The sequence below is a fragment of the Nelumbo lutea genome, chromosome 4 (genome assembly GCF_056320005.1).
Source record: "Nelumbo lutea isolate HS-2025 chromosome 4, American lotus-T2T, whole genome shotgun sequence".
Classification (NCBI taxonomy): Eukaryota; Viridiplantae; Streptophyta; class Magnoliopsida; order Proteales; family Nelumbonaceae; genus Nelumbo; species Nelumbo lutea.
This window is the reverse complement of record NC_142687.1, coordinates 30,993,853-31,062,510: the sequence shown is the minus strand read 5'-3', so window position 1 is coordinate 31,062,510 and position 68,658 is coordinate 30,993,853. Positions and strand designations below refer to the sequence as shown.

Genomic DNA, 68,658 nt, shown 5'->3' with positions numbered 1-68,658 from the left:
TGATGCTGCAAATCCAACTTCAAAGTCCGCCATATGCTTGACAACTACCCCCATGGCCTCGGCATCACGCTGAGACCCTGCCTGCCTGGCCATCGCGACACGAGCAGCATAAGCGGCCGCCTCAGCAGCCCGGGCATTTGCCTCTGCAGCATGGAAAGCTTCTTCAGCAGCATGAGCGGCAGCCTCAACAGCCTGTCGCGAGCTCCTCTCCACTTGGGCCGCCAAGGCATGAATTGAAGAATTCACCTACCAAAAGAAACAAGTGAGCAATAACAGCAAAAGCGACAGAAAATGAAAAAGGCCGACGGAATCTAACTTACCACCATAGCATGTGTTACGGCGCGGCAGGCGACCTGATTCAAGGGAAGATCAGTCCACGCTGCGATCTCCTCAGGGAAAGTAGCCTCCCTACTATTCTGTAGAGCGTAGTTCGGCGTCAACACGCTCCTGAACTCCCCTTGAACTCCCGAACCCGAGGGCCCAGCCCGCGTATGAGCGGACCCAGAGTGAGCAAGAGCACTTGAGTATGCAGGAGCGCCCGTATGAATGGTCTCAGCGTAAGGCACCCCGGTAGTTTCGTGCATCGGTGGAGTCACTTCGGGCTCCCTGGGCAGATCCTCCGGCGTATGGTCTGGAACTTGGGGCTCCTCATTCAGGGGCAGCTCGGTACGAGTTCGCTTGGCGACCCGCTTCCTCCTCTTCATACCTTGGAACAAACGCCCCCCACGAGTTCTCTTCGCATCCATCACACCTGCAGAAACAAGTTTGACATCAGAAAAAACGAAAAGAACAGAGCAAGCAAGAAACCGCATAGCTAGAAACCTACCCGAACTCAGGCCGACCGCAATAAGCTTGGCCTCCATTAAGTAGTGATGGCACTTTAAACCTTGTCGTGCCCATTGCTGGAGTCCCTTCATCGTCTCTTTATCAAAAGTAACGCCTAAATCAGGAGCGGCCTCACCCCACCCGGTCTGAAAGGGCCATCCTTGTGCATTTCGCACGCCGAAGTAGTCCCGCTTCCACGCCGGGACCTTATTAGGAAGATTGTGCAGAAGCTTAAAACCCTGGCGAGGAGAAAGGTAATATGCCTGTCTTCCCCCAGGAAGAGAACCCGCCTGTCTCTTGAGCATCAAGATAGAGGAGAATATCTCTAAGTCCAAGGGGAAGTTCTGCTCGCAAAAAAGGGAAACTGTCCCCACCAGGTTCCGAATAGAGTTCGGATGAAGTTGGCCAATGGTGACACCGAAGTGGTTTATGATTTCGACGAGAATGGGGTGGAAAGGAAGTCGCAACCCCGCAGCGAGCTGCTCTTGAAAAATCATGATCTCATCAGGACCGTGTTCCCATGGAAAGCTACTCGAAGGAATAAAATATGTATACCCCCCAGGAAGGTTGTAAGACATAAGTATGGATTGAAGCCCCTCAGGCGTCATGGTCGAGGGACCAAACCTGTCTAGCATCCGACCTCGGCGGGAGGTAGACGCCAAACTGCCCGAAGCGGCTCGGCCTACTGGTTCATAGTCATCGAGTTCCACCTCAGGATCACTGAGGCAGTCGGGGGACATGGCTCGATTGGTAGAACCTACGTCGGCCCTACTTGAAGAATTGCCTGAGCTATCAAAGCTAGACATTGGGGAAAAGGAGGATTTAGGAAAGTACTCACCGGGAGAAAGTTTGAAGGCTCCGGAGACTGGAACAAGCCAAAGAACCTTGAAGGCTATATAACCAGCCTTGACGCAAGCTGGAAAAAACTTGGACACGAGCTGAAAAGTTGGACACGAGCTTAGTAGACAAACCGCAGAAGTGACAAATCGACTGGGGTCCCCCACTATTTATAGCTACAGTAACCAAGAATCGACCGTGCAGATCAAAGACGATCCGACGGCCCATGTTTTCGCTGACCGCACGTCCCATAAGGTCGAGACGTGATTGGCGCACGTCTTTTCGAAAAAAGCAAAACATCAGCGCACATCTTTTTGAAACCGATGTCGCTTCGACACGCGTCTTTCCGAAACTGATGCGCCGCACGTCTCCCTGATAGCCGCCCGCGCACGTACAGCAGTGGCACGCCTTTTTTGAATGACCCGCTGTCACGTCCCAGTGGCGTGAATTTTTGAAATTTAAAATGCGCGCTGTCACAACCATCAACATTCATGATTAGGCACGTTTCCAGTTTTTTCGGAAACCGAAGAACCCTGGCAAAAGCAACTCACGCAGTCAAGATTCGAAGGATGGGACAAATCCACCTACTACCTCGCGAAACTCCCCGCACCAGGGCAAGACCCTTGGCGCGAGGAGTGGGGGGCAATTGATGAAGGAAGATTTGGCCCGACCTCACTGTTACGCGACATGTGGCAGAAACAACAGCTCGGCAAAAGGCGCCAAGCCTAAGGTGTGAACAAGGGGACACCAGCGGACCGAACTCCCTACGCGGGGCCCGAACTCACCCTTGGCCCAAAACTAGAGTAATCCGAACTGGCCAACTTTGTAACAACTCGGGATACACTTCGCCGAACTGACCAACCTTGTAACAGCTCGGGATATACCTCGCCGAACTAGCCACCTTGTAACAGTTCGGGATACACCTCGCCGAACTGGCCAACTTTGTAACAACTCGGGATACACTTCCCTGAACTGACCAACCTTGTAACAGCTCGGGATATACCTCGCCGAACTGGCCACCTTGTAATAGTTCGGGAAACACCTCACTGAACTGGCCAACCTTGTAACAGTTCGGGATACACCTCGCCGAACTGACCTGCCCTATAGATACCTCCGAGCTCAAGACTTTGCCTCGTTCAACACTCCACATCACCTTCTGGGCACCAAAACCAAGCAAGTCGTACCATGCCTGACACTGAGGAAGTCCGTGCTCGAGGGCGCCGCTCCTGACTAACTTGGGATCTGACGTTTGGCGGCCGCACTCTGAACGGCCACCTACCACCGCCACTGACACCGCCATCTCCAGTTAGAGAGACGGTTAGGCAGTGACGGTTCTGTCCCAGCAGAAAGGATGACGGCTGAATTGACAAGCACAAGGGTAATCATACCCGACCTGACAATGGCCTCGGAGCGAGTGCATGAAGTGATTATAAGAGCCCCCTACCCCCAACAAACGAGGTATGCAAACTTTGCGCTATCTGGTATTATGTTGCTTTTGAAGGATTCTAACTTGAGCTTCGGAGCCGCTACACCAGATTCCCCCCCGGAGCTTCCTTATCTCCTTCGTTTCAGGTTCCCTACTTCCCCGTTCAGAAGCAAGGTCGTGGACAGCTAAGACCGGCCGGATCGCGCTCCATCAACATTTTTACTCATAAAAAAATATTATTGGAATTAGAGTTACTTTTGTCAACTTCACACCCCCACCCCAACATGGGCAAATTACATATCCACTTAAGGCCCCGTTCGTTTTTCGGTAAGTTACTTACCTAGGTAAGTTTTTCCTAGGAAACACTTATCCAGGTAAGTGCATTTACCCATGTTCTTTTATTTCTCAGGTAAATAAGGCAATGGCCATTTTAGACATAGAAATTCATTATTAAAAGGGGCATTTTTGTCCCATTCAAGTGTTGGCAACTTCCCCCTATAGGAACCAAAATCCCGTTGACCAACTTTCCCCCCTCTCCAATCCGAAAAAAACATGCCCCCTAAGAGTAAGTGATACCCATGAAAAAGAACTTTATCATACTACAACTTATTCAAAAGTGAATAGTCCCAAACATTTGGTGATTTGAGAACATCTTTTTTGTAGGAAAGAAAATGGAAACTTGGTTGCATTGGGATAATTTCCATGCAACCATAGAAAAAAAACTTAATGCAAATTATATGGATTATTTTTGTTTTATTGTTTACCTTGTTTTGTTCATTTACAATACAAATGAAGATGTTATTCGGTTCCATAATTATCCCATGGGTGGCATGTGTTCGGTTTGGTGTGGACCATTCTTGTCCGCCGGGAGGGATGATTCACATAGCAAAATATCATGGTTGGGATCGGTCTATGGTATGGGTAACCCATGAATACAATTTGGTGCAATGCACTAAAATTACATTGTCTCAGCCACATTCATTTATTTTCACTTTTTGAATAATTTATCATTTTTTTATTAATCAAAATTATTTTGTATTATTACATAAATTTATATTCTATACATTTTATCCTCTAATATTTGATACATATGATAAATGGCTTTTTTATATTTGTTGGTAATTATGTATTGATGTTTTATTTTTATTTATGATTAATTTATATTATAATTTTAAATTATTTTGAATTTAAAATATAAGAAATTTTCATTCATGATTGACTGTGTATAGATTATCTCACAAGTTATATATGAGATATATGAAATCAATAAATGTGATGTACAATCAGTAGATTATCTCACACCAAACCTACAAAATGCCCTTATTGATATGTACAATTTCAATCAACACATTTTTATCCATTGTTCAAAACAATATAAACAATGATTTGGTATAGATTTATCCCTACTAGATATCTTATAAATCAATCCACACCTACCAATTTTCATTCATATTATATAAAAAGCCCAAAATAAAATAAAATCTTAAACAAATAAAATTCAAATCCAAAATAAAATTAAAATCTAATACACCACCAATACATGTATACTAGTTATAATGAAACTGTATTAAAATTGAAATCTAATACACCGCCAAGGCGCCAATACATTTATACTAGTTCAAATGAAATTGTATTACAAGTTACAATCCATTGGACCCCAAAGATCTAAATCTAGATGAATGACAAGCAAAAACCCAATATTCATGGTGGGATCCATTGAGTGGTTGTCCAAACAATTCCACTTTATGACACGTGGCAAATATGAACTGCTCATTGTACTCAGATTCAATATATCACCTTCCAGGAACCACACTTAACGCAGACCATCAATGTATGTGTATTGCCCGTGCCCGAGGCCCAAGATAACGCGTCTGCTCTGCGAGTGCACAACCACCCACGTGTATTGCCCAAAGCAAAGTGCTTAACCCCAAGCAGGTCGAATCAAAATCCAACCCATGTAGTCAGTGCTGAGCCTGGGGGCGCCCCACAACGTCCCACAGCATATCTTCGCCGTCTATTGAGAACATTTCTCAATAATATTATCATTTTTAATACTATAATCGAAAGATGTTCCGAATTCACGGCAAAAATCTGCTGTGGGACGTTGTAGGGCGCTAGGGCGCAGATCTGAACTCGTGACTCTCTATTGCAAAACATAACACTCTGCCCACATTGCATCAAGCCGTTGGGAATATCTGTTCATTGGGAGATGTTCTCGATGTGCGGCTGATAGATTATGCTCTGAGAATGTGTACAGAGTTTTGCTTTGAGGGAATTGCAGGAATCCCGTCACCCCTTATCTTTTCCTTTTTTTGTTATAACTATTTTATCGGTAGGTGGGTCCCTTGTTCTTACGATTTCTGGTAAAAAATTATGGTTGTTTAATAATAAGAAAACAAAAGTAATTTAAAGAATGAAAATCCCGGTTGGACTGTTCCTCTGCCGCTTCCATGTATATAAATCCTATATAACAAAGACTAGCATTGCACGACCAAAACCCAGAGGCCAGAGCCGCTCTTTTCACTCTCATTTTTTTCTCTCTTACCTGTAGATCATCTAGAGGCGGTGCAACCTCATAGACTCTGATTCGAGTGGGGGGGGGGTGGGGGGGGGGAGAGAGAGAGAGAGAGAGAGCATGGAAGAGGGTTTGTTGGCGAAAGAGAGAGGAGACAGAAGAGAGGTATTGAGATGGGGTGTTTTTGTGGAAGAAGTGAAGCGGGTAGGCTTCATAGCAGGGCCGATGGTGGCGGTGACCGTGTCTCAGTACTTGCTGCAAGTCATATCGGTGATGATGGTTGGTCATCTCGGTGAACTCGCGCTCTCTAGCGCCGCCATCGCCAGCTCCCTCACTGGCGTCACCGGCTTCAGTCTTCTGGTAAGTAGTCTCCTTTTTATCTTATCATAAAGTGTTGGTAGCTTTTCCAATCGCACCAACTCACTCTCGATGTTCCCAGTTTCCACAGAGGGTTTTGGGTTGGTATCGTGGTGGGACCACGGGATCTCAATGGCCAATAGGTCCCCATCATCGACCAGTAGTGGAAATAGGGTAGCGCGAGTACTTTGACGACTGCAAAAGCAAAAGCAAAAGCAACTTGTCGCTAGTCTCTGCTTTATTCTTACTTCTGGTCACTGGTTTGATACTTTTGGGAAGCATTTTCCCAATCCGGGCCCGTTGGATTCAGCTCAATCGATCGGAACCATCGAACCAATGACGCCAAACACTGTAAAGTGTAAACTTTAGTGTAGGTTAAAGTCAAGTTTGTGGAAACGTGGAAAGCTTGTTTGCTTTCGATTTGTGTGAGAACAGTGGAAAAGGCTAAAAGCTTTAGGAGGAGAACAGGGAATGCTGGTCGCAGGTAGCTGTATTTAGTTATCATGGTAATGGATCCCTCACACAAGGGAACTTTTCTGATGTTTGATTGGAATCTACAACACACATTATCCCACTAGCTTGTATTGTCATATAACGACCCTTTCTATTGCAATTAAGCCGAATTTGAGGTTGTGGAAAGTCCACTCAATTGATCTGGGCATGGCCGCCCGGGTGCAGGCTGGTCCAGTTTGACTGTTTGAGCACCCAGTGAGGCCTGAACTTGCTGGGTTACTCATGGCTCTCGTCCAACGCTCTGACTGTCTAGTACTAGAGTTTCACCAAACTGGTTCTGAGTCAATAATCTACAACAATGGCGAGTCTGGGCTGAACTTCTTTTGAAGTTTGAGTACTTGGAAAATGGCAACTAACAGAGTGTTGTACTTGATGTGCAGCTTGGAATGGCAAGTGCATTGGAGACTCTATGTGGACAAGCCTATGGTGCACAGCAATATAGAAAGCTCGGAAGTCATACTTATGGAGCCATTCTGTCTCTCAACTTGGTTTGTGTCCCCCTCTCTCTCATATGGGTCTCAATGGGAAAATTACTATCTCTCATCGGTCAAGACCCTGCAATCTCAAGGGAAGCTGGTAAATATACAATCTGGCTCATCCCTGCACTATTCGCTTATGCCACTCTCCAACCTTTGATCAGATATTTTCAGGCTCAGAGTATGCTTCTTCCCATGCTCTTGAGTTCTTTTGTAACTCTACTTCTCCACATTCCTCTCTGTTGGACTTTAGTATTTAGGTCGGGGTTAGGCAACGTTGGGGCTGCATTGGCAATCAGTATATCATATTGGTTGAATGTGATCTTCCTTGTGTTGTACATGAAGTTCTCTTCTTCATGTGGGAAAACCCGGGTGCCACTATCCATGGAAGCATTCCGAGGCATAGGAGAGTTCGTCCGCCTTGCTGTCCCTTCAGCTGTGATGATTTGGTACATTTACTTACTCTCTTTGGGATATTGATTTTCTTTGATTCTTAGTTTCTTCTCTTTTCTAATGGGCCGGCCCCTTTCTTTTGATGATTATAGTCTGGAATGGTGGTCATTTGAGCTGCTTGTCTTGCTGTCTGGGCTGTTGCCAAATCCAGAACTTGAAACTTCAGTGCTCTCTGTATGGTATGGTTTTGAAAGAAAGATTGGGATTTGGGTCTTGAGATTTGATTCTAAAGAGCACTTGCTTTATTAATATTTATTGTATAAGACATTTAATTTTTCATTGTCTTTGTGAACAGCCTCACCACCATTTCCTTGCTCTACACCATTCCCTATGGACTTGGTGCTGCTGCCAGGTTTGTTCTGCAACTTCCCTTCTTATATGCATTATACTTGGTTAATAATCAGATACCCATGGCTGCATATGTATGATTCATGGGTATTCTTGATCTGAATCTACATGTGCATATGTAAGTTTGATACTTGTATTCTGATATTGATAAAAGACCACATCTTCTATTCTGTAGCACTCGAGTTTCAAACGAATTAGGAGCTGGGAACCCACAAGCAGCTCGTACCGCTGTTTGTGCTGTGATGTTTCTCTCACTAACAGAGACAACCATCTTAAGCACATCCCTCTATGCCGGGCGGTACATTTGGAGTTATGCTTACAGCAATGAGAAGGAAGTAGTAAATTATGTAAAAGGAATGGCCCCTCTGATCTCAATGTCAGTTGTCATGGATAGCCTACAGGGGGTTCTTTCAGGTAAGTTTTTTCAGCTCTGGAATAATATTCAATCAGCACTTGGACAAAGATTTTGGGACTCCCCTCGTGTGTTATCTCAGTGCCCCCTTTACATGTTCTCAGGTGTTGCTAGAGGATGTGGGTGGCAGCATATTGGAGCCTATGTCAACCTTGGAGCTTTCTATCTTGCTGGGGTTCCAATAGCAGCTTTCTTGGGTTTCCGCACACCTTTAAGAGGAAAGGGCCTCTGGATTGGAATACTGGCTGGGTCTACTTTACAATCAGCTATGCTATCCCTCATTACAATTTTCACAAATTGGGAAAAGCAGGTCTGTAGTTTATTTTACCTGCAGAGCTTATGTTCATGGCTTAAGCTAAGTTCCCTCTACATAAAACCTCTTTCAGATAATTCAGCTAAAATCTATATTCACTCATTGTGCAAATGAATAATTGTACAATGATACAATGGTTAAAGTAAGTCATAGATATCAATTGATAATGTCCTGCCTATAAGATCAAATGTAAGCTATGAGTGTTTTTTGTTCATGCAATGTTTAATGGAGTAATTGATCTTCTGCATTGACCTTTGCAGGCAATCAAGGCAAAGGAGAGGATATTTGAAGGGAGATTTTCGATAGAGAATGGATTGAATTGAATGAAAACGATGACTGGTCAACCATTTTCCAACTTTTGAAATTCTATCTTTCAACACAATTTTGAATGAATAGTAGTACTCTCTCAGCCGTGAACCATTAAGATTCTGATTAGTGGTTGTGACATGGTGTGTAACGTAATGCAAGGATTAATTTTTAATACAATGTTAATATTTTTCACTGGTAATCTGTTTTGGTCACACTACATTGAATGACTTGATACAAGTCAAAACATTCTCAGATTTGAATTTGAATCCGATCTGATCAAGGATGAACCATTTCAGTCCACTTACAAATTGAATGAGTGTACACCTAACATTGCATTATAGGGGTGTCAATTGGACTGGATTTGGTCCAATCCAATCCAGTCCGATGTGAGTCCATTATAAATGGACCAGGTCCAATCCAATCCATTGAATGTTTTGGGCCAATTTGGACCGGTCCAATTCAATGTCAGGACCGTCCAATCTGTTCAAATTCATTTTGATTTAGATTGGTTTCAATCCAAATCTGGTCCATTGACACATATTCTTATCTTATATCAATGGACCAGATATTGCCTTAATCCGAGTTCAAATCAGGCCCCATATAAGACTGTCCCCCACAACGTTCCACAGCACATCCCGGCCATGTATTGGGAACATCTCCCAAAGATAATACCAGGAATGATGATGTTATCATCGAGAGATGTTCCCAATAAACGGCGGGGATGTGCTGTAGGAATTTGTGGGGGGCTGATTTGATCCCCCTTAATCCAACCTAATCCAATATAAACTTGTTACAGACGAATCAGATCTAATCCAATCTAATAAATATTTTGGATCAGATTGGTCCAATCCAATATGTTTTGTTGCATCATCCAATCTATCCAAATTAATTTTGGACTATTTGTAGCCTATTTACACCCTCACAGTTAACGGTTATTTGATACCAAAATTAATATGCAAAACAGCAAAAGGCAAACCGATAATTTTCTCTGGGACTTAAAACCACGAAAACTGTGAACAGGTCGGCAGGAACCTCCGAAATTACAGGCGAGTTGGGTCTTGGTTTCAATTCTTTTGGATATGGTTCTATGGTCTTTACTCTCTTTAAGGAATCTATATATTATACTAGTAAAACTGCATGTACATCGCACGTGGCAGACTGGGTATATATTGTATTCAATTCAAAGACCTAACTTCAAATTTTCTTATAATTTCTATTAAAGTTTTCAACATGTGGTTGAACCACAGAATTGGATTTATTGGTTTGTTAATTGGGCGCAATTTTTTAGTATGTTTTAACTTAAATCAATTTATTGTAAAAGAACCATTGACTTGGTCAAGAACCAAATGAGGTCTTTACCAGTAGAATCACTAACCTATTTAACCAGGAAGATGGGCTATGGTCAATACATTAATTTGTTTGTTTTTCTTTTTATTTTAGCTATTTCTATTTTTATTAACAACAATTCTCATTTTTTTCAAATGCATTTTTGTTTATATGAAGAATATATAATATTAATACATGTTCAAAAATTTCCATAAAATTTATAAAAAATTCTATATTTTTGTTTTTTATTATTTAATTTATGACATAATAAAAAATACTTATTTAACAAGAGGAAATGCAATTCCAATATATTGTTTGATATTGGTTTTTAATATTGGGGTCAAAACAATTTATTAGATTGATGAGCTGACCACCCAATTCAAGATCGGGGTCATATCATGGAATCTTTTGACATGGTTAGTGGAGTTGTATGTTAGACATTAATGTTTTATTTTTTTTTCCTAATTTTTATCCCATTTTCATCATTAATGAAAATAATTCTCATTTGTCACACTTTTTTTTTTGTATGATGAATATATAATTCTCATTTTGTGTATTTTATTATTTAATTATAACATCATGTGTTGATCCATTTGATATGGACAATTGAACCACTAATCCACTACTTGGATGAAAAAAAAACCATTTTTCTTTTTTGGTTGATTTTAAATCTTGTATTCCATTTTCATCATTAATAAAAGAAATTCTTATTTTCACACTTATTTTTGTTTAATATTAAGAATATATAATATTAGAATTGTATCAAAGTGCTTTATACAAAGCTTATATTTTCTTTGAATTTTTATATATTTTTTAATATTTATTTCTTAGTTATGACATCATAGATTGACCCATTTGACCTAGAAGATTAGATCGTTAGCCTACCATCTAGATATGAAATTGGTTTCATTTTCAAACTGGTTTTAAAATTTTCATTTAATTTATATCACTAATAAAATAATTATTATTCATCATACTTAATTTTTTATTTATATGATTAATATATAATATTATAGATGTGCCCAAAATTGTTTCATATTTTTTGTATTATTCTATTTTAAAAATTTATTTCTAATTATACATCATGAGTTAACCCATTTGATCTGAAAGGTTGAACTACTAATTCGCCTCCTAAATAGGAAAATTGTTTCATTTCCCATAAATTTTAAGTTCTTTGTTCCGTGTTCATCATTAATAAAATTATGTCTATTTTATCATACTTATTTTTTAATATGAAAAATATATAATAATAGAAATGTGTCCAAACTTTCTTTATTTTCCATAATTTTATATTTTATATTTCTAAATTTTTATTATTTATTTATGACATCATGGAATTATCCATTTGACCTAAATGGTTGAACTATTTACTCACCACCTAGATGGAAAAATATGATTTCATTTCTAGGTTTATTTTAAAAATATAAAATCTCATTATATTAATTAATAACTATTGTGTATTGATTTATTAGTGGAATTTAATGATGAGAAACAAAAGTATAAATGATGGATTGAATGAGAGAGAATGAGAATGTGATTTATTTAATGACTTAAATGTGAAACTTGATGAGAGGTAATAATTGGATGCGCTTAATAGTATTATTTGAGTTGCATTTTCTACTTAATCTTGTATTCCATTTTCACCATTAATAAAAGTAATTCATAATTTCATATTTAATATTATGAATATATAACATTAGAACTGTATAAAAAATGCTTTATACAAAGCTTATAATTTTCTTTGAGATTCTATATATTTTTTAATATTTATTACTTAGTTATAAGATCATAGATTGACCCATTTTACTTGGAAGATTAGATCGTTGACCTACCATCTAGATATGAAAATGGTTTCATTTTCAAGCTGGTTTTAAAATTTTCATTTAATTTATATCATTAATAAAATAATTATTATTCATCATATTTATTTTTTGTTTATATGATTAAGATATAATATTATAGATGTAGGGGTGAGCATTCAGTTTATTCAGTTAAAAAATGAACCGAATAAATTGAAAATTTTTAAAACCAAATCAAAACCAAAAAATAGAAAAACCAAAATTTTCAATTTGCTTTTACTTATTTCGATTAAAACCAAATTTTAATAATGTATATACTATATTATATACATTATAACATATAATGTATATAATATTATGAAAGCACATTTCATTATATTATATATTAATATATAAATAATATTATATACTATATATTATATATTGCATACGATATACAAAAGTTTAGTATATTCGGTCAATCGAATTTTTAATTCTAAAAACCGAATTAACCAAAACCCTAAAAAATAAACCAAAATTTGCAATTCGGTTTTAATCGAATTATGCTCACCCCTATAATAGATGTGCCCAAAATTGTTTTGTATTTTTTTGTATTATTCTATTTTAAGAATTTTATTTTTAATTATACATCATGAATTAGCCCATTTGACTTGAAAGGTTGAACTACTAATCCACCCTCTAGATAGGAAAATTGTTTCATTTCCCATCGGTTTTAAGTTGTATATTCAGTGTCAATCATTAATAAAATTATGCCTATCCTATCATACTTAATTTTTTTAATATGACAAATATATAATAATGTAATTGTGTCCAATTTTTTCATAATTTTCTTATTTTCTATATTTTTGTATTTTGTGTATTTCTAAATTTTTATTATTTATTTATGACATCATGGAATTATCCATTTGATACAAATGGTTGAACTACCTACCCACCACTTAGATGGAAAAATATGATTTCATTTATAGGTTTATTTTAAAATATCAAATTTCATGCATTAATAATTATTGTGTATTTGTGTATAGATTTATTAGTAGAATTTAATAATGAGAAACACAAGTATTAATGTTGGATTCAATGAGAGAGGATGTGATTTATTTAATGACTTAAATGTGAGACTTAACGAGAGGTAATTGAATATATTTAATAGTATTATTTTAATTACATTTTCTGCCTTTACAATGAAGGTGAGCCAAATTCAAGAAAAGTGGTATTTTAGTAAAGAAAAATTGTAAAAGCCAATATCTTATTCACACTTTTATAAGTAATATAGATATAGCCAAGGATCGTATTAAAGCGAATGGGCTAGGTGGTGATGTTGGACCCTCACTGAATAATTTTTGCAGCCCTAGTGGGCCAACTATACCTAATTATGGGTCTTTGTGCATTGGCAGTCGCTCCAATGAAAAAAAAATGGTCCAGAATAAGTTAGGGGGTGTTTGGTACGGTGGCATTGTAATGCCGTTGGGTCTTGCTTGGGTTGATCAAAAATATAAATTTGTGAGAAATATTATTGCCACATCTTACATGATTGTCATTAGAAAAATGCATTTGTAATTTGATATTTTAGATAGAAATAGCAATTTATATTGATCACTTCAAAATGTTTTAAGGTAGAAAAATCTTTCATACAAATTTGTATTGATCAACCCAAAACATTATAGCTCTGCAACACCGCTGTACCAAACACCCCTTTAGGCTGCATTTGGGAAGAGTGCAAACACAACTTCCAAGGCGTATTTTGCACCTAAAATGATAGGATTTTTACATATAAAGGATGTAAACATTTGAATTCAATTTGATCAATGTTAAAAATGTATATTTTAATATTGGAATTCATATTTGCATCCATTACAACTAAAAAATCATTTGGCAAGAAAGTTAATTTTATCAATGCGAAGCTAAACCAACTTTGCACTTTATATGTTTGCATTTGCACTTTTTCCAAATGCAGTCTTAGTGATAGGTGGGCCTTGGGGGAGGAGGGATCCTAAAATCACCCCACCCTCGAAAGCGTTTGGATTTCCTCTCACAAGTTCCTCCTCACAACACGTTACAACTACAATTTTCACTTAGGCCTTGTTTGGAAAGAGCTCAAATAAAATGCAAATGCAAACATGTAGAGTACACTCTAGTCATACAAATGCAAAGTTGGTTTAGTTTTGCAATGTTAAATTTACTTTTTTATCCAAACGAGTTTTAGTTGTAATGGATGCGGACAAGATTGGAATGGCAATGGGATGGGGTGGGGTCAGGTTTTGTCTGCCTCCGTACCTGACCCCAAATTCAAATTCCCCACCCGCCTCGGTCATTCTTACTTGTATACTTATTAATTTATTAATTTTTTATTTTTTTGAAGCCTACCTAGAACTATTTTAAATTATGTAATATAATATTATAATATAATATCATATAATATATATTAGCATATATTAATAATTATATATAAATTATGTTTTATAATATAGTTGGGACAGGGTGGACAAATACTGCCCCTAACCCCTGAGTTTTAGGTTTTTCCCGAACCTTGATCAATGGTCAGAAAACCTGCCCCGATCGGGGTGGGGCAGAGCAGGGTCCCACGGGGATGGGTGAAATTGCCATCTCTAGACAAGAATCGCAAGGCAGAAATATGCCTTTTTTTTTATCAACTTTTAGTGCAAATGTACATTGATTTTTTTGAGGTAAAATTCACTCTCATTTTGGGTACAAACATGTCTCGGAAAACTGTATTTTTCTGTTATTGTTAATGCACAAAAGTATTTTTGCCAAACACTAGCAAAATTAAACCAGAGTGCATATATGCACTGAACTAGCATTTGCATTCTTCCCAAATGGAGCTTTATATAAATTGGTAGGGTTCTTGTTATTGCAGAATGGTTGCATAAATAAGTGTGAATGCAAATATGTAGAGTGTAAAATGGTTTATATAAATTGCAAAACTAGGTTAGTTTTGCAATGACAATTTTACCTTTTTATCAAACAGACTTTTAGCTGTAATGGATGCAAACATGAATTTCAATAAAGCATATGCTTTTTTTTTTTATCAAAAGAATTTACTTCTTTTTATTGATGTACTTTTGCATCTTATTGTCAATGTAAATATGCATTGGTCTGTCATTTGTCAATACATACATGTAATGTTGCCAAATACAAACAAAAATAAACCAGAGTGCAAATTTACCCTGAACCGGGATTTAAATTCCATTAGCATCATTTCCCAACTCAGCTTTAGGGGCATCAGTAAGGAATCTGGATCTAATAGACACAGCAATGTAAACACGTTCAATGAGCATTTAATAAACAATTGTATCATAAGTTATTTTTAATATTTTTCAAGGATATACTAGGGGTATTTAATAAGGGACAAAGTCGAAAATAAAATTCGAAGTACTTACTCAATTTGCTCACCATCTGTGCTATCTGCTCCCTGATCGCTAAGTGATCACACTCTCCTCTAGCTTTCAATTTGTTTAGAAAGCTTTGCCAATGAAAGAGAAACTTAAAGGTTTTAAGTAACGTTGTTGTAAATGCATGATCGACTGCCGTCACAAAAGTAAGATGATTGATCAACTGTTGGAAGGTCCTGATCCAGCAAAGATTTCACAATATTATGCTCCTGTGAAGATGATGGTATAGAAATTTAGGCTGTGTTCGAAGGAAAAAGTAGGGAAAGGTAGACAGCAAACATTGTATATATTTTCCTACCTTTTCCTATCTTTTCCTTCAAACCAAACATAGTCTTAGGGTTTTGGATGCTCTACCCATAAGAGGCAAATCAAGGAGTTGGTCAGCCGTCACTGTTATGGCGTATGTGTTTGGTTTTGTGGGCAATTTATACATGGGGCGTTTCTTGGACAATTTATAGATGGGGTGTTTCTCGGAAAAATGTTTTATTGAAAAACGAACATCGACATTATTATTCTTTGCTGTTTGGTTGGGTGTTTCAAATAACACCCCGTAAAGTTATCTTACACCTTAGCTTTCAATGCGCCAAGCCAGCATTTCATTTCAATAAACGTTGGGCTGGAAGAAACCAGAATTTGAAGTTTCCCCCAACATTAATGCACTTAAATCCAATATTTTTCTGTTTTTAAATGTTTATTTGATAAACTTTGAAACCAAACAGTAATTTCATGCATAATAAACACCAACGCCTAAGTAGCACTGATGTGGTAGAGTTTTTCTAATAAATATATTCATTATAGTAGTCTTAGTAAATTTGCTGCTTCTAATAGCTATGTTCTTTGGTTTTTTAAACCTGAATAGAAACTTAGGTGGTATCTGGGCATTACGAGAAAAGAATGTTTGCTATGTTGATGTTATTTTCTCTATGAGAAAAATATATTATAACTGGCTTTGTACATCTGTCCATTCCCCACTCTCCAAACTAAGCAAGAACCTATGTTTGAAAGACATTGTTAGGTAGATGTTTGAATATGTTTGAATCTTTTTTAATAGGATTGTAAATTTTAATTAATTTATTCTAATTTTTAAATAAAAAAAACAAAAATAACATGATTTACATTATAAAAGAAATCATAGGGAGTGGGGAACCCAGTGGGGATAGGGAGCTAACCCTTAGGTAGCTCGAACTCAACCCAACCTTATCCTACTAGAACCCAACCTGATTATATACATGTATATATGCATATATAGACACATTTGCATGCATAAGCATAATCTTTTTATCAAACCCTACAGGCCTACCTATATACATGCATACATATATGCATACATGTATGCCAATTTTTAGTGTGGATTGATTGTCCAATTGAGCCCAACCTAAGTGCATCAAATTCTAGTATGGATTAGGCATAAGTTGGATGGTTCAAGCTTGATATTGGGCTCAAGTCAGGCTTGGCTTTGGGCCCAATTCTTAGAGTTGGGCCTAGACTAGCTAGTCCAGTAAAAAAACTAGTGAATTATTCCTAGTTTAAAAAAAATCATAAATGCAAACTTTCAAATGCCATAATTTTGCACTCACTTGTCCAATTGGGACGATCTTTAATTTTTTTTTTAACTTTTTACAATCTATTGGATGACAAGAGGCCTGAGGTGCTTTGCTCCGCTATTTTTATCAGAAAATGCCTTTAGCCTAAGTCTTAATTTTTTATATTAAATGCAATAGAATTATATATATATATATATATATATATATATATATATATATATATGTATAAAGATCATCATAATTCGACCTTCGGTTAAACCTTGGTTGAACCTCCGATCATGAACCTCCAATTTTTTTTTATCGATGTTCGGTTTTTGAATATTGGTATTACTTACTAATTGGGGTGTCAATGGACCGGTTTTGGATTGGACCCTATCCAAACCAAAATCAATTTGGCCGGATTGGATGGACCAACAAGACATATTGAATTGGACTAGTCCAGACTTAATGGTCCAAAGTATTTATTGGATTGGACCTAGTCCATCCGTAATGAATTTATATTGGATTGGGTTGGATTGAATCAATATTTGATCAATTGATGGAAGATAAGAATAGGGAAAATTTCAGATTAGTACCCTATACTTTGGGTCTAGTGCCACTTTAGTCCCCAAACTTTAAAATGCGATAATTTAGTGCCCGAACTTTCAAAATGTGCCAATCTAGTACTTGCCATTAACCGGCCTGTTAACTAGCCATTAAGTGCCATTTGAAAAGACACAAATACCCTTCAAGTGTCATCTAATTTTCTTTATCAACCATTCAAATATTGACAAAAAATGAACAGTCCCAAATCCTTACTTCTTCTGTTCAAGAAAGTTGGGATCACCATAATGCCCACTGAGACGTAACCCCAACTTTTTTGAATATAAGAGGCAAGGATTTGAGCCTATTCATTTTTATCAACATGTGGATGGTTGATAAAGAAAATTAGATGACACTCAAAGGGCATTTGTGTCTTTTCAAATGTCACTTAATGGCTGATTAACTGATTGATTAACGACAGGTATTGGATTAATACATTTTGAATGTTTGAGTACTAAATTGTCACGTTTTAAAACCCAGGGATCAAAGTGACACTAGGCCCAAAGTACAGGGCAGTAATTAGAAAATTTCCCATAAGAATATAGGTGCCAATTAGACCTGTTCATGGGCCGGGCTGGGCTGGGCTCGGGTTGGGCTTTCACTTGTCAGTAATGAAAATATACTAGGCTCGAGTCCGAGCTCGACCCGACCAACAGGCCTATAACTTGGGCCCGAGCCCAGCCCTGGTAAAAATCCCGGAGCCCGAGCTCGAGCCCGAAGCCCGACCTAATTGAAAAAAAAAACAAATTTCCCTATTAAATTTAGAATTAAAAATTCATATAGAATTTTTTGTTTCCATTTTAATGAACAATGGGCCTACAAGATGTTATTTTTCCCTTTCTTTTATATTTTAAAACACAAATTTACATTCTTAAATCAAAATATTTATTCAATTGGACATAATCACATAATCAATTTTAAGTTTAATATTAGGTCGGGTCGAGCCGAGCTATTTTGACAAAACCCGAGCCAGCCTCGAATTTATTGCGGGCCGGGCTTTTTGGCCCGAATTTAAGCCCGCAGGCCTATAAGAATGTCCAAACCCGTCCAGGGGCCGAGTCGGGCCAGGCCGGCCCATTGGGCCACCCAGCCCATAAACAGGTCTAGTGCCAATGGACCAGGTTTTGATTAAAATTAATCTAAATTAAAACAAATTTGAACAGATTGAACGGTCGAGACATTGAATTGGACCTGATCCATAATAGATTCATATTGGAATAATCGGATTGGACCAAATCCGATCCAATTGACAGCCCTAAATACTAACTAGTAACTACTAAATAACAAAAGCTTTTGTAACAAAAAAAAGAAAACATAAAGTTTTTGGGGTTTTACGGGTTAATTAAACCTGGAGTATTAGCACGTGCCACAGAAACCAAGCAACAGATTCTCCAAAGAAGTGTTCCGAGTTCCGACTTCTGAGACCGAGCGGAAGTAAATTGTATTAAAGCACAATTCCAGACACGAGCTCTGCAACCTTGCCTTTCTGTTGCTAGTAGAATTGAGAGAAATGGGGAAGGCCGTGAAGGAGCACCTCGCTCGAGCTCTGAATTCACACCTTAACTCCATTCATGAGACTTTCCAGGTTAAACCCATTTCAAGATTCGCTTATTCTCGCCTACCCATTTCGTTCATTTTTTTTTTTCCGGCCAAACAGCTCAAGTTTTGTGTTACAAATTTTCTTTATTATTTCTCTCCTTTTAAGCTCTCTAGATGTTTTGGAGTTGTATTTGATATAATTCTCTCTCAGCACAGGTATTGTATGAGACGCCCGCATCATCTCTGGAAAAAGTCACTTGGGAAGAGGTTGTACAGATGAGCGAGCAACTGTCAAAACAAGCAACAGTTGGTATTTTTCTGTTTTTCTCTTCTGTTATTTCTTTGTTCAGATTTTTTTTGATTGATAAGCATATCCGTGATTATATTTGGCTTCGGAAGATTAGTTTCTTCAGTTTTGTATTAACATTTAATCCTAAAGTGCTACTCTGTTCAAGCATGGGGCATGTGCATATATTAGTTGGAGAAACATAGTGCCAAAAGAGAGCTCGCTTTGCATAAAACAGAACTCCTGAGGTTGTCATGAATCCCCTACCACCAAAAACTAACAAATAAAAATAAATGAAAAGGAAAAAGTGGAAAAGGAAAAAAAGAAAAGTAAAGGAAAGAATTATTGGTATGGTCTTCATGCCATTAGGAGCATCCAAGAATTTTGAATGGATATTTGATTCAAGTTGCTGAGGTTTGGAGTTGATGGTACCGGCATTTTAGACCTAACCCTTTCATCAATCTACAAAGGCATAAATGACACTTAGTTAATGGTTCAACTGTCTGGACAATTATAAGAAAAGGGCTTAACTGTCTGGACCAACCCAACCGAAAATAAAATTGTTAAACAATATAAGAGAAACAAATCTTTGGTAAAATTGCAGAAAGAAAATTAAAACAATTATGAAATTAGTTATGTATCATTGAAATTAAAGTCATATCTAAAATATAATGTCAATTTTGAATGTTTTTCTAACACAAAAGGATTATAAATATGCCATGAAGTTCTATGTGGAACTATCCTTGACCTCCTTTTCCCTTCAAAATGACTTAGAGGTTAGTAAGGAAGGGAAGAAATAGAATCAACAAGTTGCAAGTGCAATTACTACCATTGTTTTTTCTAGATTTAGTGCTGTTTTTTTTTCCTGGTTTCTTTTTATTCCTTGACTTCCTAAACTAGTAATCCCTAGCCTTGTACTTGTTCTCAACCAAAAATGTCCCTAAAATGGATAATAAGCAATTATTCTGTAAATAAACCCTATCTCTTTATTTCCAATTCAATTTCAAGTAATTATTCTTATTGATAAAAGAGATTATCAACTTGTTTTTGGGTATCAAGTTCTTCTGTTCCAGTTTTGGTGCAACAAAAATCATATTTTTTCATGGAACTACGATGACCAAACAAGTTAACGATTTGATTGCACTGGTTAAGTAGATAATTTGGGTGACGGTTCAAATTGTTCAACCCCCTTAGGTCCTCACCTATTGTGGGGTTTGAAAACACCAGTTATAGGTGAACTCCTTTTGATAATACACAACCAATAAACCTTGGAACAACTGATGTCTCCAAGGAAGGTCTGAATGTACAACCTTGGGCTGACAAGCATGAGAAAATGGGTTCGAGTCTGAGAGCAGCCACTGTGCAAAAAAAAAAAAAAAAGCCAAATGTTAGGACCATATCCCGTCTACTCCTCCCAAGGCCCCAGATAGCTGAGAGTTACATTAGGTAATGGCCCTTTACCTTAGAATCCATGGAACTTTCCACAAGAATCCATGGAATGTTGGACAGCATGTCAGACATGGGCACATTGTCCATTTAGGAGAGTCCATGCAACAATGGTTCTGATATCAACTTCTGGTTGCCTATTCATTATGCTTTTTGTTGTGTATGCAGCTGGGATGCTATGGACCGGAGAAGCACCAGATGTGAACCAACTGGAAGAGAACATGGGGTCATATTTTAACATGCTTCAGGGATTCCTTTTGCTTTCCCATGGAAGTGCAGTGGGTGCTGGACCTACTCTTCGTTCAAACATCCATGCATCTGCGAAGCAAGTTGTTGATTGCAGTTTAGCATTATTGAAAGAGGCTGTTTCCTCTTATGGTAATCTCTCTCTCTCTCTCTCTCTCTCCCCCCCCCCCCCCCCCCCCCCCCCCCCCCACACACACACACACACACACACACACCCACCCACCCTACAATTACAACTGTGGCAGTTGGTTGACCTTGAATTCCTTTTCTGACATTGTCATAAGTTTTGCTTGTTTTAGGAAGTTGCTGCAGAACTGATAGTTTTTGTGTAGCTATTTGGTGGTTGGAACCATAATATCTTAAAATATGTACAGGATAAATAGAAGAAAACAAGAAAATATTAATAGCAAATGTTCATGAACTTGGAGCATGTGGTCATTGTGTTTGATGAATGTTTATATGGTATATCAGGGGTTGTGCTGCATTTGAAAGTCGGATCTGTTAAAACAGATAGAATGATTAGTGGTATGTTCATATGCTACCTCTTAAATTATATTATTTTATTATCTATTGTATTTTTTTTACACTAGTCATAGATGAATTGACTAAGCATATTTAGGAAGAGATCTCATGGTGCCTGTTGTGTGCTGATGATATGGTATTAATTGATGAAACTAACAAAGGATTAAATGCAAAGTTAGGTTTTTGGACAAATTCCTTAGAAACAAGATGTTTTAAAATAAGTAGGACTAGAACAGAATATATGCAATGTAAGTTTAATGACAATAGGAGTGCAAATTAGTGTAAACTTTGGATTAGAGACCAAGATTTTTTTTTTTGAGTAAAAGGTGACTAAGATTTTATTAATAAAAGGTGGTACATGAGATAATGTACACCAAAGCAAAGCAGATAAATGTTACAAAGGTAGAGCACTATCACTAAAAAAAATCTCTATGAGCGCCAGGTTTAGCTAACCCATCTGCTACAGTGTTCAGTTCCCTGGGAATCCAGTTCAATTTAGCCTGCATTGAGTCCAAGATGTCTCTAGCTTCTGCCAAGATATAATTCATAACAATGGAGAGATTAAGGAGGATATCACCCATAGAATTAGAGCAGGATGGGCAAAATGGAAGGGTGAATCCAGAGTCTTATGTGATAGACAAATACAAATTAGGCTAAAAGGAAAATTCTATAAAACAGTTCTAAAACCAGCAATGTTGCATGGAATATAGTGTTGGGCAGTCAAGGAATAGCATGTGAAAAAAACGAATGTGATTGGAATCTGAATGTTTAGATGTTTGAGTAGAAAAACTAGAGAAGATTGGGTTAGAAATGAAGTCACTTGTCCAACCTAGGAGTAGCTTAAGTAGGTGATAAAATGAGAGAAAGTAGACTAAGATGGTTTGGTTACATGCATATAAGACCATCTACAGCACCTATATGAAGCGATCTTTTAAAAGTTGAAGGGGCTAAATGAGCTAGGGGCAAACAAATAGGGACACGGGTTGAAGTAGTAACTAGTAAGAAATGATTTAAGTGCTCATAATTTAACAATGCATATGGCACTAAACAGAACAGAATGGCAAAACTGGATTCATGTAGCTGATCCCATAAAGTTTGGATAAGGCTTAGATGTTGATGGTAATGATTTTATTCTGTCTCTTTTTTGTCCTGGATTTTTTTTTTAATTTGATAGATTTTTTGCAAATTTCTTGAAAATTTTTAAGCTTCTGCCACACATAAAGTTCATAAGTTTGTTTGCATCCTAGTTAATTACTGATCGATTTCCCACAACTTATTTGATCCCTTCCCTGTAAGGTCAGGCTTCAGGTAAATGCTAAAAATAAATAAATGTTTGTTTCATTTTACTGTTATATACTATGGAAATTTAAAAGGAACAGGAAAGAAATGCAGAAGTGGAATCATCATTCTTCAAACACACTGTAGTAAGATGAATATTATGCAGGATCACATGATGCGAATCAGAAACGATCGATCCCACCATTAGCTGGTGCTGTATGGGATGCATGTATTGCCCTCAAAAAGACTCCAACCACAAACTACACAGCAATTGGACGAGCTATAACACAGGTTGCAGTGTCCTTGAAGGATGTACTGCGTGAGATGAAGGAACTCAAGCTGGGTACTACTGATCCAGCAGACAAAATTTCTGATGAGACTGCTTCTGACCCAGCATGTGGTCCCCCAGAAGATGATGATTCAAGTGAGGGTGACCTTGGTAATGACCTGTCACTGGAAGAGATGAAAATTGCCCAATCAACAATAGATGTTGTGTCCAACACACTTGCAGTCATCAAGGAACTTATCCGCTACATTACAGGTTTACTGAAACAATTAAGTCCCAATGGTGGCAGCCATTCTGTTGATTCACTGGAGAAATTACTGAAAATCTGTCAAGGGATTGGAATTCAGGTTGATGAGCTTGGAGCATGTCTCTATCCTCCACAAGAAATTCCTGCACTGAAGGCAGCAGCTGGGAAAATAACAAACGAAATTAAAGAAATGCAGGCAGAGGTCCGGAATCTGAAGGGCCCTTCAGAAGGCTTCTTCCAGGCATGTGAAGGCTTAGAAAATTCTGTGAGAAAGCTGGAGGCTGAACTGGATTGTTCTTCTGATGCTGCTGATCTGGCCCCACAAATGCAGAACCTTGATTTGAGCGTGTAAAAAACAAGATATAATAGAAATACAAGCACAGAAGGTAAATGTAAACATTCTATTGCGGAATTGTTGTTGTACGTCTACATTTTTGTGATATGCACTGATTTGAAGTTGAAGTTCTTGCAAGTCTTGATTGTGTGTGCATCTGATCAAGTCTTGGCAGTTGGCATTAAATGTATCAGTTTAAGTGGCTGAACTGAATGATTTATTTCTTTGTCTTTTTGTGGACAAAATGGTCAATAAAATACTCGGAGGGTTTAGCAAGCAATCCAACATGCCGTTCAGCCACTAAAGAGATCATAACCTACTTGTTCACAAAGGACAAATAAATAACAAGGAAAATGGGCAACATGCTATATTCCAATTTCCATGGACTCTAACGCAATTTGCAAAACTTGTGCGCAGTTGAGGGAATGCTAAAGGAGTAATATGGGGTTGATACAGAGTTGATTTCTGCTTGATCCCTGATTCTGCAGAATTCAAATTGGGCAAAATCTATGGTGCATGAAATGAACTATACCATGAAACTGAACCAGCGATAAAGGGATACATCATGGTTGAATCTTTAATGTTGTTGAAGTTTTTAATGTCAAAAGTACATCTTGTAAAATCTGAATCAATGAAAATTAAATAGATCATATGACATCTCTAATGTGATTGCTTGAAATTTTGATTTAATGTGCAACAAATATTTAAAATGCATATCTAATTGGACCCTTCAAATTGGGCAATTTTTTTTTTTTGGAATTAATTGATTGATAAAAAAAATTAATGCTTCCATTTATGCAGTTTCCAGGATTTTCAAGGTGCTTTGTTAGGTTATCTCTAGGCCAGAAAGAATGTGTTTTGAGCTATTTTAATTGGGGCGTGGGAAGCAGGATGGTCCATTTGACAACTTGAGGGCATGCTTGGAACTTTGATTCGTACCACTGTACAAGGACAAGAAACCAAGGAGTATGGAGGAATGCATGAATTAAAGCATCCATTGGCAACTCAAACAGATGAATGGGTGAATCAAGGCAGCTGAGAAAGGAACGACTGTCTCATTCCTTTGATCAATAAAAAAACTGGGACTGTTGGGGGTGGTTACCTAGTCCATTGTTGGTGGTTGGCCCCCATATTCCATGGACCCAATAAGACTTACTGTAACAGTTGATGGCGAGCAGTTGATCAATTCTAGTCTGAGAGAGAATTCATGAAAAAGATGTATACAACTATACATATGGTAGGGAGAGAGAAATTCTTAGTTTTGCTAAATGCTAATAAGGTAGGGAGGGATCAGTTCTTTCTTAACTTTGTTCGAAATGCTAGCAAACCTCTCAACAAGTAGCTGATGCCAGCCATGAAACCATGGGTGACTTGTAAGGATTTGCTCAAGAAGTTGAGTTACGAGTACAATCCCATGAAATAACAACTACCAGAATATAGCGCCACAAGCCATACCGTTTATACCTGTGAGAAGCAAACCACTGGAATGAAGTATAGTAATCTGAATTAGAAAAAAGAATAATCATAGCTAAGATGTCCATGACCAATCACCACTTGCATTCTAGCTAATAGATACATCAAGGGATGACGGGGCAAGGAACAAAGTAATTTGAATATAGCGAGTTGGTGATGTGATCGAACTTGTTACAAAGTATGAGTGAAACAGAGGGTGGAGATGGGTAATTTCCCACCCTTGTTTTTCCCTACTCTCTTCGTGACTCAATATACATCCTCTTGGCAGCCATGTGAACAATCCGTGTTTTAGTAATTACGCAAAGGAGCTTTCATATGCTGCCATGACATAATATTAATTAACGCCCACTAAGCTTTACCATCCAAGCACCACCCAAGTAGAGACCCAACAGGGGACCCGCCAACAAAATCTGAGTTAAAGGATCAGTTGATGGTGTGAGCACCGCAGCTGCCACAACAGCACCAACCACAACGTATCTCCAAATTGATAGCATTTGGTCTCCTGAAACTAGACCAAGTTGCCCCAGTAGAAGTTGTATAACTGGAACCTGTGAAAGAAAAAACAGAAGATGATGGAAATGAGGTTGTGGACTTTAAATACCTATAAACATTAAATAGACTAAAAGAGACCCAACCAAATGAAAATAACAGGGTTAATGCAGCAGAACTTGAGGGTAATCATCATATAATGGTCATTAGACTTTATATTTTTCTAATAGTACTCAATCTCATGAGTTTGATTTGGTTCAACAGGACCCTGAATTGACTGCTCATCCCTAACTTTACGTTGGTCAGGCTAGCATCTTAAGACCTTAAGTTGGGTTTGGTGGAAAATTTTCAATTCAACCAAGGTACTTGCATTGGGCACTTAATAGTCTGTTTGGATGCTGAGAAAATGATGGGAAAGGAAGCATCTTCCTGGAACATTCTTTTTTCTCAATGTTTGTTTTCAGAGAAACGATGGGATGGGAATGGAAAAACAAGGGATATGAGATCCCAAAATGAAGGACGTGGGGTCACACCATTTTGGTGAGACCCCACTGAGAAAGGCATTATTGAGAAAGTTTTAGCGAGCCTTGTCAGAGAGATATTGGGCTCCCACTGAGAAAGGGGTTGAGGAATCAGACAATTCTATCCAAATTACCATCTTGTGGCTGGCCCCAAGGCTCAAGGAAAAATTAATCAGCTCAATCTTGAGGTTCATGGCTCACACCTTGTGGTGCCTTGTGTTAAGGACATGGATTCTATATGTTCATCAATCTAAAGTTCTTAGCACAAATACTGAGTTGAATATCAACTTTACTTTAAAATACATTATATATTATTTAATTTGTTTAGAAAGCATTTTATTTGGTATATGTAACATATTTAGGGTTGTTTAAAACTCTTTTGAGGTTTGCTTTACACTAAAAGATCTTCAAAGTACTCCTAACCTATTACTTTTTTCTTTTTTTGATAAATGAGAGTAGTTTTATTAATTCAAATAACGAAAATACAATCAGCCTAGGAGGAGGCACGAGATGTTACCTCCCCCAAAGACTCAACCATATACACTAAACATGCCCAAGCCTGAAACACAATTACAAAGTAGCCCAAAACAGATCTCCCCTTGACACCCCTTGCTTGGCCAGAGAATCAGCCATTGCATTTGCTGATCTTCTGACCCACTGAAACCTGACAGTCATATTTCTTGTCATCCATTTAACTTTCTTTAACAGATCCCTGTAGCCCCAACAAGCTGTTTCTGGGCTAATCAGCCAGCCTACTCCTAACCTATTACTTTGCAACATGATTGTTTTTCTTTGATAAGTAATGATCAAATTTTATTAATGAGAAGAAAGATAGACCTTATCCACTAGAAAGAACCAGTGGCAAGACAAGGCTCAAGGAAAAATTAGTCAGCTCTATCTTGAGGTTCATCGCTCACATCATGTGGTGCCAGTTGTTAAGGACATGGATTCTATATGTTCATCAATCTAAAGTTCTTAGCACAAATACTGAGTTGAATATCAACTTTACTTTTCAATACATTATATATTATTTAATTTGTTTAGAAAGCATTTTATTTAGTATATGTAACATATTTAGGGTCGTTTAAAACTCTTTTGAGGTTTGCTTTACACTAAAAGATCTTAAAAGTACTTCTAACCTATTACTTTGCAAAATGATTGCTTTTCTTTGATAAGTAATAATCAAATTTTATTAATGAGAAGAAAGGTAGACCTTATCCACTAGAAAGAACCAGTGGCAAGACAAGGCTCAAGGAAAATTAATCAGCTCAATCTTGAGGTTCATGACTCACACCTTGTGGTGCCAGTTGTTAAGGACATGGATTCTATATGTTCATCAATCTAAAGTTCTTAGCACAAATACTGAGTTGAATATCAACTTTACTTTTCAATACATTATATATTATTTAATTTGTTTAGAAAGCATTTTATTAAGTATATGTAACATATTTAGGGTCGCTTAAAACTCTTTTGAGGTTTGTTTTACACTAAAAAATCATCGAAGTACCTCTAACCTATTACTTTGCAACATGATTGTTTCTTCTTTGATAAGTAATAACCAAATTTTATTAATGAGAAGAAAGATAGACCTTATCCACTAGAAAGAACCAGTGGCAAGAACACTACAGAAGAAATAAAAGAAACGGCACAGAGCTGAGAAATCAAAAGATAATACTAAAGTAAAGTCAATCTGCTGCTCAACCCCAGAGCCTGGTGCCCTCCATACAAGATGTGGCCTTCCCACGCCATTTAAGGCATTGACAGATAAAGGGGTGTACCTGAATTAGATGTCCATCAAAAGGGGCAAAACCTTAGCTTCTTAATTACAGAACAGCTGTAGAAATTGAAATTTGACTGATGATTTTTGTAAATTGTTGATAGAACATCATTACTTTTCAATATATAACTAGATTTGTTTAAGTGATGGTACTTCATTTATATATGTTTTCCCATATAAAGAAAAATTCTGTACATTTTCACTTTTAATTCTTCTTTTCCCTATGCTTCATGCATCTGGAGGTAATACCTCTCTTTATAACTACACATCTTAAAGTAGTGGGATCTGCATGCTTGCATGTAAGCATGCATGCAAAGTTATTAGAAGCTTTATGGAATAATGGTAGGATATAAATATTGAAAAAAAGAAATTCAAAGACAACAAAATTTCAAGTATGGTAATGGATATTATATAGATAAATATATCTTCATCCATATTCCATGTCCTTTATTTTTCAGAAAATAAATACTCCCATGTCTCTATCAAAGTGTCAAGGCATCAAATCCCCAACTTGGTGCATATTTACAAAAAAAAAAAAAAAGATAAATTGGAAATATTGTTAAATAGAAAAAAGGATCCATGAATTGAGCTTCTTGATTTCAAAAGCAAATCACTCAAAATAATGGTCTAAAGTACAAAATGACCATAAATAAATGATGTCCTTCTATGGAGAATCTTTACCTGAAAAGACAGTCCTGTACTGAACATGAGTACCAGTACAAACTCAAAGTACTGATCAATGGACCATAAAGATTCAACCACTCCTTCTGCATAGTTAACAAAGAAGTTCAAGGCTGCAGGAGTGAGAACCCAGTAGGAGAAGACAATACCAGCATAGAAAAGTACAGAGGAGCCTAAAACAATTGGCCCCAGAAACCTTCTCTCTGCCCTTGTTAGACCAGGAAGAACAAAAGCTATGATCTCATAGAGAATGACAGGGCTCCCTAAAAGAAGTCCACAGTATCCAGATACCTGCAGTGCACAATTAAAAGATTTGGTGTGATATTCAGTGACATATATTTCTTTAAGGCAAGTAGGACTGTAAAGGGGAAAAGAACTTCCAAATTTGAAAACAACAGTATTGGTATTTGAAAATACCATACAACAATGATTTGCAAGCACCATAGTTTTCTAAGTGGTCATGAGACTTAATTAGCTCATAGAGTTCAATAACCACTTAAATGGTTCTTAGTTAATCAATGTTGCCTGCAATTAAATTCTTTTATCAGCTTGAGGTTAGTTATTTTCCACACATGAAAGGGTCTTTTACATTGGGATGTCGTTGGTTTGACCAAGTTGCTTTTTTTATATTCTTATTTTACAGTAATCAGGTAAAAGTCAAAGGCAAGGAGGAAGACTCTCACCCTCTTTTCAGGGCTAAATAGTGGTATGAGGTTCGTTTAAGAGTGGAGGTGATGACCCTCCTTGATATTGGCAAATCAATTGGGTCTCGATTGAAGTAGAAGGGGGGGGGGGAGATTCATAATTGGTAATTGGATGGCTGCAGGAAGGTTGTTTAAGGGTCTGGACTTGTAGACAAGCAATGAGAGAATATGGAGGTTGGAAAGAGAAATTGATGTAAAATTTAATTCGGTTAGAAGATCAGCTAATGGCCTGGTTGACAGCTTAGCTAAACAGGGGCCAACCAGGGCTGAGTTTTTTTTTTGGGGGCAGCATTGTAATTGTGGGGTTTAGCACTTCTTTTTTGGGGTGCTTGTTTCTGTTTATCATTATTAATTAGTGCATGAAAGTTACTGTTTCCAATAAATAAAATTCAAAGGAAAGGATCCTTAATGACACATTCCTTTACCAGATCAAACAAAAAATGATCATTGCAACAGATTACAGGAAATTTTGTACAGAAAACTTTTGGAAAGCAAAGAGAGGCAAATTGTTATCCACTGCTGCTATTGGTATAACAAGGGAAAATGGAAGTTTCCAGAATAATAATCCAAATGGGCTTTCTTGCTTGAGATGGTCTCTTCCCAGAACCAGCAATTGGTTCTCAGAAGCATCACTACAGCTACCAGTTCCAGTCAAGAAGAGTGCATGGGCCTACTGTTCTACTTATTATAGCATTTGGAACAGGTAGAAAGTGAAGTTTGCAAGGAATTTAACAGGAAATATAAAAAATGCACAGCAGAATGAAAGAAGCATTTTACTTGGTTCTTCTACCTTTAACGTTGTAAAGAAAAACTCTCCTGGTGCAAGCTGCAGAAAGCGAACACCTTGTGAACTAACAGGAGCTTCAAGAAGCATTATCAATTCCTTTGAAAAAGCAAAACATCCTAAAATAGCAGCTCCAACTGCCAGAACAGATACAAAGATTCTCTCGCGTAGCTCCTCTAGATGATCAAATAGAGTCATCTCTTTATCATCTGGAAGTTCTTCTTTGTTAGGATAAAGGAAATTATAAAGGGCACTATCTTTGTCATCTTGGTCCACATTTTCGATAATTTCTTCATTCAATTTATCCGCCACATCTACAACTGCCAAGAATCCCAATAAGAAATAAGGCATCAGACTCTGGTTAAAATACAGATACAACTTTCCTTACATGAGAAAAAGGTTGCACAGTGCACATCTAAAACTAAAACAAGAAGACAAATATGTAAACAAAACTTACTAGGTATGTTAAATGCATCTGAACTAATTCTTTGATTAAGAGTAAGATCATCCTCTTATTTGTAGAATTCCTTATAATTTTCTATGTATTTGAGAGCATTTTCTTGCTTGAGAGTGAGGGTTTTGTTTTTCTTGTTGTTCATACATAATGGTGCTTGTCAATTACCACTTTTAGGACTAAGCCTGGAATCCCATGGATATTCCTTTACTGGAGCACATATTAGGTATAACCATTCTCCTTTTTTTGCACATGGAGTTCCCTCTTTCATAAATATGTTGGGCAAGCAGACAAGAGCTCTTGGGAAATCTGGATCCGCTAGAAAAATTAATGAATATGAACTGGATTGGTTTAACTTCCACATAGCACCTTTTTCCTCCCCCCACCCCCACCCACTTTTTTTGGATGAATTTCCTTTCCCCCTTTTGTGATCCTCCATTCCCAAGGTTTAAAGATTTCACTGAAGATCATCATCATCATCATCATCCATGCCTTATCCCAACTATATGGGGTTGGCTACATGAATCCTGTATTGTCAATCTATTCTATTTAAAGCCATACCTGCTGTCAAATTTTTAGTGCTTAAATCATTTCTTACTACTTCTAACCATGTCCATTTTGGTCTACCCCAAGCTCTTCTAGCCCCTTCAATGTGTAACAAATCACTTCTAACTGGCGCAGTTGGTCTTCTATGTACATGCCCAAACCACTTAGTCTACAATCATATCCTTTCTAGTTTTTCCACTCATCCATTTTAGCATTTACATTTCTGCCACATTCATTTCCTGTTATGATGTTAGCTAGAAGTATCTTTTATCCCTGTTAAATAGAAGTAAATGAGTATCATTATCATAAAAGAAGTTTATCAAGATATCTGGAGAGAAATATTTCACTGATTCTTCTAACAATTTCTTTCAATGGAGAAGAAGTGTACAAATACAATTAGAAGTACACCAGGAGTGATTACTGTGCAACTTTGAGCACTCATATGAGATACAAGTGCCCTTGAAACTTGAAAGGTAGTCCCAGTAAGGACTAGTGTTAATGTGTTATCCAGAAAGAAAAATATGAATATAAGTTGAATCCAGGAGCTCAGTATAGATTGATGAGGTTAGTGAAGGAGAGCTAGAATGTGTGAAGATACTACACCTGTCAAAAAACATGGCACGTGAGGCACTTCATGGTGCAAACCTGATAATTGGGATAATTTATTAAAACCAGAAACAAGATCATAAATGGCGCAACTAGCAATCAAATTAATTCTTCTCCCTAATGGGTGCAAGAAAAAGATCAAAGGCCTAAAACTGGTGAAGACTGAGGCTGCGGTAAGATTTCCAAGTCTTAAAGGAATTGGACATAACTCAATAGTACAGCATACTACAACCGTTGTTTTAAAAAGCTTGACAAATGGTCAACACATTCTGCAGCTAGAGACCTATAGGGCTTATACGGGTAACTGCTCATACTCGCAATAATACTCGTCGCTTAAAAAGAAACAATACTTGTAATATAAGTCAGAATTGGCGATAATAGTGCAATCATAATTAGTAATGTTTCAAAGAGGAAGCACAGAAAGAACTCATCTCCAAAAATGCTGAATAAGAACAAATTTGGGAAAGGAGAGCAAGATAAAGCAGTAATAGTCATATAACAACTACCACAAAGAAAACTGTTAAAAAAGAATGAACCCATCTCAACAAATCCACTGAGATAGAAAACCTTATAAGTAAATGAATAAAACCATCCAAAAAGATACGAATTCAGGAAATTAAATACCTGGTCTTTCTTCAATAGCTGAGCCAACACCACCCAACTGCTTCTGTTGCTCCTCCACATCTTCTACAGCAAAGCAAACAACTCGACCGAACCTTTTCCGGCCGAGCCTCTCTGAAATCTGAAACCCAGCTTTTCCTCTGTTGATTTGCAAAGAAGTGCTTCGTTTCGCGCTCGAACTAAGACGGTTAAAGCAGCGGTTATTAAGCTGCAAATGAGAGATCAAAGGATTCAAAGCAGCTGTGCTTCCCATCTCTAATGCCGAGACTCTCCAGCAGTTCAGCCCAACCGTCGAAATGGCATGGAAAGGGATAATTGGACCCTTAATCTGGATTTGAATAGCGTACCAAAAAAAGAGAATCACGATTCCATATAAAATCTGAGTTCGTGGCTTAACTGGCGGCTAATATTGGAGACGAAAGCCCACGGCGCATTTTAGTCGTATATACTGGAAATATTCTATTGAGAGCCTTTTAGTGGACCGACCTATGGTCTTGGTCTTAACGCGTGGCTCCAAACTAATGGTTCGGTCGTAAATTCGTGCCAAATAGGGATATTTCAGTAATCTTGCAATTGAGAAATCGGGAAGTACGGTAACATGCCCTGGTTCATCTTTCCCGCCATTTTCCCGCTCATTCATCTTTTGTTACAGTTAAACAGAGGGGAGAAAAAACCAAAAAGAAGGAAAGAAAGACAATGGAAGGAGACAATCCAGCCCAGAGAGCTATAGCTCTTCTTCGGAGGAGACTCTGTAACCCTAATTATATCTTTTCACTGTTATCGGATTCTCCAGATAGCAATTACAGGTCTCATTGCTCTATCTATAACCCTAAGTTTTGTTTTCCTTTAAGATGCACTATGTTGTTGCTTTGGTGGGTTTTTATTATAAGTCACGAAGTTTTTCCTGTTTCTCCAGTAAGCTGAAGTTCATCATATCAAATTCAGTCACGGAAACCTGTAACAACTCAATCCTCCTCCTCGGCCCCCGTGGTTGCGGAAAAATCGCTGTGTGTGCTGTTCAAATTCACAATAAGCTCAGTTGAACATTCATAAGACTTGTTTTTGTTTTATTTCTGACTCTTTTTTTATTTTTATATTTCCTTTATTATTTTCCTCTCATTTTTAGGTGTTGGAGCTTGTTCTCAAAGATTTACAGGTGGAACATCCAGATATGATATCGGTGGTATGGTATTATCTGGCATTCTCCTTTTACATCTTCTGCGCAATATCTGTCCTACACTAATTCTGAGTGGCTAGTGGTGAAAGATGATTTGCCTGGTTAAAATTGTGTTTATTTTTTTTTTCTCAATATCATTAGACTTTTAATGTTTTTTTTTTTTTTTTCGTTTTGCAATGCTTAATAAAAACGTCTAAAATCTGGAAGAGAATTAACCATTTTATATGTGTACATCTCAGGTCAGATTGAACGGACTATTGCACAGTGATGACACTTGTGCACTGAAGGTCAGACATGCAACACTTTTTTCTCCATGAAGATTATTTAAGTGATCCTACCATGACCATTTAGAAAATATGAAGCTTTCTGCTTCCTGGTCCACCCAAAAGTACATGGTTTCTTGGTTTCTACAATTTTTTTTTTTATTTATATTTAAGGTATCCTTGTTATTTTCACTTTAATAAGTTATTCACGTGTGATGTTGTTTTATTGAAGCCCTTGCATGGTCTGTGGCATGTCTATTTTTTTCTGGATTAATCTTCTTGGTCTCTACTTTTTCTTCTTTTCTTTTTACAGTGTCGTGCTTGTTTGTATTTCAGGAAATTGCTAGACAGTTATGCTTGGAGCATCAATTATTGTTCTCAAAAATGGTATAACATGCAAATGTCACTATGACACGTTTCAAATCTCGAAAGAAAAGGATCTTATTGTCTCGACAATATGTGGTTTTGTAGGCTTCCTCTGATGATAATGCTCAGTTTATGATAGCCATGTTGAGGTGAGTAAAGTTTTAGTAAATTTTCTCTTTTATCCATTATGACTGTCATGTGGACTGGGACACCAAAAGGCTGACAAATAATGTCAGGCAATATGATTTAGAGTTGTTTGTCAGATAAGGTTAAATTTAAGGCTGCCAGTGTTAAAATTAATCGGATCAATAAGGACTGGTTTAAGGGTTTCTAGGTTGCCACTTGCCAGTGACTTTGAGTTTAAAGGTTAACAAGGGATGACAAAGACCTGAGCTAGGTTAGGGTAATAAAGTCAGAGAGAACAAGGAAACCCAGTTTAGAATCAGTGTGACACTAAACCAGATCAACTGGTTATACATGCATGTGTATGTATGGTTGAGCTATTTAGAGAGGGAAGGCTGTATAAACAAGGATCTTCCATGTGACAAATTAGTTTGGGGCCCAAAATGGCTCCAAAACATCCCTCTCACTATCTCCTATCAATGGAGCAAATTTGAGCCCCAAATCCTTGCCACATGCAAGAATAAATACCTTCTTTTAGGCAATTTTTTATTAAATATTAAAATTTCATGTGGCCAACATTACTTGGGCAATACATTAATCAAAGGTGGGCCACAGGCTGATGGATCCAAACTATTAAAAAGAACAAAAATTACAACACTGTCATTCAGCTCAAAATCAAGGGTTTTGCAAATCTTCAGACCATTCTCTCCACTTGTTCCTCAAAGACCACCAACTACTAGATATGCCAAGGCCTGATTCAGGTCACTATGACTTTGTGGACCTGGACCATGAATCATGTATTCATTCCAGGTGTTAAGGTCCTTTTGGGTTTGCAACTGTGCATTTTTCTGCTAATATTCTGGGGTCTGATACTCTGATTCCCATCAGATTATATATTAGGTTTTATTTGTTTCCTATAAAATTTTCTTTATTATATATTCTTTCAATTCAGGGTTAGTTATCTTTTCTTGTGCGTTCATTTATTTGGAGTGCCTTTTATTGTCAGAGAATGCGGATTAGCTTATAAGACAATCATCTTTGTGCTGGATGAGTTTGATCTCTTCACTCAGGTATGCTGTAAGTTGTCATCTGCTTCTTTTTACTTTCTTTGCAATTGCTGTACCCTGAAAGTTTGATACCTAGTCACCTACTATGTCAGCTTTTATTCTTTTTCTTTTTTTTTTCTTTTGCCTGTCAATTGGAATAAAAGTATCCTTATTAAGCAATAGGTTTCAATGCTGAACTTGTTGCTACCATGAAATCGGTTCTTTTAGACATTGTCAATTACTGTTTTCCAATTCTTTTCAGGGAAAGCAGCGATTACTCTATAGCTTGTTGGATGCTATGCAATCTGTAACTTCACAAGCTGTGGTTATTGGTGTGAGTTGCCGCTTGGTAAGATTTTATATATTCTGTGAAAACCATATATATGGGGTATCTAATTCTTAACTTCTATTTCAGCATTTGGTATCCCATCTTGCATCATTTTGAAAGACACCGATTATGGGAAAAAGGGATCCACGGTGTCAAATATATGCTATTGTTCTTATGTTGGTATACAACATAAACTTCAAGGAGTTTGGTGGACTTGGTTGTCACATGCTAAAACCTACTCATGATCAATTGCTCGACATTGGAAAGAAATTGACTTGAAGTATGAATTTATACTTGTTTTGGAGTGGTAAGCAATAGAGTGCAAGTATGTTACTCTGCATGTAAATTGGTTCATTGTTTCAAGATAAAAATAACTAGAAAAGCTTCCATGCCCTGAACTATATAGCTTATTTTATCATTTTTGGACAAAACATGCAATGGATGATAGATACAATCATATATAGGTTCTTCATTTGGAATTTAAATTGTTTGAGAAATTGAAGTTTCATGAAATATACCCTGATTACGCACTATGTGTGGTGCAGGATGCAGATCAACTCTTAGAAAAGAGAGTACGGTCTCGTTTTTCCCATAGGAAGCTCTTGTTTCTTCCTCCATCAAACGGAGATGTGCAGAGGTTATTATTACTCCAAGGGATATCTTGGTATTGTCTAAGAACATGTTATACAAAATCTAATATAATATTTTATGGTGATCTCCTTGTTTATTATTTATGTAGATTGCTAGAGGACATGTTATTGTTGCCAACAGACTCAAAATTTCCTAATGACTACGTCACAGAGTTCAATGCAAGGCTTCATGTATCCCTTCTCTTAATATTTGAGTACCAGGCTGACTTGCCTATATTTTCGTGTGGTTGTTTGTATCGTCTTCTGTACTTTACACTCTTGTACTCTTTAGGTCTTTTTCAGTTTTCTTGATCATTGATTGAGTTCTATTATTGATAAAAAACGCTCAGACGTGAAGGTAGATTTGAACACTCTGGTACACGAAACAGGAAAAAAGATTACTCACTTTTAAAATTCAAGGCATGGATATAGGTATCAACATGCTTTGACTTTAATTTTTAAACCATCTTTCTTAGTCAATATTAATGCAATTTCAAATTTGATGGAACTTCAAAGTTCTAATACTTATAGTATTTTCTTATGGTAAATTTTGTTAAGATGTGATGTGGGTTAGCTTAGCCCAGCCCACTAATGCCTGTTAATGTCAACCACAGTAGGTGAGAACCCTATTGCCTTCGTACGGAGCCAATCACATAACTATCTGGCGTATCGCCAGGGCATGTAGCCTGACCTCGTATGGCTCTCATCTGAGGCATTCATCTCTACTTACCACCATCATGCTTGAGTATAAATAAGAGGTAACTGCCCCTGAAAAGGGGCTGGAGCTAAGTAACTCCAACATTTACTCACTCATTTACTTCCTGCACCTACATTGTCTACCTAACATTAATTATGGGAGATCTAGTGCATCCGAGGACTTTCTCTAAGAGCACTCTCACATTCTCCCCAGCTTCACACCTCGTACTAACTTGAGCATCAGAGCCTTCGTCTCGGGTATCCACCCCGAGGCCTCTGACACTCTGTTTTGTAGTATCTCAGGGCGCCAGGGACCTCGCCTCGGTCAACAGTCCTTGGCTACCATAGTCCTTGCCTCGGTTTGTTGTCCTCGACTTCGGTCAACTTCTTCCGAAGACTTGGGGTCCTCGGGTAATCCCAATGAAGACTAGGGGGATCTCCTCCTTCACCAACGACTTCGCCTAAAATGTCCCCATCACAAGTAGATGAGCTGCTACTGTAGCCTCTTCGTCACGGAGTAGTGGGGGACATCTCTTGACTACAACGCGGGCCTTCCCCCAGTCGGACCTGAAGCACCAGTCCCCGGGGTAGGAGACGTAGAAAAACTTGTCCTTTCACCCGTGAACGGAAGAGGGGTTATGCACTAGCTTCCCTCTCCTTGGGTGGAAGTAGTACATGTTGGCCTCTGAAGCATGCTTCCTCGGCATGAACATGGTGCAAAATAGTTTCAACGTCAACTCCACTTCCTTGAGCTGAGCCCACACCATCATAGCCATGATGGTCCGGAGGGCGTTACGTACGAGCTGGCTGATGATGATGTCGTACAACTCTAGCAGCTTAGAAATCAAGGTTGGGAGGGGAAACGTAAGGCCAAACTCTAAAAGATGTTGGTAGATGCAGATTTCCCCCTCCTCGGGGGTCCGCAGCTTATCGCCCATGTCGGCGACCCACAGGCTGTAGGACCGAGGTATACGGAACCTCTTCGCCAGGGATTTGACTTGGCACACGTCCAAGGAGTTGTCAAACTCTGAACGTGGGACACCAGCATCAGCCACCCTTCGGGCAGCACTCCCTCCTACTGGTCCGGTGACGAGTTCCGTGGCATCAAGCTCGTAGAGAGGAGGTCCCTCAGGATCCCTTGGCGACGTTGAGGCGGTGCTTTCATGGGGAGAGTCACATCCCCGGCGACTGCCTTCGACACCCCCCGAGGTTAGCCTCTCCCTCAAAACGGCCACCTCCTGTCAATGGGGGACTACAGCTAAGGAACCTAGAGAAGATGAGGGAGAGGGGGTTGCAGGAGAGCTCCCTCCTGAGATGTTTGTGAGTTCATGACACTCGGGACCAAAGTTTGTAAATGACATTTTGAGATTACCTAAAAAGGATGGAGTGTCCCAAAGAAAGAAAGAGGCAAAGGAGTTCTGGAGACTTGGGAGTTAGGGAGCTACGTTCACTTGAGAGCAAGGGCGTCTAAGTCCACATGGAGAAGAAAGGCACCGCCAGGGCCCCTATTTAAAGGAAAATGAATGGCCAAGATTTCTCCAAATCTGACGACTGAAACTAATTCGCTCCCACCATCCAACCGCGATGCGCCACCTCGCGTAGGCCTTCGGAAGACGGGAGCCCCCTAGAGTAGGCCTTCGGAAGACGAAACAACGCTCAAAGCAATGGTTTAGATCGACGCAGATCCAACGGACATGGGAGTCCCCCGCTCCTGCGAACCAGTCTCACTTACCTCCTAGCTCATCCCCTCGAAACGCGAAATGACGCCGGGTGAACCGCAAAGACCACCCGTAGCAACCCGCTGAGCGAACCGAAAGACCCATTCGCAATGGACCATCGGACGGACCGTTCAACCTGACACACAAGATTCCTGGGGCGGCCGTCTCCTGCACGGTAGCCCCACTAGGGTGACCTACCCATGTGGGATATAGGACACCCCCACTAGGCCAAGACATTCGCGTCGCTCACATTGCCAAACTGAAGAGAGACGACGCGAACAACGAAGATGACGCCACTGCAGGGCATTCCTCAGCTGACGATTCCGAAGGCATTACGACCGCTACTCCCAATGACCGAAGCCGATGCCTCACTACGATGACCACCCTTATTACGGGCAGAAGCCGAGGCCTCACCTCGGTCTCATGAGTGGGGGGCAAGTGATGTGGGTTAGCTTAGCCCAGCCCACTAACGCCTGCTAATGTCAGCCATAGTAGGCGAGAGCCCTGCTACCTTCGTACGGAGCCAATCACATAACTATCTGGCGTACCGCCAAGGCCTGTAGCCTGACCTCGTACGACTCTCATCCGAAGCGTTCATCTCTACCTACCACCAGCACACTTGAGTATAAATAAGAGGTAACTGCCCCTGAAAAGGGGTTGGAACTAAGTAACTCCAACATTTACTCACTCATTTACTTCTTGCACCTACATTATCTACCTAACATTAATTCTGGGAGATCTAGTGCATCCGAGGACTTTCTCCAGGAGCACTCTCACACTCTCTCTAGCTTCACACCTCGTACTAACTTGAGCGTTGGAGCCTTCGCCTCGGGTATCCACCTCGAAGCCTCTGACACTCTATCTTGCAATATCTCAGGCCACCAGGGACCTCGCCTCGGTTTGCTGTCCTTGGCTTCGGTCAACCTCTTCCAAAGCCTTGGGGTCCTCGGATAACGTTCAAAACTTGAAGAGTGAATTTACTTTGTTGCCCTCTGCCAAACCGCGCGGCAACAAGATGTATGATTTACACTTCTCTTTTCTATTGATGAAACAATAAATGAAATCTTAAGAGCTAAATGAATTACATATAATATTCATGCAGCATTCTTTATCAATATGTCACCATTTTGGCATTCGTGCTGCTAAACTTGTTTAGGACTTAAAGTATAGGTTAAATTGTTGTACATCTGCTATTTATAAAAAAATGTAAATCTGCTTAGATGTATAAGCATGTTGGGCTTCCTAGGATCATTATTCCTGGCATCCATCATCCCTTGATTTCTATTTATATTTGCCGATGTTAGATGGGTATGCCTTTTAGTATCTATTTGAAGTGTCTTAGTGTCAAACTTCTTTGATTGGGCAAAATATACATATTTTGTTAACCAGAGTGGATGCTAATGACTATTATTAGGGGGAACTATTCTGTCATTTTCCCTCTTTTTCATCTTGATCAGAGATTGAACTGTCTGTAAGTGGTCAACTGGTGACTATCCTTTTACTTACACATTTTAGAGGACTTGCTTTGTTACATTGCTATAAATTCCTTGACTTTTTACAGAATATATTGGGAGACCAACAATTCATAGAAATTCTTACTACATTATCAAATACTGATCCCAGTGTCAATTATTTGTTGAGATTTATGTAAGTCCTTTTCTGCACCTAGACGCACAATTTGGGGATTCTGTTGTGATGTACTTCTGCTACTGCAAATCATGTTTCAAACTCTACAGAAACTTACATGACTCAAAAATGATAATGCCAGATTTCAAGCTGTTTGTTATATGGATTTGGAAACTGGGTTTCTATCACTTGAGAATTTCAAGAATGCAATTTCAAGTATTCAGAGGCAACCCAAGATTGAAAGTCTACAAGGTATGTGAACTTCAATTATTTTCTGGTTATTGTACTTTTTGCTTCCTGACTCTTCAGTTTTTATCCTGCTGATGTACATGTTAATTTTACTTATCACTATTGTAGTTGTTGTATGAGTCTTTGCCTTTCATTCTTACAGTAATCTGTTCTTCTCCATGGTTGTCTTATTTTGCTGTGATCATGTTGCTAACATAATTTTTCCCTGGCATATACACTTCTAAAAATTCAGTGGCCAAATGCATATTGAATTTGTTTTAGATGTTATTTCCTTTGTATTACAAGGTTAATACTCAACATCCCCCTTTTGGGAACTCCGTAAAGGTATAATTCAGTGGATGCTCCCTTCGGAAAATGCATAAATCGGGAACTAGAGCCTCTGACATGGTGATTTTTGTATATTCAGATCTGAATGGATCAAGGGATTCTATTAGGATGGAACTTTTGTCAAGATTCAGGCCCTAAAATTTTCTTTCTTTCTTTTTATGTATATCAAGGATAAACATTGAGGAAAAGCCCAAGATAATCATAGGATGCAGAGGAGTTATCTAGCAGCTGTTGGATGCTACAATGACAAGATTAGAGAGGTTACATGTTTCATTTCTAAGGTTAACCCAATGTAAGATGGCTTCAAGATGATCAAATCTCTCAAATATATAATAATGAGGAAAGAATAGAGAATGAAGAGTAGTTAGAGTAAGACCTCCCTTTGCAAATCAAGTATTAAAATGCTAAAAATCCTTCAATTGAACAAAAAAAAAGAACAATCCTTCAGAAAAAAACGCAAAGAAAAGAACTGATAAAAAAATCAAACCCAAAGAATCCAAAAGGCACAATTTTATTTAGCAATCTCTTCATTCTCCTTTACAGCAATATTATGGACCTTATATAGACCTTTTCAATTTTAACACAGCAATATTATGGACCTTATACCCAAAAATAGAAATCTTGTCAGACTCATCAACCATCTGTACATTGGCCGTAACTCATCTGATTGATATCTTAATAATACAATCTTGGTTTTGTTGGATAGGTAATTGAATGACCTATCTAATGAGACCAAAATCAAGTAAAATGAACAAATTTTTACCCTTTAGATTCAGGTTATGAGTAATGGAAGCAAGATGTTTTTTCCTCTTCAATTTTAAGTCGAGGCTTAAATAACTGACAAATAACTTTGAATATTATCTCCTTTGTGTCCTACATCAGAATCCCTCATTCCATAAGATTCCAAATCAGCCAACTCTGTTGAAGTTGCAGTCCAATGGGGTACCTCATTACTAGACTGATGGTCTACAGTACTTATCCCGAGGGGTACTGAGGGCATATCTGATAGCCCGAGAATCCTTTTATTAATTTGTTTATTTGATTCTTGGGTCATCATATTTACCATTTCTTATTTTCATATTGGATTTGTTGTAACACATTCTTCTTGGATTTATCTCCAAATTTATTCTCTATCGTGAAATTTGTCACAGAAAGATGTAATGCCAAAAACTTTGTTTAATCTTCCCTTTTCTTGTGGAGGATCTGCCATTAATATCTTATCAACTATCTCTTTTAAAAGGATTGAAAATTGAGTTGTGCTTGTATATCTCTTGTATATATTTTTTTTCAATGAGTTATTATTTTACTCTAAAAAAGAGAGAAAAGTTGGCTTTCCAAATACTTTCTTCCTAAGATATAAAACCTATTTTGTCCTAGTACCAAGAAACAAAAAGTTGTGCTGGCACTAGCTTCCTCCCTTGCTCCTGTTGAATCTTTCTTGTAATCGGTGTACCAATTAAAATCTTAGGAAGTATTATTTCACAAATGAATGAGTAAGTTGGTTGGTTTTGCAAGAATTAGTCCAGCTTTGTTGAGGTACAACATCACATTTGTTTCAGAGCCAAGCATTTACTGATGCACCTTCCGACATCAAATTTGATTGGAGTGAGTTTGTATGTATATTCTCATTGTACTTTGCCTTGGTCTACATGGGTGCTGATGTATTTTAATCTACAGTAAGTGCAATAGATTTTTACCACTACACCAAGTAATGGCCCTTAATTATAGCAATAAAATAATGTTAAAAAATATGGCTTTTAATGTGCTTGATAACATTTTTAACCATGTTGGGTTTTGTTTAATGAGGTCTAATTTTTGTTGTATAACTTCCAACGATCATAAAAAAATGTGCATTTTGATTTGGAAGAAGTAACTTGATAAATCAATAGATCATGGATTACTAGGAGTATAAGAGATTGGACAAATTTTCATATCAGATTTATTCATCAAAAAAAAAAAATTCATATCAGATTTCCTATCTCCTAGATGTATATGCTAGAATCTGGTCTAGGTTTGTAAATCCAGAAGAGAAAGAGCCAGCCGCAAGTCTGTGGGTGTGTCCATTGTGGAGATTGACACCCAAACAGAGAAATTTATATTAAAAAGTAAAAGGACCAAATTGTCCTTAGAGTACAAGAGAAGTTAGTGTACAAGAAGAAAATAAAATACATGAGGTGAATTTACAGAAATAGCCCTCTCGGCTAACTCTCTATCTCACTATCTGAACTGCATATGATATATCCGACCAAGTCATCGTGAGATATATTAAGCTGCCTACCAACTGTCGGTACAGAGTAGGATCTTCAAGAGGAGAGCCCTCATCCTTGCTTAATTTCAAATTAACCTCCAAGGGAGTATCAACAGTCTTGGACTCATTGAGATTAGCCATTTTGACAAGATCCATTGCATACTTATGCTGGTTAACAAAATAGCCATGGGAATTACGGCTGACCTCAAGTCCCAAGAAGTAGGTTAAAGGGCCCAAATCCTTCATCTTAAAGGAGTCACTGAGGAGTCTTTCTAGATCAGTGGTTCCTTCCACATCATTCCTTGTAATGATTATATCATCAACATATAGAAGAAGTAGAGTTACACCTTGATTCCGATGCAAAGTAAAAAGTGAGTGATCAGAAGAGCTTTGAATAAATCCTGTATCAGTGGTTGCATATCTGAATCTCTCGAACCAGGCTTTAGGTGCTTGTTTCAGGCCATACAAAAACTTCTTGAGACGACAAACAAGTTGAGGATCTTTGTCATATCCAGGGGGAGGTTTCATGTAAACCGTTTCCTTCAATTCTCCATGAAGAAATGCATTCTTCACATCCATCTGATGAATTGTCCAGTCTTTAATTGTAGAGATGGCTAATAGGATTCTGCCTGTAGTCATTTTTGCTACAGGAGCAAACGTCTCCAGATAGTCTATCCCATATTCCTGTTTATGCCCTTGAGCAACAAGTCTAGCCTTGTACCTATCTAAACTTCCATCTGGCTTCAATTTTACTGAGTAGACCCAACAGTTCCCAATGAGAGAGGCTTCAAGAGGAGCCTTGACAAATTCCCGTGTGTCATTCTCAGGAAGGGTTCGGATCTCAGAGTCCATGGCATCTTTCCAATGTGGAATTGCTACAGCCTGCTGATAAGTCTTGGGAATATCTGTGGTGGATAAAATAGCAATGAAGGAACTATGGTCTAGAGAATAACCATAGCGGTCAGGAGGGTGAATAATTCTAGAAGAGCGGCGCAATGTGGGTGTAGTGGGTTTAAGTGGTGGGTTAGGAGAAGTTACAGGAATGATGGTGTAACTGGATCAGCAACTGATTTTGGAGAAGGCGGAGGGCGCGTAGGAGCTAATGTAGACTTTTGTTGTCTAAAGTAGGTCTAAAGTTGCTACGCAGGTGATGTTGGAGTATTTGGAAGATTTGTGGAATCAAAGTTGTGCAACAAAGAGACAGAAGGAGCAAGAAATTTAACAATATGCTCAAAGAAAGATGTGTGCTCAAGAAGATGGCATTACAAGAAATCCTGATACGACGGGTTTCGAGATCATAACACAGAAATCCCTTGTGGTCAGGACCGTACCCCACAAATGCACATAACGCTGCCTATGCAGTCAAATTGGTGTGTTCATGGGGTGGAAGATGAACAAAGCAAACACAACCAAAAACTTTGAGCAATGATAGGTTTCGAGGTTTGTGAAATAGGGACTAGAATGGAGAGGTGTTATTCAAAACAGATGATGGAAGAAGATTTATTAGATACACAGCAGTGCTGGCTGCTTCCTCCCAAAACCAAGAAGGAACATGAGTCTTGCAAAAGGGTCCGAATTACACTCAAGATGTGTCTATTCTTTCTTTCTGCTACTCTATTTTGTTGTAGAGTACCAGGACAAGATTTTTGGGATTGGATTCCCTGTTCTTTCAAATAAGCCTGAAAATCCCCATCAAAGTACTCTCCCCCTGAATCAGATTGTAGGACACATTTTTCCTTTGAATTGGGTGGTAAAATAGGCTTGAAATAGTTTAAATTTATGATAGACTTCAGATTTCTTGTGGAGAAAATAAATCCAAGTAAAGCAAGTGTTGTCATCAATGAAAGTAACAAAATATTTGAATCCCAATCTAGAAGTAACTGGAGACGACCAAACATCACTATGTATTAAATAAAAAGGTACTGTTGCATGCTCAAAAGGAGAAGGAAAGGGTAAAATAGGACTTTTGCTCAAACAACAAGTAATGCAAGATTTATTAACATTCTTAAAAGAAGCAATAGCATTAGGTAAGCTATTAGAAACAAATAGATAATCAAGTTTCTTAGTAAAAGGATGATTGAGGAGTCTATGTCACAAGTTCCAGTCACTATTACAACTAAAAGGTTCAAAATTAGATGCAGTAAAAGTAAACAAGAAGGAGAGACTGAATCAACTTTCTTCTTCTCAAACTCTAGAGCAAACAGTGGACCCAATCTACGCCCCTTCCCCTTCACCTCCCCAATTTGCTGGTCCTGTATCAAACAACCATTAGAGGAAAACAAAACAATATTACCATCTTCCACAAGTTGACCAACAGAAATCAAATTAGTGATTAATTTGGGTACAAATAAGGTCTTGGGTAGGTGAAAATAAGATGATTTAGAGGTAGATAGGTGTAAATCATCACAACCAAGTATATCTAGTTTTTCACCATTTGCAGTGAGAATGTGTCTATTAAAAAGATGGGGTTTAGGAGACTGACCAACAGAGGCCCCCGTTACGTGATTAGAGGCACCGGAGTTTATAATCTAAAGGTGGTTTGATGAGGGACAAAAAGTAGAAGACTTACCAGACATGCCAATAGCTAAGAAAGCGGAAGAGATAGTCGAGGACATGAGATGTCAAATATGATCATTAGAAATACCACCAGAAGAATTATCCTATTAAGTCACTGAGGTAATGGTGGATGAGGTATTTGAGTTCTCCATGGTTGTCTGATAGGCTTTATAAGACCCTTTCTTTTGATTAGATCCATTTCCTTTTGGTGGCCGAGTTGGACATTCTATAATGATATGTCCCTGGCTCTCTGTTGCTTGCAATATGTGCATGTATTCTTCTTCTTACAATGTGAGACAACATGTCCGAACTCTTTGCATTCATAGCACTAAATCCTGGAGAAATCCTTTTTCTCTTTTGATTTGGTTGCCAGGGAAACAACATCAATATTGGAGTCTTTTCTCCCATCACGTGTGGTCTATGTAGCAAATCTGGTTTTAGCTCTCAGAATTTCCCCAGGAATGGTATGTAAATCAGGAAGTGTTCCTCGGCTCAGGATATTAGACCTAACAACTTCAAACTCAGGTTTGAGATGCATTAGGAAATGCATAACCTTCCTTCTATCAAAGTGTCTTTCATATATCTTGTAGAGAACACTAATGTGGGCCCAACAGCTGTGATCCCACTCTGTCCGTAGGGTAGAATGTGCCCTAGTCATCCTAGGGTTAGCTGATGGTCAATCTATTATTCCAGTTGCTATTTATATTTCAGTTTTATATTGTTTTATGTGTTATGTAAATACCAAGGGCAGATTTGTCCTTTCATGTAAAGCATAACCTATAAATACTAAATAGAAGTGGCGGCGGCAGAACATTCAAATTCTGTCCTTCCTTTCAATTCTTGTGTTCTACTGTTCTCTCTCTACTTTTTCTCCTCTATACCTTTTTCTCCTTTTTTCGAACCTAAAATCTATTAGGGTTCAAGACTGATATCAGTCTTGAACATCTACTTGGTATCAGAGCAAGGTTAGGGTTTCTCATGTGAGTCTAGTCCATCCGACTACATGAGAATCCCCTAGGGCTGGAAGCTGAGAAAGTGGAGTTCGTGGACTGATTCTTGGAGATTGCCAGAGGGTTTAGCAGCTGTTGAAGACGTGTCACGGTTGCAGAGTGTTGGTGATCAGGAAGAATCAGAGAAGACTAGGGTTCGGGTAACCTTGGAAGGCAACAGACAGTTTTTTCTTGTAAGTTATTTATTTTCTAAGAGAAGTACTATCAGAGAGGATAGGTTGGACCTATCTGGAAAGGGTGGTCGAACCATTCTAGGGTTTTCTCCCTTCTATTCTCTAGGGTTTTACAGCAAACCCTACTGTTGGGCCGAACTGCCTTAGGGTTTTTTTTCTCCTACTCTAGGGTTTGAAAGTGATCTTGTGGCAAACTCTAATAAGCTTGCGGCAAGCCCTAATGTTAGACTAAACCCTGCGATTTACCTGGAGTTGTCCTCAAGTCTTGTTAGCATTGATCAGCTTTTAGGGTTTCATATTAACCCTACTGCAAGTCTATCTGTACGGTACTGATTGGAATGTGCAACTGAAATGTTTTCTTTAATGACTGATTAAAACCCTAATTCTGCCAAGCATATCAGACCTGCTTCTAAGCTGATTTTTCAGATCCTTTTGGGGTTTTCAAACTCTCTTAAGGGGTGAGAACTGTACAGACTGTTGCTGTTGTATTTGCTAGTTGGTTTCAGATCAGATTTCTACCTGTTTTGTGCACATACACTGTGAATATAGATTGGTCCCACACTGTTTTGATTGTGATTGGTAGTCCAAGTACTGTTTTTGAGACTTGACCGAGATGGAGTTTAAAAATCAGGTAGAAGGCAGTTTTGGAAACAACGGTTATGGTAGTGTTTCTGAGACAGGTGGTCAGATAACAACCGTAAAGTTTGATGGATCAAACTATTTGGAATGGGCCCAATCAGTCGTGATGGCTATTGGGGGAAGAGGTAAATTAGGGTACCTCTTGGGAGATGTGAAAGAACCCCCCAAGGGAGACCCTACGTATACCAAGTGGATCCAAGAAAACTACTTGGTTATGACATGGCTGTGTAATTCTATGCAACCTCATATTAGTTGAAATTACTTGTGGGCAAAGACAGCTAAGGAGATATGGGATGTTATGAAAGAAACTTATTCCCAACCCCTTAATGTTGCCAGGGCATATGAATTGAAATGTGAAGTGAAAAACCTCAAACAAGGAGAGAAACCGATTTCAATATACTTCTCTACCTTGCAGTCTCTGTGGCGTGAGATGATCACTTAGAGACTCTTGAGTGGGAGAGTCCCAAAGATGCACAGATATATAGAAAGCAAGTCGAGACAAACCGGGTGTTTGAGTTTCTAGCGGGCCTAAATTCAGAGTATGATATTGTGCGGCAACAGATTTTGGCTAGAGACAGTGTGACTCTCTCTCAGGCATACTCCTTAGTACATAGTGATGAGACCAAAAAGAAAGTTATGATGCAACCTCAACCTCTCACACCAGCCTTTGCAGCTGTCAAACCCAAATCAGGGGGTAATTCAGAGAAGGACAAGAGGAAGGAAGACAAAAAGGATGTGGTATGTGAACATTGTAAGAAACCCAAACATACAAAAGAAACATGTTGGAAACTGCATCCTCACTTGGTTCTGGCAAAGTTGAGAAGCAAGAAGGGCAATGCTCATGTGGCCGTGAACACTGATTCAGCATCTTCATCTGGCACAAGAGGAACACCTTTAGAGACCTTAGCTGCAGTTCGGGCTACCCTAATACAGCTAGAAAAGGAAGTTGCAAGTTCAGCTCAGCCACCGCAGTCACCATCAGCTCTTGCCACATCTGCCTTCGCACATTCAGGTACTCGAGCCTCAGCCTACCATGCCTCAACTCCAGGTACTACTGAACCTTGTTGGGTAATAGATTCAGGTGCATCCAACCATATGACTAGCTTGCCTTCACTATTTACCACTTACCATTTGTCTTCGGGTAGGGATAAAGTATCTATTGTTGATGGCTCCCTAGTCCCTATTTATGGGAAGGGTGATATTAAGTTATCAGATACTATCTCCCTGTCATCTGTTTTGCACGTTCCTAAGCTTTATACTAATCTTCTTTCAGTCAGTAGTACCAAGCATATGAACTGCTCAGTAACCTTCTTCTCTGACCGATATGTTTTTCAAGACTTGGAGACGAAGAAGGTAATTGGGACTGGTCGTGAGACAAATGGGATCTATCTACTCAGGGAGAGGTCTCGTCAGGAAGAGTCAGTAGAGAAGATGTCTTTTGTTTCTCAAAGTGTGAGTTCGGTTATGCTTTGGCATAACCGATTGGGTCATTTGTCCTTTCGGTCTCTAAAGAGTTTGTTTCCTGCTTTATTTGAGTCTATTGAGTTGTCTCAGTTGCAGTGTGAAAGTTGTGAGTTTGCTAAACATTGTAGAAAGTCTTATTTATTGAGTAATAGAAGGAGTAATATTTCTTTTGATATTGTGCATACTGATGTTTGGGGGCCCTATCACATCCCTTCCATGAGTGGGTATAGATATTTCTTGTTATTTGTTGATGATCATACCCGTTTTTCTTGGGTTTATCTCATGCGTTCACGAGATGAGGTTCCTGCCCTGACCCAAAACTTTCACCAAATGATCCTAACCCAATTTGATGCCAAGATCAAAGTTCTTAGATCCGATAAAGCAAAGGAATACTTTGCTAAACCATTGGCATCTTACCTTCTTAATCATGGGGTTATACACCAGAGCTCTTGCCCTCATACACCTCAACAGAATGGAGTTGCAGAAAGGAAGAATAGGCACACCTTGGAGGTGGCTAGAAGTCTTATGTTTACCTCCAATGTCCCTATTCGCTTCTGGGGTGATGCTATCCTCACGGCGGTATACTTTATTAAACGGGTTCCTTCCCGGGTCCTTGATATGAGATCTCCTTTTTCCCTTCTATACCCAAGTGAGGAGTTGTTTTCTATTCCCCTTAAAACATTCGGTTGTACCTGGTTTGTTCAGCTTCTCGGACCACATCACTCCAAGTTCGAACCCAAGGCCTCCAAATGCATTTTCCTTGGTTATGCACAAACTCAAAAGGGTTATTGCTGCTATGATCCTGTCTCAGGGAGGAAGTTTGTCTCCACGGATGTCACTTTCTTTGAGGAGACACCCTGTTATCCTCGGGTTTCTCCTCAGGAGGAGAGCAGTGAGAGTGGGGCAGTTTCTTTACCTATTCCATTGGGTGATGAGAGCTGCAATGGTGAGGGTGGTCAGAGGGATCAAGAGTTGAGGGTCTATCACAGGCGATGCAGGCAGGTTGATCCCGGTCATCTGCAGTCCAGGCCAGCTCCAATCTCATCTGCAGCTCCAAGTCCAGGTATTACAGTCCCAGGGCCCACAGAGACTTCCTCTATTGTTGCCATTTCACCTCTTGCAGATGACCTTGACCTTCCAATTGCCATCCGTAAAGGGAAACAACATTGTAGCACATCTACAGCCCATTGTATTTCCCAGTTTTTATCCTATGATCACCTATCTCCTACGTACAGGTCCTACCTTAGTTCCGTTGCCAATGTCCCTATTCCAAGAACAGTGCAAGAAGCCCTATTCATCCCGGAATGGAAAGATGCAATGCAGGTTGAGATGGATGCCCTGTTGAAAAATAACACATGGGAGCTAGTTGATCTGCCCAAAGGAAAGAAACCAGTTGGCTACAGATGGGTATTTACCGTGAAGCACAATGCAGATGGATCCATTGAAAGGTATAAAGCTCGGTTAGTTGCAAAAGGGTTCACCCAGACTTATGGTATAGATTACTTGGAGACCTTTGCCCCGGTAGCCAAGATGACCACCATTCGAGTCCTATTATCCCTTGCAGCAAGTCACACTTGGCCTTTATACTAAATGCATGTGAAAAATGCTTTTCTGAATGGAGACTTGTAGGAAGAGGTTTACATGTGTTTGCCTCCTGGATTCTATGATGCAGAAACAGGTAAGAAGGTCTGCCGGCTCAACAAGGCTTTGTATGGTTTGAAGCAGTCACCTAGGGCTTGGTTCGATAGATTCAGACTAGCCCTTGTGAAGTTCGGTTACGTATAGGCCCAGTCAGATCATACTCTATTCATCAAGAAGGTAGAGTCCTCCTTGACACTACTTGCAGTATATGTTGATGATATTGTGGTGACAGGGAATGATAGCCATGAGGTTGAGTCCCTTAAACAGCTCCTTCATCAAGAATTTGAAGTGAAAGACCTTGGTGTACTTCGGTATTTTTTGGGTATTGAGGTTGCTAGATCCAAACAAGGGATTTTTATCTCTCAGAGGAAATATGTCCTAGATCTGCTGGCAGAAACTGGAAAGTTAGGTGTCAAGCCTACGAATACACCCATTGAATAGAACCACAAGATTAGTGCAGAGAGTGGGGAGCCTCTTGAAGACAAGGTTATGTTCCAGCGATTGGTAGGAAAGCTCCTATATCTCTACCCCACTTGGCCAGATATTACTTATGTTGTTAGTGTTGTCAGCCAGTACATGCATTCTCCTAGAACTACACATCTTCTTGTGGCAGAAAGGATATTAGCATACTTGAAGAGATGCCCGGGTAGGGGTATACTGTTCAAGAACAATAACCACATGAAGGTGGAGGTCTATACGGATGCCGATTGGGCTGGGAGTGTTGATGACAGAAGGTCTACCTCATGATATTGTGCTCTTGTGAGAGGTAATCTGGTCTCTTGGAGAAGTAAGAAACAAAGTGTTGTCTCCCGATCTAGTGCTGAAGCAGAATACAAGTCAATGGCTAACGGAGTGGCTGAGATCTCTACTTGAGGAGTTGGGTATTGAGTATGAGAAGCCTCTGATGCCGTATTGCGATAATCAAGCAGCTATTAGTATTAGCACATAATCCAGTGCAGCATGACAGAACCAAACACATTGAAGTTGACCGACATTTTGTACGAGAGAGGGTCTCATCTCAAGAAGTATGCCTCCCTTGCATCACATCCAGTATGCAATTAGCAGATTTCCTCACTAAAGCCGTATCAAGAAAGAAGCTAGAGGCAGATCTATCCAAGTTGGGAATGATAAACATTTATTCCCAACTTGAGGGGGAGTGTAGAGAACACTGATGTGGGCCCCACAGCTGTGGTCCCACTCTGTTCATAGGGTAGAATGTGCCCTAGTCATCCTAAGGTTAGCTGATGGTCAATCTGTTATTCCAGTTATTTATATTTCAGTTTTATATTGTTTTATGTGTTATGTAAATACCAAGGGCAGATTTGTCCTTTCATGTAACTAGCATAACCTATAAATACTAAATAGAAGTGGCGGCGGCAGAACATTCAGATTCTGTCCTTCCTTTCAACTCTTGTGTTCTACTGCTCTCTCTCTACTCTTTCTCCTCTCTCCTCTATACCTTTTTCTCCTTTTTTCAAACCTGAAATCTATTAGGGTTCAAGACTGATAGCAATCTTGAACATCTACTTATCTCACACAGCAGTCCGATGGATCTTTTCCCATGTGTACTAATTCATTCTGTCCAGAGGTTAATAAACCTTGCATAGTACTCCTAGACCTTTCTCTCTCCCTGATAATATGAGAAGATATCGACCTCTATTTGGTACTGCCTAAAGGTGTTTGATTGCTGATATACCTTCTCAAGATACTCATACATCTCATAAGTTGTTCTATAACCTCGCATAGAAATGGCAATGTCACCTCAACAGATCCAAGCATCCATGATGCAATCTTTGCATTGCCAATTTTTCACTGATTTAAAGCCTTAACATCTGAATCATCAGGTTTAGGTACAGTTCTGTCTAAATAGCCCCAGTGGCCTTTTGCCTCGACATGAAACTAGAAGTTAAACTTCCACAAGGCATAGTTTGATCCATTAAATTTAACAGGAAGGACATCTACTCTTTCTGAAGCTATTAACATAAAGAAAATTGCTGATTTCCAAGACTGATATCAGAAATCGAAGAAGAGGTGATGATAGAGAGGTACCTTTCGATCAGATGTCTAGAAAAGGAAACTGTCACAGTATGCTGAACCAAGAGAAGGATAAAACCCTTCTTAAACCAAACCGATTTCAACGAGGCTGGAGAGGATCACAAGAACTCCTCTGGGCGACACTAGATCTAGAGTTTCAAGTAGATTTGATGTTTCCAAGTGCAGATCGAAGAGAAAGAATGAAGCTGATGGCGCAGACTTCCAGATTTCAGATCTGTCAAGGTCTGATCAAAACAGCCTTGGGAGAGAATATTCTAGGTCACAAGAGGGTTCCCAAGTATTGTTAGGAAGACCCCTGAATGCCAAAAAATTCAAATGACAGAAAAGTAAGCTCAATAGATCAGATTGTGACCTGCTCTCATACCATGTCCGAGTTTGGTCTAGGTCTGTAAATCCAGAAGAGAAAGAGACAGCCGCAAGTCTGCGGTATGTCCAATGTGGAGCTCAACACCCAAAGAGAGAAATTTATATTAAAAAAGTAAAAGGATCAAATTGTCCTTAGAGTACAAGAGAAGATAGTGTACAAGAAGAAAATGAAATACAAGAGGTAAATTTACAGAAATAGCCCTCTCGGCTAACTCTCTTTCTCTCTACAGTATATTGTTAGCAGTCCATCTGACTGTTATTTCTCGGTGTTTAAAAATGTGGAGGCATGAAACAATATGCTGGTACCTTTAGATGCATGAGGCTTAAGCCTCATGGGTTTCCATTTTTTTTTAAAGATAAGTGTCAAACTAAAATCAGACAAAATGTATAGTTTTATATAGGAAGAGAATATAAATGAATAGCTGGCCTCAAATAAGAACCATAAGAATATTATGAGCTTACAAACCACTTTGTAACTATCAAATTGCTTTAAATGCAAAGTAATGCCTCTTTAAATGTTAGTCTGAAATACATATTTATAACATGCACACACCAGGCATCTCAAGATGTGAGGAATGTGCCTTATACTAGAAGGCATGAGCCTAAGGTTGAGCCTTGAGGTGTTTTCCTCGAGCCTCACGTTGAGGTGAGCTCAAAGTATAAGCCCCATATTTTTTTAAATACTGTTCTTTATTACTGTTGGTCATTCATCATGACTAGTTAAAAAGTTGCTTGATAAGCAAGGATACTTCGATTATAATCTATAAAACTTATTTGAGCACAACAATTTTAACCTTCTCTTGACTGAAAGGAAAAAGGGGGAAAAAAATAAAAACAAAGAAAGGAGTAGAAAGGAAATTTCCTTCTTTCCTCTCTTTCTCTCTCTCTTAATCAGCTTCCTCCCTCTTTTCTTCTACCATCTCTATCTGTAACCTGTAACCATGACTGCTACTCTATCTATCTACAGCAGGAACAAACCCCACCTGCACCGATATTTCTTCTTTCCCTATTTATTTATATAAATGGCAACTAAACAATTTCTCTTCCCTATAAACCATTTCCTACTAGTTCCCCTTCCCTCTCTCTTCCAAACATCTCTAAGCAACTCTTCTCACATACGCATGCACACATATATGTAGGCATTCGATGTTCTTTGCCCTCCTTGTCCCTTGTAGATTCTGTGGAAATTCTTGTTAATGGTTAATATTTTGTGTTTGTGTGGTAGCAACTTATTATGGTCCTAAATATTAAAGAGTTTGGCTTGACACATACCATCAGTCTTAAGGCTTTTGGTATATTGGTCAAGCATGTAATAAATGGTATCAGAGCCTACCACCATGTCTCAAGTTCGAATCACAGAGAGGGCTACCTAAGAGAAGGGATACCTAGAGCAGTGAAAGCTATCATGGAAAGAGCTACCTGGAGCAGAGTGTGAGCCATCAAAGGAAAGGGCTACCTGCAGCTAGAGTGTGAGCCATTGTGGAAAGGGCTACCTACCGCCAAAGTAAAAGCCCTTGTGAAGAGGGCTACTTGCCACTAGGGATGGCAATCTAACCCTCTCCCATTGGGTCCCTGCCCCAGTCGGGGCAGGTTTTTTTACCATTGACTGGGGTTAGGGGGTGTTTTGGGGAAACCTGAAACTATTCTGGCCAGGGACAGGGTGGGGACAGTATTTAGGGTGGGTTTTTTTGACCACTGACCGAGGTCGGGGCATGTTTTTGGGGAAACATGAAACTATTCTGACTAGGGAATTGGGGACAGGGCAGGGACAGTAGTTATCCACCCTGCCCCGAACTCGCCCCATTATACATATACATATATACTACATATATAGCATTATAATTAATATATACACATTATTTTTTGAGAATGGATATATCAAATGTTACTTGACAAAAAAATCAAGGGGTACATGTGTTTGGGGCAAGGTGGGGTGGGGCAAATCATGGAGAAAGCCAATCCAAAATGTGAATGAAACCATGCTGGCTAGCAAGGGGTGGGGCAAATTCGGGGATCCCCATTTCCCTCAGAGACAGGGATGGGGCTGGGATTTCAAGCTCCACTGGGGTATGGGGCAGGTACATGTGTTCGAGGTCGGGGATAAGATATGTAAATTTGGCCCCGCCCCACCCCATTGCTTCCTACTTGCCACTAGAGTGAGATATGCCTACAGTGAAGCCATTGAGATGTCAGCTGCGGAAGCATGGTGCTATGTTGCAGTCCTAAATGTTTTTTTTTTTTTTTTTTGATAAATTGTTGCAGTCCTAAATGTTGAAGTGCCTGGCTTGATGCGTTCTATCTGTCTCAAGGCTTTTAGCATATTGGTCATGCATGCAACACAAATCTTCAAACTCTTTCCGTGGCAATTGGCTACGACACTATTTTATATTGATGCCTCAATATTAAAGTGTGTGGTTGTTTCCTTCTTCCTCCAGATACCATAATTTCATCTGAGTATGATGATATTTGCATCCTACCTGGGTGAAGATCCTGACTATTTTATATTGGTGCCTCAATTTCATTACCATGCTTTTCTAACGTAACATCTGAGTTAACATTTCCAGTGCGGACAGTTCATAAGTAAACTAGTACATCTTAACAATTCATTAACATCATTTATATCATGATTCATGCAAAGAACAGATATATTTGACATTCATCAATGATACATTTTCCCAATAGTTTGCAGCATGTCTAATGAAAAAACCACCATTACTTATTTTTAATTATTTGTTTGACAAAAGTTGTCTGAAATTGGTGTTCAATTTGGCTCCAAGAAATGCATGAATATCTGAAGAATTCTACAGAAATTTCCACTGTTGTGGGACTGTCTACTCTAAAAATAATAGTTGGGTTTTTCTTTTTTTAATTCTTGAGCTATGAACATAATTAGATTTAATTTGTTTATGAATTGTATTTTAGATATTTATTTCCCTTCAAACTTAATACATTCTAAGTTCATTTAAAACTTCCAAGCAGATTGTTCTGTTCTAGAACTGTACATTCTTGTATGCATGAGGAGACAGGAAGTTAAAGAGCAAACATCATACAACTTCAATTCTGTAATGAAAGGTCAGAATTGAATAATTTCAATGCTTAGTAAATAGCCTTTTTATGCTTATAGGATAAATTTCTATCATGTGTTTGCAGAATACAAAAGCATACATGATTCTTTTCAGACCTCTGATTATTATGCACATAACGTCTGCTTACGGGTAAGTAAATATGTTCAGATGAATTGATGCCTTTATGGTGGCCCGGTTTTTGCAAGATATCTTCAAAATACTTTGATTATCTTTGGCAGGCATTTGAACACCTTCTTCAACGTGAATTAATATGTTTTACGGACAACAGGGTGCATAGTCAGTCTGTTGAATTTCGTCCAGTGAAGCTACTAATCTCAGCTCAGGAGCTACATCAAGGGCTGAAGCTAAACTGTTCTTGCCCTGTAATTTGCTTCTAGAAATTCTATTAAGTTTATTTTTGTGTGTGGGTGGCCAACAGGCAGGTTTTAAAGATTTTAAGTGAGCTATGATCAGCAACCATATTAAAATATGAATAAGGAAACCACAATAGAGAATTTTCTTGGAGTTTATTTTGGGCTGTCTGAGATCTTTTGCATTGTTTCTGTTCTACTTTGCCACTCTTATCCTTACCATGGGAAAAGTTATCTTTTCGATTAATTATTGTAGTGATGTCATGTTATTTATGAATAATACATGGTATTTATTGCCCTTGTGAACATTGTGTTAGGTCATTCTTCAGAAATTGATGGATCGAGAAAGTTAAAACAAGTCAAGGATTGGTGATTGCATCAGCTGCTTACATCAATGTCACTCGCTGCATACAGATACGGATTGGTACTAGAAAGACTATAGAAGACTCTTGGTGAATGCGCCCCATGTAAGTACTACAGGCTAAAATGTGCATTAGTAGGAGGTAAACATTGAAAGATGGTTCAAATTATTTGATACATATAATACGATACATGTCGGGTTTCAGGGTCATTGAAACACTAAATACTAGCATTTAGAAATGTGGCCATATTCAATGCGTAATTGTTAATGCCCTTCCCAGACATGGCCATGTTCCTGGAACTATTTTTATCTGTGTATCACCCCTTTTATTGCGCATGGCTGTACTTTGAACCAGAGATGGAACTCTAATTCAGTTTCTTCAACCTACCCTATAGACTATGTTTGGTCTAGATAATAAGAGAAATATTTTTAACAAAATTTGTGAAATTCCTTGAGACTTTTCTCTCAACTTGTATATCAAACCAAATGCAGCCTTAAGAAGTCCAGTTCCTGGCTGCGCCATATTATTATTAGGTTTGGCCGCCCAGTTCCTGCGCCTATAGGAGATGAACAGAAAGTTCTCAAGAAAGAATTGTGAAATTCCTTGAGAATTTCCCCTCAACTGAGAAAAGATTTCGTGCGATGACTGTTAAATTGATGTGATGTTCTGTTTTTTCTTTCAAACAGCGTGTTCAAATTTTATTGGGTCTCCGCTCTCCGGTCGCAGGGAATGTGATCTCGTTATTTTCTATCAAACCAAGAAGTTAAGCTCCTGCCCCATATTACGTTTGGCCGCCCAAAAATAACTTGCATCAAAAGAGAATAAATGACATCTTTTGCCACAACTCACAACTCACCAATGCAGTAAACATACATTATCGGTAATACGTCTCAAAGAAAAAAAAAGCATAAAAGGAAAAGAAACGGTAAACATGATGCAATGCATTCTGCAGAATATGCAAATGGATCATCATCAGTTCATCACATCAAATGCCAACTCTCGAACGTAATGCCATATTCCAATTTTCCTCTTATTTTAAAGAATGGTCAAATGGTCAGGAAAAAAAAAGGATATTCCCCATCGAGGTCATGGTTTTTAATCCATTTTAGCTGATGGTGACACGCAAACTGAATAAATGAGACACTTCATCCTGCCAGCTTGGTCTGAGGGCATCTCCTTTACTTGCTCCATGACTCCATTGAGAATATTTTCTTTTATGTCTACGGTATGAACAGTGAGTATTGAAGCCAATTTCGACGACTCCATCCCTTATCTTTGAGTCGATAAAATTTTCGACTGCATCCCTTCTCTTGAGGCAAGAAAATTTTTTGAAAACTATTTCAGCCTTCTCAGTCAAGGGTTTTTGTACTTTAATGCAGAGTCTGTCCTAAGATGGTTTTTGCCAACTTGTTAATTTACTCGGCATTGTTTCTTACTAACTGGGGCTCACAAGCAGGTTTAGTCACCGTTCGGAATTACTTATTTTGAAATACTTATTGGAAAAAAAAGTGCTTATTTTAGGTTGGGATCACCAGAAGACATTAATAAGAACTTGTTTGTTTTTGGGAAATAATTCCACTAAACTCTTTTTAAGGTTTGAATGCGCCTGACCATGAAACAGGTCAATTCTTTATTTAAAAAAAAAGTTACTTTTTTTCATACATAAGCCCTAAACCCTATAATTAATGTGTAAAAGGCATTGATGGGATTCATTTCTAGGACCAGTTAGGATCCAATTTTTTATATTTTTTAGGGTAAAGAAAAAAGCCTCCCCTGAGGTTTCAGTACTTTCACAAAAACCTTCTCTGTAGATTGAAAAAACCTGCACTTACCTCCCTTCTGTCTTTTTGTTTTAGTAATGAAGACTTCAAATTTATGAAATTATCCTTACAACTTATTAAGACATCTTTCAATATAATTCAAAATACCAGATTTGCCCTTCTAAACTTCACAAGACCTAACATTTTTATAGAGTAAAATTATTTTATTCTTTTCAAACTAGCTCAAAGATTTTTTTTTTAACTAAAAGTGATTTTTTGTCGGTATTTTAATAAAATTCCAATCTAAACTATTAGATATAAGGGTAAAAGAGGTACTTTTGAAAAAATAATGCATTAGACCAATGTTTTCCATCCAGATCAATCAAGGTAACTGCAGGTTTTTTCAATAGTAAAGGGAAGGTTTTTGTTAAAGTGAAAACTCTCCTATTATGATTGTCAAAAACCTCAAGGGAGGTTTTTACATTTTACCTTTTTTTTTTAAGCCCCATTCATTTGAAGGTAAATATCTATAGGAAAATTGGTCAATTTCCTATTAACTAATTCTCGTATGTTCTTTTTGCATTAAGCAATGAGCCCCATAATAAAATTATCCCTATTTTTAAAATTTACCATCTCACGGGTGTGTAAATAACTTTCGTAGCAGTGAAAAATTTTTACAAAGCAATAGTTACCTTTTATACGTCGAAATGTCATTTAACTGGGTAAGCTCTTTTACTCTCTGGTAGAAAGAATGGTGTAGTCTTCAATGTGATTCTACTTCTATTTTTCTTTAGAAGGTCTATTAATTTTTCTAGGTCAAGGGTTTTGTTGAGATGTCTCATCATTCTGGATTTGTTAATTTCCATGAGAGAGAGAGAGAGAGAGAGAGCATCAATCAACTTAAACAGTGCAAATCTCAATAGAAGAAGAGGGAATCTGAATATGTTGAAACATCCATTAACAACTCTATTTATTTTAAACTATTTTGTTATTTGTAATGCACACGTATGTCTGAAGAAGACAAGAATATTCAAAGAAGAAATTTCCTTCCACCACAGAAAGCTGAGATAGGGAGACCGAGAGTGAGATATTGTTCGGACGTCCTAGTCCACCAAGAACCTGCATTGTGTTGGGAGACCATAACTCAGACGTTAAGGTAGCAATGGATGATGGGTCGGGTCAGCGGTAAGCCATGGACGGAATTGGGAGCAACCAGTTATGGCTTGTGGGGGGGACGAAGGACCCCTAGCTTTGCTGAGTTAATTAGAAGGCACAAGATGTTTGTAGAAAATTCATGCCGGTAAAGATTTTTTAACCAAAAACCCAATAATAAGAATCATGTTCCGGGTTGAAAGGAGCCCGGATCTGCTGCACTACGGCTGGTTGAGATTGGGTAGCTGAACCTGAGAAACAACTGGCCTTGTCGGTAGGCCAGGTCAAGAAGCTTCACTCTTTTTTTTTTTTTTTCAAGTACTTGTAGCCCTGTAGTGTTTCCCACTGTCATGTTTCGTTACCAAAACTCAATTGATCAATAAAATAGAAATACTCTTTCCTAACACCTCTAGTTGATCGATCCCTTTCAAACCGAGAATCCACGGTCGGCAGATCATACTCGAATACTAGAAATATGATTAAAATGGAACCAGAAGAGAAAAGAAATAGAAGGCTGTATCAATGGTCAACCACCACCAATCCTTTTCAACCCGCCATTTCATCATCAATTAGCAAACCAAGCAAATTTAAGCAAATAGTGGGTGGGATTCAATAATCAATAAAATAGAGCTGTGCACTTCATCTTCTTCATTTCTCATATTTAAAGGCAGCTAGCTAAAACCCAGCTGTGTACGTATGGTCGAAATATTGAAGTTTAGCTCTGGAAGATAAGGCAAAGATCCTAGCTAGCTAGCGTTGCTTCCCCACGTAAACATACTCCCTCGCTCTGAATGTCCAAAGAGAAAGCATATGCCGACAAGGTGGCGCTCCACCAGAGCACCGGAGTTGCTGAGATAGAGAATGTGGCATACAACGCCATATTTGCCAAAAGTTTCAGTCGGAATGAACAGAAGAAGTTGGGGTGTGGGGCGTTGGCAGTATTCTTGATGATTGTGCTAAGTCTCTGCACTGTGCTTAAGCCTTACTTGGGTCCTCTACCAATTTGTAAGTCTTTTACCGATTTGAACCATAATTTAGCACTTTTTTTCAACGTTATATATCAACTGTTCAGTTGCTTCGTTTTGTGTTAACATCTCAAATTAATTACTTTTTTGCTTACTATCACTTGTTTTGCAGTGAAATTGCGGGTGCCAGTGGATTCTGGAGTAAATATGATCACGGTTGAGGATACAATGAGCAGTTCTTTTGAGCAAAAAAAGGAGGATTTAAGCAGATATCAGCCAATAGGTATGGTGACTAATTTAGTAGGCAATAACATGCAGAACTCAACTGAGTTGACCCAGCTCTATCTGGGCTGACTTCTAAGTCCTATCACAAAGCAAACTTGTATACACATATATCAAATTATCAACGAGTGACTCACTGAGTTAGGTGGGCAAACTTGTGTTGTTGCCTAGCTTAATTATGACAATATTGTCTTGTAAAGTTGGTTTTCTAAATTATAGATCACGTAATGACATGTTTTCTTTTCTTTTTTTTTTTTTTTTTTTTTTTCTCTCGCTTTCTCCATAATATGAAGTTGCAGAGAAAGAAGTGATAAAAGAGACTAAGATAATGTGCAATGTGTCGGAACGAAGATCGGATTTTTGTGAGGTCGACGGAGATGTTAGAATTCAGGCGAACTCCTTCACCATCTTTGCTGTTTCATCATCTCAAACGGGTATTCCGGAACCGGCAGGAAATGACTCATGGGCTATCCGACCCTATGCTCGGAAAGGTGATAAAGCTGCGATGGGAAGCGTTAACCAGTTGTGGGTGAAATCATTTGCTGGTCATGAAGAAGCAGCCCCTCAGTGCACGCTAAATCACAGCGTTCCGGCCATAGTTTTCTCCACTGGTGGATACACTGGTAACAATTTCCATGAGTTCACCGACACACTGATTCCTCTTTTTATTACTTCTCGCCAATTCAATGGAGAAGTTCAGTTCGTCGTAACCGATTACAAAGCTTTCTGGGTGAACAAGTATCAAGTAATACTGAAACATCTCTCCAGATACGATATCATCAACATGGACAAGGACCATCAAATCCACTGCTTTCCGCGAGTGATAGTGGGTCTTAAGTGTCACAAGGAATTGAGCATTGATCCATCAAAATCTCCAAATGGGTACTCCATGCTGGACTTCACAGAGTTCTTGAGGAGCTCCTATTCATTGAAGAGGGGGACAGTGACCAGGATTGGTGATCGTGGGCACAAGAAGCCTAGGCTTCTGATTATATCAAGGAAGAGATCTCGATCATTTATGAATGTGGGTGAGATAGCTAAGATGGCTAGACGCTTGGGCTATAAGGTAGCTGTAGCAGAGGCCACGTCAAACTTGTCACAGTTCGCACAAGATGTAAACTCCTGCGACGTGTTGATGGGGGTTCATGGGGCTGGACTGACTAACATGGTTTTTCTTCCTGCTAATGCAATACTAATTCAGATTGTTCCTTTTGGCTTAGATTGGTTGGCTACGTATGACTTTGGAAAGCCGGCTTTAGACATGAACATTAGGTACTTGGAATACAAGATTAAAGAAGAGGAGAGCTCTCTGATACAGCAATACCCATCTGACCATGCAGTGTTTAGAGACCCCCCTTCAGTTCACAAGTATGATTGGCAAGCATTTAGGGCTCTATACTTGGATAACCAAAATGTCAAGCTTGATGTACGCAGGTTTAAAGCAACACTGTTAAAAGCCATTGAGCTTTTCTATCAGTAGATCTAGTACGTTAATGGTGTTCTCTATATATATATATGGAAAACTCAAAAATGTCTTCTCCATCAGAAGAGCTGTTTTATACACAACAGCTAGCTCATTGTTTTGTAGTTGGTGCATGCTTCTGATTTGTCTTTCGTATTTGTTGTATATAGGCCTTGGGTAGTGGCTTAATTAGCTTTAGCCCAAGATGAGTTAATTAAAGGAAGAGATTAATCTACCCAGATTTCAATGCATTAATTGATTATGATTTTATTATCCTGCCTATTTATCAAGTTGTTAGCATTGTATTAGGTGGGATTCCATTCACATGTTGAAATGAAATGAGACTTAATTTGGTAATTAAATTGTATTTGAGGCCACTGATTGGTGCAATGGTAAATTAAATCTTATTGTGACAAATGTGTGATGAGAATTTGGGTCTCAATCCAATCATTACTTCATTATAAAAAGGGTAAAATTCAAAAACCTCCCCCGAGTTTTCTGACAATCATAAAAACTTCCCTTGTACTTTCATTTTAATAGAAACCACCCCTGTATGTTTTAGAAAACATGCAACTACCTCCCTTCCTCGGTTGAAAAGCCGATTTAATGTGCTTGTTTTTATAAAATGCCTATTTTCCCCTTATGTCTATCTATTTAGATATAAATTTAAATACTCCAAAGCACCGTTCATTTTCTTCTGAGAACTAAAAACCAAATCCGCCAGCCTTCTCTCTCTCAAGTTTGTTTCACTGTCTTTTGTTTGCCATATCCATCGCATACCCATGGCCTTAATCAATTCTAGAGTCTCCTTATGGAACCCACCATTGTAGTAAATGGAAGCATTTGAATAGAATTTTTGGAGATTAAGTTCTCTGTAATCAAGGATCTTCTGTGCTTCTGGTAGGCAATAATGAAGATCTAAATCCCCTATGTGCTTCGAGCATCTTTTCTACTTTTCAAGCAAAACATAAGTCCCCTCTGTGCTCTGTAAATGTAATCAATGTTTCGTCAAAATTTAGAACACCATAATCAAATTAACACATAGATGAAATTAAAAAATTTTGAATTACCCATGTAATCGAGAGTATAAGACAAACCATTGAAACCACAAGCCTTGACACCAAGCTTCAGAAACTACCTTTGTCATTTCTCTAATAGATGGCATATTCTAACGACTACAACGTTCATTAGCATTTGTTACAGCTCTGGACCAACCTGTAAATATTCTTTCTGGCTGTTTTTACCCTTGATTTGATATGCTCCAACTATACTCCTTTTTTAGTCTTATCACCAGTTCCTACATTCCAAGAGAAGATGATTCTCACCTTTGCTCGGTTAATGGGTTGAAGAAGAAGAAGTCAAAGCCCATGAGATTGGAGATGGTGTCAAATTCCGATTAGAGGTCTTGCAACGCCAAATTATGACTATGCTTCACATCAATGAAATCGGAGATGATAGCTCCTCTGCACATATTTGGTTCAGATAGAGAAACAAAAATCAAAATTAAATAAACCCGGAGTGATTCCACCACACACGCCTTTCATTTATAATGCACCCGTTATACTTAATCGCTGAACCATCCATTCAATAATACTAAAAACGAACAAAATCGTAACTTTGCTTTTTCTTTTTGGTGCAAACATCTCTAATGGAGGGCAAATGAAAGGACGACGAAGAAGAATACATAATATATGATGGAGATCATGGGTGATGAGGAGGGGCATGTTTTGAAAATTTAATCAACAAGTAAGGACATTTTTGTCTTTTACATGAGAGAAGATTGGCGACTCTGGTCCTGAGTTCTCGAGAAAAAATAAGTAGTGTTTTGAAGGATATTTTAATAAATCTACATCTAGGCATAAGGGCAAAATAGGCATTTAGAAAAAACAAGCATGTTAAATCGGCTTTTCAACTAAGAAAGGGAGGTAGTTGAACGTTTTCTTAAAAGTACATGGGAGGTTTTCGTTAAAATGAAAACAAAAGGGAGACTATTATGATTGTTAGAAAACTCAGGGGAGGTTATTGTATTTTACCCTTATAAAAATGTAAATGGTTAGGTCCATATCTAATTCACCCTCCCAAGACCCCACATAATTGGGAGCAGCTAGTTTAGTTTAGGTAATTCCCTTGTATATACAAGGAAAATTCTACACCTGAAATCAGAAGGTAGTTAATTAATTGTAACATAAGAAGATTTGTGATGAAAGCCATAGTCATACACCATTCTTTTGTGCCTTTTCAGTTCAACCGGCCAAATCAGTTACCTAGGGTTTGGCTGCAACCTGACATATATTGGGATGATAGAAAACTTAATTTTACAATTGTTTTAAGATATATATATATACCTAAGGTAGAGTCTGAAGAATCCGGGGGCCCCACATCTCTCCAGATGGCATATATTTAGATGATCAGGGTAGACTGGGAAATGGGTCAATGTCGAATTGGTCGAGTTGATTTCCCTGTCCTTTGAACATGCACCATGTCCCCCGAGGCCCCGAGATGGGGTCCAAAACCATTTAGAGAAGAAAGAATTTTCCTATTTTAATGGTCAGTTTTGCAGTGGGACCCCTTATCGACTTAACGCAGGGAGGATATAGACCCCACCATTCAGTAGGTCCCACACTATAAAGAATCATCAAATGATTCCAATTAAGCATATATACATTATTTTAAAAAAATATACAAAGATGAAGACCAGAATCTATTAGGTGGTGGCGAAGATATTGTTAGAGAGCTTCAAAAATAATTTAAAATAGAATAATTAAGTGTTAATTAATCTCTTTAGTCAATGCTTTCACTAGGTGTGATTATAATTAGACTTTTACTTAAAACCTATTCTAATAAATTAATTAGATGGTGGCCACCAATCCTCTATCTGTCATCATATATATGAAATTAAACTGATGAGGAGAGGCATCTAAAAGCTTTTTCTAATAACTAATAGAAGTTCTCCATGTAGTGACAAGTAGAAGACACTAAAACTCAATGATAAGAACAATAATAGTTTGGATATTTAATAATAATTAGATGGCTGCTAAAATCAGTAATCACTCTACGTCTACAAGCTCTCAAGCAACAGGATGCCCACAGCTTTTATGGCTTGGCAATCAGTTGGAGGTGATCTCAAGTTCTCAACAGGTTAATAAGTGTACCAATAATACTAGGTGGGGTTTAAGATGGATGCTTCCAGGTAGGGTTAGCTTTAATTTTAATGGTTCCAGTTAGGGGAGACTTGTTCCTAACTCGGATCGATACTATATGCATGGTTTTTAAGTATTGCGCTTGATGTAGGGATACTTGATGGGCCTTGGGTCGTGTCATTTGGCCAGATTAAATCCTGGCCGCACATCACCAACTGTTTCCAATCATTTCTAAGACAAGATTAGTTATAAAATGGGGTATTCATCTCAAGGTAAGGACATATATTCAGAATCTCAAGATAATCATTCTTGGCTATTAAGGACTAAGTTATAATCCTCCGTCTTTTGCCTGGTCCAACCCCTCTTAAACACTCGGCTAACTTGACCGTTAGAGTCTTCGCCCCTGGGATAACACCCGAGACTCTAACATGTACTCTTCTCTTATTTACAGATCGGACCTGCCAGCCTTGAACGCCAATAAAATCTCCTTGTTGCCCTCGGCCTCATATTTGGCAACAACAATTGGCGCAGTCTATGGGAACCTTTTCAAGACTTCCCTCTAAAAAACAATCTAACTTAATCTATCAAGTTTCCAACATGGCTGATAAATAAGACAATACTCAGAACCTCGACACGATAGACCAATTCAAGCTAGTCCTACATAGGTTGGATAACCTAGCACAACAATTGGATGAGGTAGTGCGTCCAACAGGAGGTTGCCCATAGGGTGGCTGCCCCGTCAAAACCCAAGGGCAATATAGTGGACGATCCACCCATGCACCACCAGATCAGCGCTCGCTCGGCTAGGGGAAGGCCAACCCCTCAACATCCAACAACATTAGTCGACAGGCCAGTAAACCCCCGTCAAAGGCCTCTTGGTTCCCCAGCCGAAGAGGTAAACCCATGGGGTCCCACGACAACCATAGGGACCACGATCGACACCATCACCGCACAGAAAGCAACCAGTACAACAGTGGGTGCTCCAACCACCACAGTCCTCCTCCGAGGGCTGGAAACCAACACTACACCTCTCCCCCACCAGTATTTGACCTTCATGGTCTTCTCAACAATCGTTGAGCTCGCAAGGCTTAGGATGTACCAGCATTCAAGCACTTTGGGAATAGGGACAACCCATACCACATGAAAGAAAACGTGGATGAGGTTGAGGCTCCAATTAATCGATGTCTTGGTGATCTTCAGGTGTGGATAGGAGCCATCCAAGATCAAATCTGGTAAGCGAAGGAGGACCGAGGTGATGCCTCCACCAATTAAAACCTCTCATCTACCCAGATGAATGCCTTCATCGATTCCATCACCTCGAAGCTGCTCCCACATAACTTCAAGGCTCCCACACTAGAGACCTACGATGGGAGCATAGATCCAGATGACCAATAGAAAGCTTTAGAGCCCTCATGCTCCTTTATGGGTACTATGATGCCTTAATGTGCCAAGCGTTCCAAGCCACCTTCAAGGGAGCAGCACACAAATCGTTCTCTACGCTCCACCCTCAGTCTGTCACCTCTTGGGACTAGTTTGTAGATCTCTTCCTCACTCACTTCATCAGCAGTCGATGGTGCTAGAAGATTGTCATTTCCCTATTGTCCATCAAGCATAAATGTGTGCTAAGCCTTCAGGCATACATGGACCTATTCAACCAAGAAGAGCTCGAAGTAAGGGATCTTGACCCCTCGGTCTCTATGCATGTGGCCATCAGCAGCCTCTAGCCCAGACCCCTCAGCTGGTCCATCTCCAAGACTCTGCCTAAGAACAAGGTCATGTTCTTGAAAAATGTTCAAAAATATATCGCCGCCAAGGAGGCCAAAGCAAACAAACGCCTCTAGAAACCAGAAGTCGAGCCCAGTTGAGGGGCCCCCAACAAGAAGAGGAAGAAAAGGGATGGCCGCGGCCACAACAACACCAACAAAGACAGTGAGAAAAAGTTGTCGGTCCCTTCTTTCAACAAATATACTCTACCGAACTCCACTCGAACACATATACTAATGCAGGTAAGGAAGGAGGAATACACGAAGTGGCCGGCCAAGCTGAAAAGGAACCCTACAAGAGGTAATCCCAAGAAGTACTACAAGTACCATCGCGGCACCAACCACAACACCAAGGGCTGCTACGAACTCCAGGATGATATCGAGTCCCTCATCTGTCACGGCCACCAAAAAGAGTATATCAGGGGCAACACTGACTCCTCGTCCTTAGGGGTGATCATGGGTCAGGCCCAGGCCAGGCTTTGCACTCATGATAAGGGTTATAGCTTAGGCCCGGGCCTGACCTGACTTGGGGTTTTGGGCTTGAAACATAAGACCTAGCCCAAGTCTATACGAGCCTAGGCCTGATTCCATGCCAATGTCGGTCATATATAAAACATTACATATCTATATATTAAATGACATAATGTGCATATAAACTTATTTTATACATTCTATAATATAAAATATTACATATATTATAAATTATACATGTCATGTTATAATATTTATATATAAAATATATAATATAATGTAAAATAACATGTATACATATGTATATATTATACACAAAATTGTAAGTTTAAATACATGTGGGCCGGGTTGGGCTTGAAGTATTAAGCCCAAGCCCGACCCGAAAGATTACGGGCTTGATGTGGGCCCGGGCCCAAGCCGAGGCTGAAATGATCACCCCTACTCATTCTCATAGCGGTAGCAACAGGTCGAGCCCCACACCCATCACCCCTTAACTGAAGTTATTGAAGTCATCGCTAGGGGCTCAGCCTTGGATGGAATATCCGCCTCGCCCTAGAAGGCATTCGCCAAGCAATACAACGTCTAGAGCCCAACACCCAAAAGGCCGAGGCTAGAAGACACCATCTCCTTCTCCAACGATGACTTGCAAGGGGTCTCATTGCCCCATGATGATGCAATGGTGGTGTCTATGACTATCGCCAACTACATGGTGAAGAGAATCCTCGTGGATAGTGGCTCCCTAATTGACATTTTGTTCTATGACACATATGAGAAGATGCAACTGATGTAGATTGGCTACAACCTGTGGACATGCCACTAGCCGGGTTCTCCGAAGCAGTCATCAAGCCTGAAGGGAAGATAACCCTACTAGTCACAATAG

General features: G+C 38.8%; 5 protein-coding genes across 7 annotated transcripts; 4 read left to right on the top strand and 1 right to left on the bottom strand.

Annotated features, from left to right (window-relative positions):
- The first annotated feature begins 4,776 nt into the window (after positions 1 to 4,776).
- Positions 4,777 to 8,983, top strand: LOC148854971 (protein DETOXIFICATION 12-like). 2 transcript variants are annotated; one of them, XM_088986225.1, is made up of 7 exons: positions 4,777 to 5,963; positions 6,854 to 7,398; positions 7,495 to 7,581; positions 7,698 to 7,754; positions 7,926 to 8,164; positions 8,267 to 8,472; positions 8,736 to 8,983. In XM_088986225.1, exons 1-7 carry the CDS (start codon positions 5,724 to 5,726, stop codon positions 8,796 to 8,798), a joined length of 1,437 nt encoding a protein of 478 aa, XP_088842351.1. In that variant the 5' UTR covers positions 4,777 to 5,723; the 3' UTR covers positions 8,799 to 8,983. The 2 variants fall into 2 exon arrangements, with proteins under 2 accessions (XP_088842351.1, XP_088842353.1); XM_088986227.1 differs by lacking the exon at positions 4,777 to 5,963 and adding an exon at positions 6,487 to 6,774.
- Positions 8,984 to 18,813: 9,830 nt separating this feature from the next.
- On the top strand, positions 18,814 to 23,767 carry LOC148854970 (uncharacterized). 2 transcript variants are annotated; one of them, XM_088985182.1, is made up of 5 exons: positions 18,844 to 19,030; positions 19,201 to 19,294; positions 20,885 to 21,094; positions 21,434 to 21,487; positions 22,929 to 23,767. In XM_088985182.1, the coding sequence occupies exons 1-5, from the start codon at positions 18,956 to 18,958 to the stop codon at positions 23,645 to 23,647; spliced, it is 1,152 nt and encodes a 383-aa protein (XP_088841308.1). In that variant the 5' UTR covers positions 18,844 to 18,955; the 3' UTR covers positions 23,648 to 23,767. The 2 variants fall into 2 exon arrangements, with proteins under 2 accessions (XP_088841309.1, XP_088841308.1); XM_088985183.1 differs by lacking the exon at positions 21,434 to 21,487 and having other exon boundaries at positions 18,814 to 19,030.
- A 1,344-nt stretch (positions 23,768 to 25,111) lies between these two features.
- On the bottom strand, positions 25,112 to 32,700 carry APG2 (Sec-independent periplasmic protein translocase). The gene is made up of 4 exons (XM_088985181.1): positions 32,289 to 32,700; positions 30,065 to 30,378; positions 28,571 to 28,861; positions 25,112 to 25,650 (listed from the first exon to the last, which is right to left on the bottom strand). Exons 1-4 carry the CDS (start codon positions 32,536 to 32,538, stop codon positions 25,441 to 25,443), a joined length of 1,065 nt encoding a protein of 354 aa, XP_088841307.1. The 5' UTR covers positions 32,539 to 32,700; the 3' UTR covers positions 25,112 to 25,440.
- A 175-nt stretch (positions 32,701 to 32,875) lies between these two features.
- On the top strand, positions 32,876 to 57,220 carry ORC4 (origin recognition complex subunit 4). The gene is made up of 16 exons (XM_088982250.1): positions 32,876 to 33,091; positions 33,202 to 33,292; positions 33,412 to 33,468; positions 33,702 to 33,749; positions 34,062 to 34,112; positions 34,197 to 34,240; positions 35,221 to 35,284; positions 35,523 to 35,609; positions 36,134 to 36,225; positions 36,328 to 36,409; positions 40,193 to 40,278; positions 40,400 to 40,509; positions 55,965 to 56,057; positions 56,136 to 56,200; positions 56,290 to 56,433; positions 56,739 to 57,220. The coding sequence occupies exons 1-16, from the start codon at positions 32,982 to 32,984 to the stop codon at positions 56,772 to 56,774; spliced, it is 1,260 nt and encodes a 419-aa protein (XP_088838376.1). The 5' UTR covers positions 32,876 to 32,981; the 3' UTR covers positions 56,775 to 57,220.
- A 3,973-nt stretch (positions 57,221 to 61,193) lies between these two features.
- LOC148854967 (alpha-1,3-arabinosyltransferase XAT2-like) lies at positions 61,194 to 62,515 on the top strand. The gene has a single exon (XM_088982251.1). It carries the CDS (start codon positions 61,271 to 61,273, stop codon positions 62,420 to 62,422), a length of 1,152 nt encoding a protein of 383 aa, XP_088838377.1. The 5' UTR covers positions 61,194 to 61,270; the 3' UTR covers positions 62,423 to 62,515.
- Positions 62,516 to 68,658: the final 6,143 nt, after the last annotated feature.

Bases quoted from the DNA above. Each gene is read 5' to 3' on its own strand.
- ORC4 (XM_088982250.1), top strand. From the start codon at position 32,982: ATGGAAGGAGACAATCCAGCCCAGAGAGCTATAGCTCTTCTTCGGAGG. The intron at 34,113-34,196 runs GTATAACATGCA...GTGGTTTTGTAG, and splicing joins AATTATTGTTCTCAAAAATG to GCTTCCTCTGATGATAATGC. The intron at 56,058-56,135 runs GTCAGAATTGAA...ATGTGTTTGCAG, and splicing joins CTTCAATTCTGTAATGAAAG to AATACAAAAGCATACATGAT.
- LOC148854971 (XM_088986225.1), top strand. From the start codon at position 5,724: ATGGAAGAGGGTTTGTTGGCGAAAGAGAGAGGAGACAGAAGAGAGGTA. The intron at 7,582-7,697 runs GTATGGTTTTGA...CTTTGTGAACAG, and splicing joins ACTTCAGTGCTCTCTGTATG to CCTCACCACCATTTCCTTGC. The intron at 8,473-8,735 runs GTCTGTAGTTTA...TGACCTTTGCAG, and splicing joins TCACAAATTGGGAAAAGCAG to GCAATCAAGGCAAAGGAGAG.
- LOC148854970 (XM_088985182.1), top strand. From the start codon at position 18,956: ATGGGGAAGGCCGTGAAGGAGCACCTCGCTCGAGCTCTGAATTCACAC. The intron at 19,031-19,200 runs GTTAAACCCATT...CTCTCAGCACAG, and splicing joins CCATTCATGAGACTTTCCAG to GTATTGTATGAGACGCCCGC. The intron at 19,295-20,884 runs GTATTTTTCTGT...TTGTGTATGCAG, and splicing joins GTCAAAACAAGCAACAGTTG to CTGGGATGCTATGGACCGGA.
- LOC148854967 (XM_088982251.1), top strand. From the start codon at position 61,271: ATGTGCAATGTGTCGGAACGAAGATCGGATTTTTGTGAGGTCGACGGA.
- APG2 (XM_088985181.1), bottom strand. From the start codon at position 32,538: ATGGGAAGCACAGCTGCTTTGAATCCTTTGATCTCTCATTTGCAGCTT. The intron at 30,379-32,288 runs GTATTTAATTTC...GATTCTTGGCAG, and splicing joins AGCTATTGAAGAAAGACCAG to TTGTAGATGTGGCGGATAAA. The intron at 25,651-28,570 runs GTAAAGATTCTC...TTTCTTTCACAG, and splicing joins GTACAGGACTGTCTTTTCAG to GTTCCAGTTATACAACTTCT.